The sequence below is a fragment of the Rattus norvegicus genome, chromosome X, assembly GCF_021556685.1.
Source record: "Rattus norvegicus strain SHRSP/BbbUtx chromosome X, alternate assembly SHRSP_T2T, whole genome shotgun sequence".
Taxonomy (NCBI): domain Eukaryota; kingdom Metazoa; phylum Chordata; class Mammalia; order Rodentia; family Muridae; genus Rattus; species Rattus norvegicus.
In genome coordinates this window covers 54,219,752-54,291,840 of record NC_141554.1, presented here as the reverse complement: position 1 = coordinate 54,291,840, position 72,089 = coordinate 54,219,752, and the positions used below count along the sequence as shown (strand labels likewise).

Sequence of the window (72,089 nt, the reverse complement as noted above, 5' to 3'; positions counted from 1 at the left end):
TTAGCTTACCGAATATGCCTCCAGCAGTCTACCAATGACCATTTTACTCCGGAGAGGCCAATAATGCAGTAATTTTTCAGTTTATGAGGTTGAATGTCTCATTAGTCCCAATCTCTTTTGGAAGGTATAGAGAATTCCTGAAGGGCTAGGAGTTTTCAGTGCACTGGAATTGTGAATGACTTAATTCTAACAAAGGGTATACTTAATTCTAACATAGTAACAGTAGAGATGAATCTGACTATGAGAGTGAGATCAGTCAGGTAAAATGTTGATTTTTCTTCTTCCATGTTCTTTCATTTTAATTGAAATCACAAGGTGACATCTAACTGCTTCTAATAATCTATTTTTAAAAATCCCTTATAAGAGTGGCCAGGAGCTTGGGTTTTAGTTGAATCATAATGTAATATTATTGACAACTAACATTAATCATCACACTGCTCTTCAGGAGGACCTTATATTATTTCCCAGCATCTGTGTTCAGTGGCTCACACCTGCCTATGACTTCAGATCCAAGGGACCAGTGTTATTTTTTTTCCTCCACCCAATATACATTAGTGCATATGAATCTACTCACATGTATGTACAAAATTTTTAAAAAAATCTTAAAATGATTTAAAACTGAAATAAATCCTCTCTAAATTACTTACCAGTTTGTTAATACAATTACAGGCAAAAATAAGGCAAAAATCATTAGTAATTGACAAATTGAAACTTAAACTTGAAATTGCAAATGACAGAAGTAAAACAACTTTTATAATAAGCTACAGTAATGTCTTTTCACACATACTTTCTCAAGGCAGAAAACTCCCCCATTAATTGCTGTTTCTCCTCTTTCATATATTGGTTTAAACTTCACTTCAAAATGTTGTGGTTTGCCCTGGAGTTATCTGTATTTTGATGCTAATTCCACTGCCCCAACGACTGCTGCCTAGTCACATACTCAGGACTCAGGTGACTTCACCAGAACCTTCTCCCCATTGAATTTGTAAGATACAGGTGAGGGGAGGAACAGGACAGAAAGTGGCCTGTCATTGGAGGAGAAGGAAGGATGGGTGGGAGAGAAGTTTGAAAGTAGAGGAGGAGACTGGAACAGAGGAGGAGGAAGAGACAGGAGGGAGAGGGAGAGGAGCTGAGGGACAACAATGGAGGCTGACATTAAGATTCTGCGGGTTGGGGATTTAGCTCAGTGGTAGAGCGCTTGCCTAGCAAGCGCAAGGCCCTGGGTTCGGTCCCCAGCTCCGGAAAAAAAAAATAAGCTACAGTAATATAACTATGTCATATAATTTTAGACTTTAAAATACTTTATTTTTATTTGTAGCATATGAGGTCATATATAAAGAGCAAGTTTATTTGGAAATTGCATGGATGTATCTGATGCCTTTTGACGATATTCATCCCCACTATTTAATAAGTTCCATAGCAAATACCAAATAATAACATATGCAGACCATTCCTCTAGGCAGACAGATACCAGATATGAAGTGGCATCTAGAGTCTCATCCTTTCAGTAAGCAGACACCAGGCAGCTATAGTTCAATCTTGAAGAATCCTCCACGCTCACCAACAGGTTTGAGGCAAGGCTATAGAAACAGCAAGCTGCTGCAGGAACCTCACAAGCAGTTCTTCGGCAATGGGGAGATTACCAGACGTTAAGCTCTATAATACTATGTAAGGTGCCTGTCTTTAGTGAAGAATAGTCAGGTAGAGCAAATAAAACCAAAGCACAGTGCTTGACTCCCACTGTCTGTAGGATCATATTCATACCCTTTCATCATAGGTCCTTCTATTTGTTTGCTATATCAAAACATCATTCCACCTGTGTCTGCTTCAAGAAAATAGTCTTTAATGTTTTTGCTTTAGCAAGACATCTTTTCATCTATGCGACCCAGCAAAACATAATTTGATATAACTAACATTCCAAAGAACTAGAAGTTTCCACTTCAAATACTAATATTTAAAGAAAAATTAAAAATTATTCCATTTCATAAAATATCCATTTAGACTAAAAAGCTCAAAGTTCACTAAAAATTACAACAGTTTTAGTTTCCTATTTGCTTGAGCCTTAAAATAAAAATCCATATACAATATGTCTGTCCATTCATCATTTTCCTGTTTCTTAGGCAGTGTTATGCACTTTACCACTTTCCCATTAACTAACAATAAGTCTTCAAATTTGTGTTTAAGGACAGATAGTTGCAAGTCTTCCTCTAAGATCCATAATTTCAGTAGGCTTTAATATTTGAATGAGTTTTCAGAATCAGACATGAGTTCTCTCTTGTTGAGTAGGACTTAAATTCAGTTAGCTTGCAAAGTTATTTATGCTACTACTGCACGCTTAGGGATATTAAACTATATTGTAGTTGTTGTGATTCTTAAGCATCAAATTGTGTAGGACTGTTAGTTGTTTTGTTTCTCCTTTGGAAACTTGAATGTTGACTTCTGATACCATGAAAGCTAGTCCTTAACAATGTAGCATTCAGGTCAATTCCCATTCAGTGGACTACTAGGACTTGTTTCTGAAGTCCATGGTGCCCTGAACAATAAGGGTTTTCCTTCCACCTACAGGAGAAAATGAAGTGCAATGCCAGTAAATCTTTTTTTTTTTATCTTTATTAACTTGAGTATTTGTTACTTACATTCCGATTGTTATTCCCTTTCCCGGTTTCTGGGCCAACATCCCCCAACCCCTCCCCCTCCCTTCTCTATGGGTGTTCCCCTCCCCATCCTCCCCCCGTTACTGCCCACGTTCACTGGGGGTTCAGTCTTCGCAGGACCAAGGACTTCCACTTCCTCTGGTGCTCTTACTAGGCTATTAAATGCTACCGAGGCAGTTGGAGCCCAGGGTCAGTCCACGTATAGTCTTGGGGTACTGGCTTAGTCCCTGGAAAATCTGGTTGGTTGGCATTGCTGTTCATATGGGGTCTCAAGCCCCTTCAAGCTCTTTCAGTCCTTTCTCTGATTCCTTCAAGGGGATTGCATTCTCAGTTCAGTGGTTTAATGATGGCATTTGCCTCTGTGTTTGCTGTATTCTGGCGGTGTCTCTCAGGAGAGATCTACATCTGTTTCCTGTAGTCCTGCACTTCTTTGCTTCATCCATCTTACCTAGTTTGGTGGCTGTATATGTATGGGCCACATGTGAGGCAGGCTCTGAATGGGTGTTCCTTCTGCCTCTGTTCTAAACTTTGCCTCCCTATTCCCTACCAAGAGTATTCTTGTTCCCCTTTTATAGAAGGAGTGAAGCATTCACATGTTGGTCATCCTTCTTGAGTTTCATGTGTTCTGTGCATCTAGGGTAATTCGAGCATTTGGGCTAATATCCACTTATCAATGAGTAATGCCATTAAATGTTGAAGTAGAACCTACAACTATCATTTTACTTTAACAGCATTATCCCTATCTATATTTTAAATATATGTCCTTCTGCCTAAAGTTAAGTATACTTCTTACTGTCATTCAGAAAACTTCTCTTTGCAACAAAAGGTGAGCATTACAACAAAGCATAATCAACCAAAATGCAAAGTTGTGGACCTATGGCTTAAGTACTATTGTGGAAGAATTGACAGAAAAAATGTAAGATTCAAATTATGAGGAGTTTTGCTGTGAAATGCTTTTTAGTACTATCAGAAGCAATGACAACCCAATCCCTGGTTTCTATTATTTTCAGTGGGTCAGTGTTAATTGTAGACTTGTGGGAGACTTAACAATTGTGGAATTTAAACTGAATATCTTCTAAGGTGTACAGTTTATTGTTTTTGTTTGTTTATTTATATATTATCATCATCATTATTGTTATTAAAACACAAAAACATTATTTAGAAAAAGAAAATGATAGTTTCCATCATTAAGACCTAACTCTTACTGACATACACAAAGATTTGTTTTAAATATATTCAGAATAACTCCACATTATCTATTCAAAATAATTCCAAATAATTTCCAAAATATCATCCAATATATTATAATGAGAATACAGTTTTGTCACATATTAGAGAAGCAAATTATAAAACACTTAATGTAACACCTGATATCACCAAATGTTTTTCACTTCCTTCATACAAGTAAGTTACTGAACAAATTTCTTGTAACAGTTATAATTTTAAGTCTGTTGATATAAACACTATTTTTGTCTTTTTTTGATATGATAATTACTTACTGAAGGGAAAAACCTATGATCTTACAGATCATGCAACCTGCTTAACTTTTTCTATTCTCACAAGGAAGTTCTGATTCCTCCTATGGCATTTGGAGTAATTCTTTCCTTTGTATTTATATCAATTTGAAGTCACCCCTAAAACATTAGTTTTATTCACACTTAACAGGTGATACTATACACGAGTCTTACAAAATTGTACAATTTAACCAATATCCTTTGTAATATTGTTGTTGCTCAGATACATCAGTGAGTTAAAAGCCTTTCCAATTTTCTTACCTTACCTTAGAAAAGCTAGAACATAAGCATGAAGTATGAAACTTAATTAAAATAATGTAGTTAATTAAAATAATGGACTGCATAAATATATACCGAATGTTTTATTTAGTGTTTGCAGTTTCAAAGTCTCTATTGTAAGCATAATCACTGACACTACATTCTATAATATTTATTATGTTTATATGATAAAAAATCCTAAAATGAAAAAGAAAATTATAAAATTCAAGTAGAAATTTTATAATTGCCATAATCTTGTGAAGTTAAAGATCACAATGCAAAAAATTCTCTCAGCAGGTTTCAAGTCAGTCACTAACTACAAATTATTCTTTTAGTATGAAACAATTAAAACTCATAACTGTATAACTGCCTTCACAGATTTTGACAAATTAAGCCCCAATAGATTTAAAGCTAATTTGTTGGTACTCTTCAGAATGCCCACTGCTTCTTTTTTATTTTAATTTTATTTTAGTTGGATATGTTATATATTTAGCTTTCAAATATTATCCACTTTCCTGCTCTCATAGTCCCTCCCCCTCCTCCTGCTTCTATGAGAATGCACCCACCCCCACCCACCCCCTTCTACCTAAATGCCTTGGCATTACACTACATTGGGGAAAACAGTCATCACAAGACCAAGGACTTCTCCTATTGATGCTAGAGAATGCAATCCTCTGCTATATATGAGGCTGGAGTCGTGGGTCCCTCCATGTGTACTCTTTGGTTGGTGGTTTAGTCCCCAGAAACTGTGGGGGGTCTGGTTGGTTGATATTGCCTTTCTTCCTATTGGGTTGCAAACCCCTTCAACTCCTTCAGTCCTTTCTCTAACTCCTTAATTGGGGTCCCTTGCTTAGTCCAATGATTAGCTGCACGCATGCTCATCTCAATCAGTAGGGCTCTGTTAGAGCCTCTCATGAGACATCCATATCTGGCTCCTATCCGCAAGCAATTCTTGGCATCAGCAAAATGGTCACTGGGTTTGGTGGCTGCATATGGGATAGATCCCCAGATGGCAGAGTCTCTGGATGACATTTTCTTCAGTCCCTGTTCTACTCTTTGTCCCTGTATTTCATTCCTTGAGTATTTTGTTCTCCATTCTAAAAAGAACTGAAGCATCCACATTTTGTTCTTCTTTCTTCTTGAGCTTCATGTGATCTGTAATTTGTTTGTTTGCTTAATTTTGGTATTCCAAGCTTTTGGGCTAATACTCACTTCTCAGTGAGTAGAGACCATCCTGTTCTTTAGTGACTGAGTTACCTCACTCAGGATGATATTTTCTAGCTCCATCCATTGGACTAAGAATTTTCGAAATAGCCATTGTTTTTCATAACTGAGTTGTAGACCACTGTGTTAATGTACCATATTTTCTGTATCTATTCCTCTGGTGGAGAACATCCTGGTTCTTTCAATCTTCTGGTTATTATAAATAAGGCTGCTATGAACATACTGGAACATATGTCTTGGTTATATGTTGGAGCATCTTTTGGATATATGCCTAGGAGTAGAATGGGTGGGTCCTCAGGTAATACTATGTTCAGTTTTCTGAGGAATTGCCACACAGATTTCCAAAGTGGTTATAGTAGCTTGCAATCACAACAACAATGAAGGAGTGGCTCCTATTTCTACACATCCTCACCAACATGAAATGTCACATAATTGTTGAACTTAGCCATTCTGACTGGTGTGAGGTGATATCTCAGGGGTGTTTTAATTTTCAATTTCCTGATGACAGAGAAAGTACAAAATTTCTTTAGGTGCTTCTCAGCCATTCCATATTCCTTAGTTGAGCGTATTTATTTAGCTCTGTACTCCATTTTAATAGGATTATATAATTCTCTGGAGACTATCTTCTTGAGCTCTTTGTATATATTAGATATTATCCCTCTGTAAAATATATGATTGGTTAAGATATTTTTTCCAATTTGTTTCTTGCAATTGTGTCCTATTGAGAGTGTCTTTTGCCTTATAGAGAAGTTTGCAGTTTCATGAGGTATCATTTGTCAATTGTTGACCTTAGAACATAAACAATTAGTGTTCTGTTCAGAAATTTTTCCCCTGTGCCTATGTCTTCAAGGCTCTTCCCCACTTACTCTTCTATTAATTTGAGTGTATATGGTTTTATGTGGAGTTCTGAAGAATTGAGATAGAATTTTATGGGGATTGCATTGAATCTGTAGATTCTTTTCAGCAAGATGGTCATTTTATTATATTAATCCTGACAATCCATAAGCATAAAAGATCTTTCCATTTTCTGGGATCTTCATTTTCTCTTCAAAGACTTGAAGTTTTGCTATACAGATCTTTCACTTGCTTGGTTAGAGTCACACCAAGATATCATCAAGATACTGTATATTATTTGTGGCTATTGTGAAGGCTGTTTCTTCCCAAATTTCTTTCTCAACCTCTTTATCCTTTGAGTAAGGGAAGGCTAACGATTTTTTGAGTTAATTTTATACCCAGCCATGTTGCTAAAGTTGTTTTTCAACTGTAGGAGGTCTCTGGTGGAAGTTTGGGGATCAATTAATTATGATATTATATCATCTGCAAATAGTGATATTTGACTTCTTCCTTTCCAATTTGTATCCCTCTGAACTCTTTTTATTTTCTAATTGCTCTGGCTAGGACATTACATACTTTATTGAGTAGGTAGGGAGAGGGATAGAATGGGTAGCCTTGTCTAGTCCCTGATTTTAGTGGGATTGTGTCAAATTTCTCTCTATTTGGTTGGATATTGGGTACTAGTTTACTCTATATTGCTTTTACTATGCTTAGGTATGGACTTTTCCCATACTTTCAATATGAAGGGGTGTTCAATTTTGTCAAATTCATTCTCATTATCTAATGAGATGATCATGTGGTTTTTATCTTGAGTTTTTTTTTACATAGTGGGTTATATTGATAGATTTTTGTATGTTGAAAAATCCTTGCTTCTCTGGAATGAAGCCTGCTTGATCGTGGTTAATGATTGCTTTGATGTATTCTTGGATTAGGCTTGTGAGAATTTTATTGAGTAATTTTGCATTATATTCATGAGGAAAATTGGTCTTAAGTTTTCTTTTTTCTTTGTAGGGTCTTTGTGTGGTTTTGGTATAAGTGTAATCGTGCCTTCAAAGAACAAACTGGGTAGATTTTCTTCTGTTTCTATTTTGTGCAATAATTTGAAGAGTATAAGTTATTATTTATCTTTGAATGTCTGCTAGAATTCTGTGCTAAACCTAAATGGTCCTGGGTTTTTTTGTTTGTTTGTTTGTTTGGAGACTTTTAATGACTTTTTCTATTTCTTTAGAGTGTTATGGAGCTGTATAGGTTGTTTATCGGATCCTGATTTAACGTTGGTGCCTAGTATCTGTCAAGAAAATTGTTAATTTCCTCCACATTTTCCAGTTTTGTTCAGCATAGACTTTCCTAGTAGGATATGATAATGTTTTTAATTTCCTCAGTTTCTGTTGTTATATTCACTTTTCATTTCTGATTTTGTTAAGTAGAATTCTGTCTCTCTGCTCTCTCCTTAGTCTAGCTAAGGGTTTATCTAGTTGATTTTATCAAAGAACCACCTCATGGTTTTTTGATTCTTTATATAGTTCTTTTTCTTCTACTTGGTTGATTTTACCTATGAGTTTATTTCCTGATGTCTACTCCTCTTGGGTATATTTGCCTCTTTTTGTTCTAGAGCTTCCAGTTGTGCTGTCAAGCTGTTAGTGTATGCTCTTTCCAGTTTCTTCTTGGAGGCACTCAGAGCTATGAGTTTTCATCTTCGCATTGCTTTCACTGTAGCACATAATTTTGGGTATGCTGTGTTTTATTATCATTAAATTCTAAAAAGTCTTTAATTTCTTTCTTTCTTTTTCCTTAACCAAGTTGTCATAGAGTAGAGCTTTGTCTAATCTATTTACAGTTTTGTGGGCTTCTTGTATATTGATGAGCATCACTTTCTTTAGGTCAGGGAAGTATTCTTCTATAATTTTGTTGAAGATAGTTACTGGCCCTTTAAGTTGGAAATCCTCGCTCTCTTTTATACCTATTATCCCTAGGTTTAGTCCTCTTATTGTGTCCTGGATTTGCTGGATGCTTTGGGGTAGGTGCTTTTAGATGGAGTCAGATAATATTGCCATATTTTGCTAAGTTGGATCATCTAGAACTATAACACAGTAAATTTGAAGAGGAATCATTGGATTTCTTTGTATATCTTTAATTGTTTATAGTTTATAGTATGGACCTTATACACCTTCATATATAGTTATATAGTATGCAGTAAACTTTTAACTACAATTCAATATTTTGTAATGTTCAGAAATTTATTAACCTAATTTCAAAATGGTACAAAATTTGTAATATGCTAAACAAAATTTCACAAACTTTAGTTTTAACCCTGTATTTCCTTTTTTCTTCTTCATTAGCAAAACCCTAGGCAAACATCATTCTACTTCATGTTTTCTGACTTGTATATAAATAAAACCACACAGTATATTCTAATAGCTTATGCCATGCACTATTTCACTTAACAGCAACAAAACACAAGTATCTTCAGATTCTGTAATCTACTTACAAATAATTTATTTTAAGAAATTTATTAGCCAGGAAAATAAACAATAACAAAAAATGGAGTTCAAAGAGATTTCTTAAAGTGATTAGATCTTGGATATAGCAGAAGCCAAAATAGTAGTTATAAAGGTTCACAAATATCAGCATGACTAATGATATGCCTACATTTGTTTCATGTGAATAAATATTGACTAAAGCTGAATGATATAATTACAGCATTATTTTGTTCATCAGTATTTCAGGACAACATTCTATTTTACATTTTATTTTGAAAGAAGACTTTATTTCAGGTGTCATTTTTACAAAATGTCCCGTTTAAATTTAAGTACTGCCAAAAAGACATCTTCTGAAAATGTAATCCATTAGTTGTCATCTATAGATTTCTCTTGACATGACAAAGCACAGCCCTTTGATAACTTTTACCCTCCAGTAAACACCATATAAAAAGAGAAACTTACTTTTCTGAAGGAGAAAACACAGACTGCTTCTAGAAAATGCTTATTAACACAGAGATAAAGCTACGTTCCATGACATATTTAAAAATTATATTACTGTTTATTAGGCAATTTCAGAATACAGATTAAAACAAGTTTTTCTCCAGTTATATACCAATATGTTGATTTATAAATTTAATCTATTCAATTTCTAGAATAATTCAAGTATCATTAAAATTGCTTCTCAACTTTAATAGTTCCACATGTTCAAAAATCGAGGTTTTAAATTTTTACATATAAAATTTTAATTAGAAAACTAAATGAATATTATATCTGAACTTAAATTGGTCAGATTCTATAGATTTTCATATATGGTTTATATGTACAGCTATTAAAACATAACTGACAGATTGGTACTAAACTATTTTACCACTTTCTGGTGCTCTTAGAGGTGTACAATTTGATAAGTGGAAGTCTAAGGAAAGTTAATTCTATCTACTCTTCTACTGTTCAGATAAAACTATATTATTAAAGTGTTTAAGGACTTAAATAATAGAGAAGTTCAATTTTTAGTCCATTGAAATTGTTTTAAATAACACTATAGAGTTAGTAATGACAAACATAGTTTTCTTTTGGGTCACAGGTTGAGAATACACATCTCATGTTAAACACATCACTGGATGATTTGTGGGGTGGTACATGTCATTGTGTTCCAGGAAATATGGAGATAAGTCTTCTGTTCTTGCATAATACTGTGAGTATTAACTTATAGATAGCTCACTGTAAATACAACACTTAGCATTAATTACCTTCTCAAATCCCCATATCCAAATAACATGTTGTTAAATGAATTATCATTCACAATGAAGTTTCATGAATCTTGGGAACATATTTAATTCATATGTAAAACCACTATTCTGACTTCAAAACAAATGTCAAAATATATTGACTACTGTCTTAGGGTTCTTATTGCTCCTGCCAGCATGCACAGTTTTGCTTCATCAATATTGTCTAGGTTTGGTATACATATATGTGCTGATTCCCCAGGTGGGGCAGCCTCTGAATCCCTTCAGTCTCTGCTCCAAACTTTGTCTCCATATCTCCTCCTATGAATATTTTCATTCCCCTTTCTAAGAAGGACTGAAGCATCAGCACTGTGGTCGTCCTTCTTCTTGAGCTTAGTATAGTCGGTGGATTGTATCTTGGGTAATTTGAGCTTTTATGATAATATCTACTTATTACTGAGTGCATACCATATGTGGCTTTTTGTGATTGGGTTACCTCATTCAGGACTATATTTTCTAGATCCATATGCCTATGAAATTCATGAAGTCATTGTTCTTAATTACTGAGTAGGACTCCATTTATAGATGTACCACATTTTCTGTATCCATTGCTCTGGTTTAAGACATCTAGGTTCTTTCCAGCTTCTTGTTATTATAAATAAGGCTGTCTTCTGAGAGCCTCTGCTAGAGCATGACAAATACAGAGGCGAATGCTAGCAGCCAACCATTGAACTGAGAATGTGGTCCCCATTGTAGGAGTTACAGAAAGGATTGAAGGAGCTGAAGGGACTTGTAACCCCATAAGAACAACAATGTCAACCAACCAGAGCTCCCAGGGACTCAACCACCATCTAAAGATTAAACATTTACTGACCCATGGCTCCAGCTGCATATGTAGTAGAGGATGGCCTTGTTGGGTACCAGTGGGAGGAGAAGGCCTTGGTCCTGCCAAGGTTGGGCCCCCCAGTGTAGAGGATTGTCAGGGCAGGGAGGAGGCAAGTCGTGGTTGGTTGTGTGGTGGAACATCCTTATTCAAGATGTGGGTGTGTGGATGATATAGGGGTTTTATGTATAGGAAACCAGGAAAGGGGATAATATTTGAAATAAAATATATCCAATAAAAAAGAATCAATTGCATAATATTTAGAAACCACCTTTATTGATGTATAATATGCATAAGCTAATTTTAGAAATTGTAAGTTTACTATTCAGTTAAAGTTGTTGATTTCTAGTTTATTTTACTTATGCTTGTTATTTTTCCCACCTGATTTAGTGCTGGGGTCTTAATGTATTCTCCCAAATACATAGTGGAGCCTATATAAGCCTACATTATAGAAATTACTGCTTTGTAAGACCTTCAAGTGCTAACAGAAGTGAGTTGCTTTAAACAAATCAGTATTTATAGCATCTAGAAAACTCCAAAGACTACTTATGAGGTAAAGGATCTGAAACTATTCTTTTTACTTTCAGAGCCTAAATACTATCTTTTCATTTCACTAAACATATCAACAGTAGTTAATTTTTCTAAGATAGTAAACAAATATAATTCTTAAGCTCACAATATCCCCCAAATCAATGAAACCATATTCACCAGTGGTCAATTATAGAATGGTTAAGAATGAAAGAAAGGAAAAACAAAGAAAGAGACAGAGAGAGATAAAGAGAGAGATAGAAAGAAAGAGAACAAAAGAAAGAAAAGAAAAGAATGAAGGAAAGGAAAGGAAGAAAAAGAAAGAAAGAAAAGCAGACTATAGGTAGTAAGTGCTATGTGATCTATGTGTGATTCTCTTTTACAATTTTTATTTATCAAGATTTAGATCCCATGATTTATGGTACTGAAGTTATAGAACATATAATGTCCTTGAAAATAAATTATGGATGTTTTTCTAGAGGATTTGAATCACTAACATGGAATACCACATGCTTCTTACTCACTAAGCAGACTGGGCCTAATGGCCAGAACAGTGGAATGCTAAACAAAAGGCATTGGCCATATTAATGAAGTTTGGATAAGTCCAGTGTTACTTGGATGAATTTATTTATTCTTAATTTCAGAGTTTGATTCCATAATTTTAAAAGTAAGCAGAACATATGTGAAGTGCTGGCTACAGCATCTCCTAGGATTAACTGATCTACATAGGACTGAGTCACTTTCTGTTTCTCTTAAAATATTATGATATATTCAAAAGACCATTAAATCCTGTGTCCTGCTCTTTGTATTTTCCTAAATTATGAGCTTGATAAACTACCATAAGACTTACCAAACCTCACTGTTTGCTCTTCTCTTCTCTGTTTTCCTTGTCCCTTCTCTCCTAATGACCTCCCCACTTTCCTCCTCCTATCAATGGCCGGCCTCCTTTCCTGTCTTCTACTCTTCTTCTCTCGTTAAACCTTTCCACGTGGAAAAAAAGACTTACCAAACCTCAGATGTTCTGTTGTAGCAACATAAAGTAACCAAGAAAAATAAGAAAAGGTAGAAATTGGGATGTTAAGGTTAAAAACCAAATAGTCCCAGTAAAAACAGAAGCTTAATGATCTTTATATTTGTAAGAGAATTTAGTAATGTAGAGTGTACTAAAAGGAAATTAAAGCAATTTGATGCTGACAGCAAAATCAAATCAACTTGAACTGCAGACCATTTTGTGCTATGTTAGTTTCTGTAAAGGCTGATAGCAATATGCAGAGTAATAATAATGTAGCTGAGACATAGGAAGGACAAACTATAGAAATAAAAAATGTAACTCATGATGTTGAGTTAAAAACAAAATAATTATAAATTTTAACAGGAAATACTTCAACAGAAAACTCCAAGAACAAACAAACAACAGGAAAAACAAAACCCAACTGTATTCAACCTAAATTAGAAACCACACAGAGTTTAGTATGTATCTACAGTAACTCAGCTGATAAACAAAAGCAAAAACAAAATAAATTCAGGATGGTAGATTGTATACAATAAAATAGTGGTTATTAAACTGTATCTCTTTAAATATTTGTAATTTCTTTGTAGTTGAAACTTTTTTTTCAATATGAAACTTATTTATTTGGTCCACAAATGAAGAGAGTTTCCAAGGTGAACTTTTGTCTTTCTTCCTGTGTCGATCTCACAGTGTGCAGAATCAAATTCAGGAAGCAGGAGGGAAGATTAGATTAGTTGAAACTTTTGAAATCCTAACTTTTAGCCTTTTGAAATAGATGTTTCAGTACTATAGTAGATGAAAATAAAGGTTTATTAATGGTAAAAATCTAGTATTGTAATACTTAGAATCATTCCAAATGTATAGTACTTAGTATTTTAACATGTTTTAATTCATTTCTCCGTTTTACATTCCTATTTGTAATTTTTGCAGAAGAGATTGATTCCTTTCATGGCAGTCTTATTTATTTCATATAGAAGAAGTGAAGTAACAAAGATGCTGCCCCAAAACAATGTGTCTATGGAAACAATTTCTTCTACTTGATTCCCAAGTTGATTCTGAAAGATCTGTGGTATTAATTCTGATATTTATAAATAGCAAGTATGACATTTTTTCATTTTCTTTCACTTCCTCCAAACATTTAGATCGTTTTGCCTGTCAAGTGACTTTACTCAACATTATACCTGGAAGCATTAGAAGAAATAAAATTAACTAAATAAAGGAATCTGATGAAAATTATGACAAAAATAAATCATTGATCTAAGCTTGTTATATTTGATAACAGTATTTACAGGGAGATAGAAATCGAAAATAAATCATTAATCTGTGACTATAGTCTTGGCTTTCTAATTCTGAGTGTGTTAAAACAGACAGAGGACATGGAGTTAGAAAAGAGATGCCATATGAGAATCTGGGAGGAGCTGTAGGTGAGAATTACATGGATATGGTCAAAATTTATGTTACATACATGTGGAAATTTTAAAAAATCAGATAAAATATATATTTTAAATATATAATATTTTGGTTTACAATTAAAAGAAGTTTAAGAATTAATGTTGATTCCTTGGTGGTCACAATGTATTTAACGAATGATTTATAAGAATTACAATGGATTACAGTTCCCCACATCCAAAATTTAAATTTTCAAGTGATAGAGAAGAAACCTAAGTTAATGAGGCAAGTGAACAAAACAAAGCTCAGACACAAACATAATATTCACAAAAGCTCACATAAATATTAAACTATTTATTAGACCCTTTTGTGTCTTAATATAGAACTAAAGGTAAATATGTAAGCAGATAAAATTAGTAAAAATATTTTAATATAAAGATTTTTATGTTTTAGAAAGTTCTTTTTTTCTTTTTCTTCGTACAGTCTATTAGGTTAAAAAAGATTCAAAATTATCAAAATAACCATCACAGATAGAATAGAATTTTCCTCTTACAAGAACATTTGCCAGAATCTCCTTCATGTTTTGTTCCTCAGACTGCAGATGATGGGGCTCAGCATGGGAGTCCCCACTGTGTACATCATGGCCATAGCAGTCTCCTTTGCAGTAGAATTATTAGGCAGGGCTTGGGACTGATGATGCTGGTATAATGAAGGGAGGAGCAGATAGCTGCATACTGGTCATAGGCAATGACCTCAGGGAGACAGCTCTCAACGTCTATCTGAACGGTTACCTTAGGCAGCTGTAAGTAGCTCCTTCATCTTAGTGTCTCTTGCACATTAATGCCCTAAGGATTTTGAAAATTTTTATTTTAATCAATTAAAATATATCTGAATATATTCCAATTATAATGCATACATATCCTATAACAGTGGCATAAAAACTCAGGTGTGAAAACGCATGTAACCTTTAGAACTCTATCTTATCTCCTAGCAGTTATAGTCTCTTGGCTATTATGGGTATGACAAGAGCAGCAGCTCCAAGTGATACCTATAATTACACTCTGCAGTTTTGCATCTTGCTGTTCCTTGGCTCTCAGTTCTGTAAGGTGACATTTAGGAACTAATAAATTAAATGTCTGCAGAACCTATATAAAATCAGAAATTTGTCAATTTTTATTTTTTTATTAATTACTTTATTCATTTGCATTTCAAATGATATCCCCCTTCGTGTTTACACCTTCACAAACTCCCCATCCCATCCCCACTCTCTATCCTCCCATTTGCCTCTTTGAGGGTGCTCCTCTACTCACTCACCCACTCCTGCCTTACCACAGCATTACCCTATACTGGAGCATCATGCCACCATAGGACCAAGGGTCGCTCCTCCCATTGATGCCACACAGGCCCATCATCTGCTACATATGTATCTGGAGCCATGGATCCCTCTGCTCTTTGATTGATGGTTTAATCTCTGGGAGCTCTTGGGTGGTCCAGTTAGATATTGTTCTTCCTATGGGGTTGCAATCCCCTTAAGCTCCTTCAGTCCTTCCCCTAGCTATTCCATTTTGGTTCCTAGGCTCAGTCTGTCTCTTGGCTGTATTTCCATCTATATTTGTAAGGAGCTGGTAGAACCTCTCAGGGAACAGCCATAGCAGGCTCCTATCAGGAAGTGCTTCTTGGCATCAGTACTAGTATCAGGGTTTGGTGTCTGTTGATGGGATGGATCCCTACGTGGAGCTGTCTCTGGATGGCCTTTACTCTCTGTTCCATTTTTTTTCCTTTCTTTCTGTTGGACAGGAACAATTTTGAGATGGGTAGGTTGCCCCTTTGACTAAAGTCACCTGAATCATGTCCTGGTAGCCTCTCTTTTCCCTGGCATCTGGTACTTTCTAATGGCTACCCTTAGTTCCTTATTCCCCACTGCTACATATATTATTTTTTTTTCTTGACCTTCTGTATTTCTTTCCTTTCCCTTCCAATAATTGAGCCTGACTCCCCCCCCATTCCCTCTACCTCCTTTCTTCCTTCCTAGGTCCCTCTGTCTATTTTGTGTGATTATTTGGTTCATTCTTCTATATAGGATCGAAACATCTACATTTTGGTCTTCCTTCTTGTAAGGGTCCATATGGTTTGAGGGTTTTATGATGGGTGTTCTGAGCTTTGGGTCTAATATGGATTAATCAGTGAGTATATACAATGTGTGCTCCTTTGTGTCTGGCTTACCTCACTCAGGATGATATTCTCTAGTCCCATGCATTTGCCTGCAATTTTAATGAAGTCTTTGTTTTTAATAGCTAAGTAATGCTCCACATTTGTAAATGTACCACAATTTCTGTATCCATTCTTCTCTTGAGGGACATCCCTTTTTTTCCCAGCTTTGGGCTATTATAAACAAGGGTGCTTGCTATAAACATAGTGGAACATGTGTCCTCATTATATGTTGGGGCACTTTTTGGGTATATGCCCAGTACTGGTAGAGCTGAGTCTTCAGGTAGAACTATTTCCAAATTTCTCAGAAGTGCCAGATTGATTTCCAAAGTGGTTTTACCAGCTTGAAGTCCCACTAGCATTGGGGAAGCATTCTGCTTTCTGCAAATCCTCACCAGCCTCTGCTGTCACCTGCTTTTTCTATCTTAGACACTCTGATTGATGTGAGGTGGAATCTCAGGGTGGTTTTGATGTGTATTGCTCTGATGACTAAGGAGTTTGAACATTTCTTTAAGTGCTTCTCAGCCATTCAAGAGTCCTCAGTTGAGAATTCTTACATTTAGAACTATACCCCGTTTTTAATAGGGTTATTTGTGTTTTTTTAATGTAACTTCTTGTTTTCATTGTATATTTTGGATACTAGCCTTCTATCAGATGAAGGATTGGTAAAGATCTTTTTCCAATCTGTGAGTTGCCTTTTTATTCTATTGAGAGTGTCCTTTGCCTTAAAGCAACTTTTCAATTTTATGAGGTCCCATTTGTAGAATTTTGATCTTAGAGCATGAGACATGTTGTTCTGTTAAGGAAATTTTCCTCAATCTCCTTGATCTCTTTGTTGTCTAATTGTGCTGCCTAGAACACCAAGCACTCTATTTAATAGATGGCATGAGAGTGGGCAGCCTTGTCTGGGCTGTTATTTTAGTGGGATTGCTTCAAGTTACTCTTCATTTATTTTAATGTTGGCTATTGCTTTGTTTTAACTCTGTTCATGTTTGGATCTTGAATTCCTGCTCTCTCTAATACTTTTAACATGAAGGTCTGTTGTACTTTTCAAAGGCCTTTTCAGTAACTAAAAGATGATCCTGTTTTTTTTTCCTTTGAGTTTGTTTATATAATGGATTATGTTGATGGATTTCCATGTAATGAACCAACCTTGCATCCGTGAAATGAAGCCTATGTGATCACGGTGACTTTTCATTTTAATATGTTATTGGATTCAGTTTGTGAGAATTTTACTCAATATTCATTAGGGAAATTGATCTGAAATTCTCTTTCTTTGCTGGGTCTTTAAATTGTTTAGGTATCAGTTTAACTGTGGCTTCATAGATTGAATTGGGTAGTGTTCCTTTTGTTTCTATTTTGTGGAAGAATTTAAGAAGTATTAGGATTATCTCTTCTTTGAAGGTCACATAGAATTCTGTACTAAAAGTATCTAACCCTGTCCTTTTTAAAAACAATATTCTTAGATATTTTAAATTTATAATTCAAATTGTATGCCAGTTTCCTTTCCATAAACCTGCTCTCCCAACCCCATCCACCGTCTTCTGTGAGGGTGTTCCCCTGCCCATCCAGACACCCCTTCCTGCGTCTCTGCACTGATAATCCACTACACTGGAGGGTCTAGCCTTGGCAGCACCAAGGGATTCTCCTTCCACTGCAGCCTAACAAGGCCATCCTCTGCTACATATGAAGCTGGAGGATTGGTCTGTCCAAGTCTACACTTTGGATGGTGGTTTAGTCCCTGGGAACTCTGGTTAGTTGATATTGTTGTTCTCATGGGGTTGCAAGCCCCTTCGTGTCTTTCAATCCTTTCTCTAATTCTTCCAACGGGGTCCCATTCTCAGTTCAATGGTTGGCTGAGAGCATTTGCCTCTGTATTTGTCATGCTCTAGCAGAGTCTCTAAGGAGACAGCTATATGAAGCTCCTGTCAGCATGCACTTCTTGGCATCAGCAATATTGTATGGATTTGGTGGCTGTATGTATGTGGGCTGGATTCTAAGGTGGGACAGTTTCTGGATTGCCTTTCCTTCAATCTCTGAGCCAAAGTTTGTTTCCATACTGCCTCATGTGAATATTATTCTCTACATTCTAAGAAGGACTGAAGCATATGCATTTTGGTCACCCTTCTTCTTGAGCTTCATGTTGTCTGTGGATTGTATTTTGGGTAATCTGAGTTTTGGGGCTAATATCCACTTATCAGTGAGTTCATACCATGTGTGGGATTTTGTGATTGGGTTACCTCACTCACGATGAAATTTTCTAGTTCCATTCATTTGCCAATGAATTTCATGAAGTTATTGTTTTTAAAAGCTAAATAGTACTTCATTGTGTAAATGTACCACATTTTCTGTATCCATTCTTCTGTTGAAGAACTTCTGGATTCTTTCCAGCTTCTGGCTATTGTAAATAAGGTTGCTGTGAACATAGTGGGGTTTGTGTTCTTGTTATATGTTGGAGCATATTTGAGGTATATGCCCAGAAATGATATAGCTGGGACCTCAGGTAGTATTATGCCCAATTTACTGAGAAACCTCCAGAATGATGTTCAGAGTAGTTGTACCATCTGGAAGTCCCACGAACAATGGAGGAGTGTTCCTCTAACTGCACATCCTTGCCAACATGTATTGTCACCTGAATTTTTTATTTTAACCATTCTGACTGGGATGAGGTAGAATTTCAGGGTTGCTTGGTTTTGCATTTCCCTGATTAGTAAGAAATTTGAACATTTCTTTAGGTAGTTCTCAGTTATTCAATATTCCTCAGCTGAGAACTGATAGCTCTGTAGCCCATTTTTAAATAGTTTTATTTGATTCTCTAGAATCTAACGTATTGGGTACTTGCTATATATTGAATATTAACCATCTAACAGATGTAGGGTTGGTAAAGATCTTTTCCCAATCTGTTGGTTGCTGTTTTGTTCTAATAAGGGTGTCCTTTGCATTACAGAAGCTTTGCAGTGTTATGAGGTCCCATTTGTCGATCCTTGATCTTAGAGCATAAGCCATTGGTGTTGGGTTGAGGAAAATTTGTCCAGTGCCCAGGTGTTTGAGACTCTTCCCCACTTTATCTCCTATTGGTTTGAGTGTATCTGGTCTGGTGTAGGAGTCCTTGATCCACTTGGACTTGAGCTTTGTACAGGGCAATTAGAATGGATCAATTTGCATTCTTCTACATACTGACCTCCAGTTGAACCAGCACCATTTTTTGAAACTGCTATTTTGTTTCCACTGAGTGTTTTTACCTCCTTTTTCAAAGAACAAGTGACCATAGGTGTGTGGGTTCATTTCTCTGTCTTCAATTCTATTCCATTGATCTAACTGCCTGTCTCAGTTCCAATATAATACAGATTTTATCACTAATGTTCTGTAATACTGTTTGAGGTCAGGGACAGTGATTTTTCCCCAGAAGTTCTTTTACTATTGAGAATAGTTTTTACTATCTTGGCTTTTTCATTATTCCAAATGTATTTCCAAATTGCTCTTTCTTACTCTATCAAGAATTGAGTTGGTATTTTGGTGGGGATTACACTGATTCTATATATTGCCTTTGGCAAGAAGGCCATTTTTACAATATTAATCCTGCCAATCCATACGTATGGGAGATCATTACATCTTCTGAGATATTCTTCAAATTCTTTCTTCAGAGACTTGAAGTTCTTATCATACAAATCTTTTACTTATTTATTAGAGTCACACAGAGGCATTTTATATTATTTGAGACTATGGTGAAGGGTGTTGTTTCCCTAATTTCTTTCTCAGCCTGTTTTTCCTTTGAGCAGAGGAAGTCTAGTACTTTGAGTTAATTTTATATCCAGCCATTTTGCTTAAATTGTTTATCAGGTTTAGGAGTTCGCTATAGAGTTTTTGGGGTCACTTACTTATACTACCGTATCATCTGCAAACAGTGATATGTTGACTTCTCCCTTTACAATTTATTTCCCTTTGACTTCATTTGTTGTCTGATTGCTCAGTCTAGGACTTTGAGTAGTATATTGAATAGGTAGGGAGAGAGTGGGAAGCCTTGTTTAGTTCCTGAATTTAGTGGGACTGCTTCAGGATTCTCTCTATTTAGTTTGATGCTGAATATTGTTTTTACTATGTTTAGTTATGTGCCTGGATTTTTCTTTCTGAACTTTTTAACATAAAGTGGTGTTTAGTTTTGTCAAATGCTTTCTCAGTATCTAATGGCATAATCCCATTTTTCCTTTGAATTTGTTTATATTGTGGATTAAGTTGATAGATTTTTATATATTGAACCAATCCTGCATCCCTGGAATGAAGCCCAATTGATCATAATGAATGATGATTTTGTGTGTTCTTAGATTAGGTTTGTGAGAATTTTATTGTGTATTTTTGCATTGATATTCATAAGGGACATAGGTCTGAAGTTCTCTTTCATTGTTGGTTCATTGTGTGCTTTACGTGTAAGTGTAATTGTGGCTTCATGGAAGGAATTGGGTAGTGGTCCTTGTGTTTCAATTTTGTGGAATAGTTTGGATAGTATTGGTATGAGGTCTTCTATGAAGGACTGATAGAATTCTGCACTAAACCGATCTGATCCTGGGAGTTTTCTGGTTGGGAGACTTTTAATAACTGTTTCTACTTCTTTAGGAGTTAAGGGACAGTTTAGAATGTTTATCTGATCCTGATTTATCTTTGGAACAATTTATCTCTCTAGAAAATGTCCATTTCATCCAGATTTTCCAGTTTTGTTGAATATATTCTTTTGTAGTAGGACCTGATGATTTTGTAAATTTCCTCAGATTCTGTTGTTATGTCTCCCTTTTCATTTCTGATTTTATTTATTTGACCACCCTCTCTGTGACCTCTGAATTCTCTGGCTAAGGCTTTATCTACATTGTTGATTTCGTCAAAGAACTTGATCCTGGTTTTGTTTATTCTGTCTATAGTTTCTACTTGGTTAATTTAAGCCCTGAATTTGATTACTTAATGCCTTCTACTCTTCAGGGCTGTATTTGCTACTTTTTGTTCTAGAGCTTTTAGGTTTGCTGTCAAGCTGCTAGTGTATGCTCTTTCCAGTTTCTTTTTGGAGGCACTCAGTTATATGAGTATTTTCCTTAGTACTGCTTTCATTGTGTCCCATAAGCTAGGGTATGCTGTGCCTTCTTTTTCATTAAATTCTAGAAAGTCTTTAATTTCTTTTTTACTTCTTCCTTGACCAAGTTATCATTGAGTAGATCGTTGTTCAGCCTCCCTGTTTAAGTCGGTTTGCTGTCATTTTTGTTGTTTTCAAAGACAAGCCTTAGTTTTGATCTGATAGCATGTATGGGATTATATCATTCTTCTTGTATTTGTTGAGGTGTGTTTTGTGGTCAGTTTTGGAGAAGGCACCATGAAGTGCTGAGAAAATATATTATTTTGTTTAAGGATGAAATGTTCTACAGATATCTGTTAAATCCATTTGTTTCATTCGGTTAGTTTCTCTGTGTCTCTGATTAATTTTGTGTTTCCATAATCTGTCTATTGCTTGTGTTGGTTGATGAAGTTTCTCACTATTTTTGTGGGAGGTTCAATGTGTGCTTTAAGCTTTAGTAAGGTTTCTTTTATGAATGTAGGTTCCCTTGCATTTTGAGCCTATATATTCAGGATTGAGAGTTCATCCTGGTGGATTTTTCCATTGAAGAATATGAAGTGTCCTTCCTTACATTTTTGATAAATTATGATTGAGTGTCAATTTTATTCCATATTAGAATGGCTACTCCAGCTTTTTCTTCTCACCATTTGCTTGGAAAATTGTTTTCCAGCCTTTTACCATAAGGTAGTGTCGTTCTCTGTCATTAGGTGTGTTTCCTGTATGCATCAAAAGGCTAGGTCCTTGTTTTTTATCCACTCTATTAGTCTATGTCTTTTTGTTTAGGAATTGAGTCCATTGATGTTAAGAGATATTAAGGTATAGTGTTTATTGTTTCCTGTTTTTTGTAGTTAGAGGTACAATTATCTTTGTGTGCTAGTCTTCTTTTGGTTTGTTATAAGATTATTTTCTTGGTTTTTGTTTATTTGTTTTGGGGGGTTATAGTTTTCTTCTTTGTGTTAGAATTTTTCTTCTATTATCTTTCCTCTTTTAGGGATGAATAATGGGAAAGATATTGTTTAAATTTCATTTTGTCATGGAATATATTGTTTCTACATCTATTGTAATTGAAAATTTTGCTGGGTACAGCAGGCTGGGCTGGCATCTTCCTCTCTTAGTTTCTGTATGACATCTGCCCAAGATCTTCTGGTGTTTAGGGTCTCTGTTAAGAAATCTAGTGTAATTCTGATAGGTTTGCCTTTATATGTTCCTTGACTTTTTTTCCTTACTGGTTTTAATATTCTTTGTTTTGTGTATTTGGTGTTTTGACAATTATATGACAGGAGGAGTTCCTTTTTGAATCCCAACTATTTGTAGTAATATAGTTTTTTGGATGTTCATGGTCATCTCCTTCTTTAAGTAAGGGGCAATTTTCTTTTATAACTTTGTTGAAGATATGTACTGGGCCTTCCATTTGGGAATCTTCACTCTCTTCTATACCTGTTACCTGTAGGTTTGATCTTCTCTTGTATCCTGGATTTCCTGAATGTTTTGGGTTTGAACATTTTTGTGTTTTACATTTTCTTTCATATCGGTGTCGATGTTTTCTATAGTATCTTCTGTCCCGGAGATTCTCTCTTCTATCTCTTGCATTTTCTTGGTGATTCTTTCATCTATGACTCCTGATCTCTTTCCTAGGTTTCTATCTCCAAGGTTGTCTGCCTTTGTGATTTCTTCATTGTTTCTATTTCCATTATTAGATCCTGGATGGTTTTGTTGAATTCCTTCACCTGTTTGGTTCTGTTTTTCCTGCAATTCTTTTAGGGATTTTTGTGTTTTCTCTTTAAGGTCTTCCAGTTGTTTACCTATTTTGTCCTGTATTTCTGAAAGTGGGGGTTATTTATGTCATTGTTAAAAGTCCTCTATCATCATCATATGATTTTAAATCCAAATCTTGCTTTTCCTGTGTGTTAGGATATCCATTATTTGCTTGGGTGGGAGAACTGGGCTCTGGTGATACCAAGCAGTCTTACTTTCTGTTGTTTACGTTATTGCTTAGGTTCCTGTGCTTGACTCATGACATCTGGTTTTCTCTGGTGTTAGCTGGTTATGCTGTCTCTGACAGTGTCTTGACCTTCCTGTAAACCTGTGTATCAGCATTCCTGGGCACTTTTTTTTCACAGCAGGATATGGGTACAGAGATCTGTGTTTCAGGGTCAACTCTGGGCACAGGGGGAAACCGGAAGGATCCTGTCCCAGACTGCTCCTTGGATCCTGTGTCCAGAAGGCTGAAGGCAGGTTCCTCTTGGGCCAGGAATGTGAGCAGAAGTATTGGTCTCCCCTGTGGTCTCTGTATTGTCCACACTTCTCAGAGTTCCACTCTTTCCCCAGGGATCTGGGTACAGAGTTTTATAGGACCATGTCAGTTCAGGGCTAAGGCAGAAACCAGAAGGATCCTGTCTCAGACTGATCCTAGGTTCCTGGGTTCTGAGAGCTCCAGGCAGGTCCCTCAGAGCAGAAAGGGTGGTCTTACCTCCCCTCACAGGTGTGTCAGATGCTCCTGGAGACTGTCTTTCAGCTCAGAGAGCAGATGGAGAATAGAAATATCCTGTCCCTGTCTGCTCCTAGGTTCCTGTGTCCAGAGTGTTCTAGTTGTGTTACTCTTGGGCCAGGAATGTGAGCAGAAGTGGTCATTTCCCCTGATCTCTCAGGATTTTCCTTACTTCTGAAAGTCCAGATCTCTCCCCCATGGTATTTGGGTACAGAGATAACATGTGTGACCAGGTCAGCTCTGGAAGCAGCGATTGAGAGACTTTAATGACTGCTTCTATTTCATTGGGATTGTGGGATAGTTTAGATAGTTTATCTGAACCTAATTTAACTTTGGTATGTGGTATTTTTCTAGAAAGTCATCCATTTCATCTAGTTTTTCCAGTTTTGTTGAGTATAGGCTTTTGTAATAGGTTCTGATCAGTTTTTTTTAGTTTCCTCACTTTCTTTTGTTATGTCTTTCTTTTCATTTTTGATTTTGTTAATTTGAATCCTATCTCTTTGCCCTCTTATTAGTTTGACTAAGGATTTATCTATCTTTTTGATTTTCTCAAACAGGGAGCTTGTTTTGCTGATTATTTAGTTCTTTCCATTTCCACTTGGTTGATTTCAGTCCTGTGTTTGATTATTTCTTGCCATTTACTTCTCTTTTGTGCTTATTTTTGTTGTAGAGCTTTCAGTTGTGCTGTTAAGCTGCTAGTGTATAATATCTCTAATTTCTTTATGGAAACATTCAGAACCATGAGTTTTCCTTTTAGGACTGCTTTCATTGTGCCCATTAAATCTGGGTATGTTGCATATTCATTTTCATTAAATTCTAAAAGTTTTTAATTTTTTATATCTTTTCTGACCAAGTTATCATTGAGTATAGAGTTGCTCAGTTTCCATCTGTATGTGGGCTTTCTGTTGTTTTTGTTGTTATTGAAGACCAGCTTTAGTCTATTGTGGTACAATTGCATATGTGGGATTCTTTTCCCTTTTCAGGTATCAGCTGAGGTTCATTTTGTGTGCCTGATTATAGGGTCAGTTTTAGAGAATTGTACCATGAGGTACTGAGAAGAAGGTTTATTTTATTTTATTTTATTTTTCGGTTGAAACGCTCTTTTGATATTTGTTAAATTCCTTTTTCATAATTTCTGTTACTTTCACTGTGTTTCTAATTTCTGTTTCTGTTCTATCGATTGGTGAGAAGGGGGTGCTGAAGTCTCCCACTGTTATGATGTGAGGTTTCACTGTGTGCTTTGAGATTTAGTAACATTTCTTTTACAAATGTGGGCACCCTCCCATTTGGGGATAAGATGTTCAGAATTGAGAGCTCATCTAGGTAGATTTTTACATTGATGAGTATGAAGTGTCCTTCCCTGTCTCTTTTGATAATTTTTGGTTGAAAGTTGTTTTTATTCCATATTAGAATCACTATTCTAGCTTGAAACCTGGGACCATTTTCTTGGAATTTTTCCCCAGTGTTTTACTTTTTGGTCATGTCTGTCTTTGTCACTGAGTTGTATTTATTGTATGCAGCAAAATTCTAGATCCTGTTTACATATCCAGTAAGTTAGTAAAAATCTTTTGATTAGGGAATTGAGTCAATTGATTTTGAGTGATATTAGGGACCAATAATTTTTAATCCCTGTTATTTTTGTTGTTAGAGTTTGGAATTATCTTTGTGTGGTTCTTGTCTTTTGGTTTGTTGTGAGAAGACTAACTTTTTGGGGGTTTTTTGTTGTTGTTTTGTCTTGTCTTGTTTTTGTTTTTTTAATATAATTTCCCTCTTTGTGCTAGAGTTTTCCTTCTATTGTCTATCCTCTTTAGGGATGGAGTAGTGGAAAGATATTGTTTAAATTTTGTTTTGTTAAAGAATATTTTTTTTCTATATCTAAGTTAATAGAGTTTTGCTGGGTATAGTAGACTGGGCTGGCATCTTTGTTTTCTTAGTTTCTGTATGACATCTGCCTAAGATCTTTTGGCTTTTAGAGACTCTGTTGAGAAATCTGGTATAATTCTGATAGGTCTGTCTTTATATGTTACTTGACCTCTTTTCCCTCATTGCTTTTGACATTCTTTCTTTGTTCTGTGCATTTGGCATACTGATTATTTGAGTTGGGAGGAATTTCTTTTCCAGTCCAATCTGTTTTGTCTTCTGAAGGCTTCTTGTATGTTTATGGGCATCTTTTTCTTTAGATTAGGAAAGTTTTCTTCTATAATTTTGTTGAAGATATTTAATAAACTTTGAATTTGGGCATCTTTGCTCTCTTCTATACATATTATCCTTAGTTTTTTGCTTTGCTTTTTTTTTCTTTTCATTGTGTACCAGATTTCTTTTTTTTTTCCCTTGTCAAGGTCTGTTTATTGAGAGGACTGTACAACATTTAAAGCTCTAAAGCAGGAATTGAAGCAGGAACTGACGCTTAGGCCAGCAGTGGGGGGGAGTACTGGGTGGTGCCCAAGGACATAAGGTGAATCATTAAACCGCAAGATATTCTCCTTAGACAATGAGGCAACAGTCTTCCGGGGACAAGTTTTTTGAAAAGGAATCTGCTCAGGGCAGGGCTCTAGCTTTGCTTAGTTCGGACTTTCGGTCCCTGACATCTCCACCTTTCCTTAACTGTCAGTGGGAGGAAGTTCTGTCTATATGGTGTGCATCCACAACCAGCACCTGGTCAGTGAAGCCCTGTGTCTTAGTCTACACAGGTTGCCCCCATGTCTGGCACTCTCTAGGTTTCATTATTTCCGCCAGGGTGGAAGATTTCTTAAATGTTTCAGTTAAGAGCTTTTTACCATTTGTATTTTCTTTGACTGTTGTTTTAATGTTTTCTATGGTATCTTCTATGCCTGTGAGTCTTTCTTCTATCTCTTGTATTCTGTTGGTGATACTTGCATCTATGACTTCTGCTCTTTTTTTTTATGATTTCCATCTTTGGAGTTGTCTCCTTTTGTGTTTTCGTCAATGTTTCTATTTGACATTTTAGATTCTGAATGGTTTTGCTCAATTCCTTCTATAATTCTTTGATAGAATTTATGTTTTTTTTTCCTCTTTGAGGGCTTCTACTTTTTAAAATGTGTTCTCCTGTACTTTCTTTTTTATTATTTCTTTTTTTGTTGGATTTTTTTAATTTATACTTCAAATATTATCCCCTTTCCAGGTTTCCCATCCATAAACACCCTATACCAATACCCCTCCCCCTTCTTCTCTGAGGGTGTCCCTCCACCCAACCCGCCTCCATGTCTTGACATTCCCCTACACTGGGGGGTTCAGTCATGGCAGGACCAAGGACTTATCCTCCCATTGGCACCCATATGGAGCTGGAGCCATGGGTCTGTTCATATGAACTCTTTGGGTGGTTGTTCAATCCCTATGAGGCCTGATTGGTTGGTATTGTTGTTCTTATGGGGTTGCAACCCGCTTCAGCTCCTTCCATGCATTCTGTAACTCCTCCAATTGGGACTCTGCTTTTGGTTCAATGGTTGGCCGTTAGCATTCTCATTTTTATAGGGCGGGAGTATCTATCCCCTGTATTTCTTTAAGGGGGTTATTTATGTCCTTAAACTGCTCTATCATCTTCATGAGATGGTATTTTTAGGCCTGAATCTTGCTTTTCAGTTGTATTTGGGTATCCAGGGCTTGTTGTGTTGGAAGACCTGCATTCTTATATTGCATTGGTTTCTGTTTTTTTTTTTTTTTTCTTGTGCTTATCCCCTGCCATCTAGTTATCTGTGGTGTTAACTTTCCTTGCTGTCTCTAACTGTAGCCTGTCCCTCCTGTGAGCCTGTGATCCTGAGTGTGTCTGAACTCCTGAGAATCAACCTATTTGTGGATGTAGGTGAGTTGCAAGACTGGAGCACAGCCTTCACCCCTAGGCACAGGTGCAAAGAAGAAAGTACAGGGTTCCTGTGTTATCTGGGTCCCAGGGGTTCCAAGTTAGGCCAGGTATTGGGTTAGGTGATGGGGCCTCACCTGTGATCCTGGATGTGTCAGTACTTCCATGGATCAAGCTGCCTTAGTGTGGGCTGAGTGGGTGGGGATGTAGAGCAAAGGCTCTGCTCCTGGGTGCAGGTGTCAACTGGGAAACCGTCAATGTTTGAAAGTTACTTTATTTGTTTATAATCCAAATATTGTTCATCCTCCCTGTCTCCCTCCCAAAGTCTTCACTCCACCCTTCTCCTTTCTGTGTATAAGAGGGTGTTCCATCACCTATACACCCACCCCCTTCCCACCCATTTTTACTTCATCCATGCCCTGGGCATCCCCTTTTCCTGGGGTATCAATCTTTTACAGGATTATGTTCATCCTCTTCCAGTGAGGCCAGAAAAAGCACTCATCTTTTACATATGGTCCTAGGTCCGTGATCCAGACCCTGTATGCTCTTTTAGTTGTGGGTTTGTTTCTGGGAACTCCCAGGTGTCCAAGTTATTTGACACTCTTGGTCTTCCTATGGAGTGGTCATCCCCTTCAACTGTTTCAATCCTCCCTCCAAATCATCCATAGGGGTTCACAATGTCAGCCCAATGACTGGCTGTTAGTATCTGCATCTGTCTCAGTTACATGCTGGTAGAGCCTCTCAGAAGACAGCCATGCTAGACTCCTGTCTGTAAGGGCAACATCACTTTAATAATAGTCTCAAGGTTTGATGCCCACCCATGGTATGGATCTCAAGTTGGGCCAGTCACTGGATGGGCTTTTCTTCAGTCTCTGCTCCATTTTGATTACTGAATTTCTTTTAGAAAGGAAAAAATTCTGGGTCAAAAATTTTGAAGGTAGTTTAGAAAGACTATTGCTCCATTGGGGGGTCATGTTTATTATTGGAGGTGATCTCTTCAGGTTCTACCTTTCCACTGCTGGAGATTTTGTCCTATATAGTAATCTCTATTGAGTCCTGGGAGCCAATCAGGTCCCACGTCTCTGGGACTTTCAAGAGGTTACCCCCAGGTGTCCAGCCCCAGCAGTCGCATGTTTCATTTCATTCTTCTGGTTTCAGGGCTTCTATCCTGTCATACCCAATACTGGATCATGCCCCCCCATTCCCTTCCTCTTCTCCTCTCCCACCCAGGTCCCTCACTCCTTCTAATTTCCCCTTTCTAAGTGGGACTGAAGCATCCTTTCTTTGACCTTCCTGCCAACTTCTTAATGTCTGTGGATTATATCATGGGAATACTGTACATTTTGGTTAAATCTACTTATCAGTGTATATACACCATGTTCTTTTGTATCTGGGTTACCATACTCAGGATGACATTTTTTAGATCCATTACAATATTTGCCTGCAAATTCATGATGACCTCATTTTTAATAACTGAATAGTATGCCATTGTGTAAATGAACTGCACTTTTGGTATCTATTCTTCAGTTGAGGGATATCTGGGTTTCTTCCTATTACACATAAGGCTCCTACAAACCCAGTCGCATACATATTCTTCTGGTATAGTGGGTCTTCAGGTAGAACTATTTTCAAATTTGTGAGGAACTTCCAGACTGATTAACAGAGTGTTTGTATCAGTTTGCAATCCCACCAACAATTAAGAAGTGCTCCTCTTTCTCCACATCCTTTTCAGCATGTGCTGTCACTTGCATTTTAGATTGTAGTCATTCTGCCTTGTGTAAGATGGAATCTCAGTTCATTTGGATTTCCATTTTCTTGCTCACTAAAGATGTCTTTAAGCACTTTAAGTACTTCAAGGCCATTCTATTGAAAATTCTGTTTAGTTGTGTACTCCATTTTTAATTGTGTTTGTGTTTGTGTGTGTGTGTGTGTGTGTGTGTGTGTGTGTGTGTGTGTGTTTGTGGCGAACATCTTGAGTTCATTATATATTTTAGATGTTGGCCCTCTATGTGATGTAAGGCTTGTGAAGATCTTTTCCCAATCTGTACATTACTGTTTTGCCCTATTGACAGTGTCCTTTACCTTACAAATGCTTTGCAGTTTCATGAAGCTCCATTTGTTGTTCCTGTAGCCTGAGCAAAGGACACTGTCAGTAGGACAAAACCGCAACCAAGGCAACTTTTACGAGGACATACTTAAATGGGGATGGCTTATAGGTTCGAAAGTTTAGTCCATTATGGTCAAGGTGGGAACATGGCAGCATCCAGGCAGACACAATGTCAGAAGAAATGAGCTTTCTATATCTTGTACTGAAGGCAAGAGGAAAAAACTGGTTTCTATACCACTAGGATGGGGGTATTAAATCCCAGGCCCACAGTGATGCACCTACTCCAATAAGGCTACACTTTCTAACAGTGCCAATCTCTTGGCCCAGTATATACAAATGATCACAATCCAGTCCCTGGGTCTTTCTTTGTATAACATTTCTTAAGGTCTATCTGTGTGTTATATCCTAGGAATACTATATTTGTTGACTAATATCCACTAATCAGTGAGTACATACCATGCATGCCATTTTGGGTATAAGTTACTTCACTCAGGATGGTATTTTCTAGTTCCATCGACTTGCCAGCAAAATTCATGATTTCATCGTTTTTAATAGCTTAATAGTATTTTATTGTGTAAATGAACTATATTTTTTGTACCCATTCTTCAGTTGAGGGACATCTGGGTTGTTTCCAGCTTCTGTCTATTAGAAATAAGGCTTCTATGAACAAGGTGGAGTACATGTCCTTGTGATATGGTAGGGCATCTTTTGGGTATATGCCCGAGAGTGGTATAGGAAGGTCTTCAGGTAGAACTATTTCTACTTTTCTGAGGAACTGCCAGATTGATTTCCATAGTGGTTGTACCAGCTTGCAATCCTAACAGCAATGGGGGAGTGCTCTTTTTTCCCACATGCTAGCCAGCATGTTCTATCACTGGAGTTTTTGATGTTAGTCATTCTGAATGTTGTGATGTGCAATCACAGGGTCATTGTTTTGATTTGCATTTCTCTGATGACTAAGGAGTTTGAACATCCTTTTTTATTAGATTTTTTATTAATATTACAAATGATCCCATTTTCTGGTTGCCTGTCCATAACTCCCCTATCCCATCCCCTCTTCTTCTATGAGAGTGTTCCCCCCAACCACCCACCTCTTCCCTCCCTCCAGCCCTGACATTCCCTGGGGGGTCCAGCCATGGCAGGACCAAGGGCTTCTCCTCTCACTGGGGCCCAACAATGCAATCCTCTGCCACATATGCAGATGGAAGTTGGGGCTGTTCATGTGTACTCTTTGGATCATGGTTTTGTCCCTGGGAGCTCTGGTTGGTTGATATTGTTGTTTTTATGAGGTTGCAAACCCCTTAAGCTCATTCAATCCTTTCTCATTCAAAACTCCTCCAATGGCTACCCTGTTCTCAGTTCAATAGTTGGCTGCTAGCATTTGACTTTGTATTTCTTTAAGTGATTTTCAGCCATTCGAGATTCTTCTGTTGTGAGTTATCTGCTTACTTCTGTACCCCATTTTTATTTGGGTTCTTTGGTTTTTTCATGGGTTAACATCTTGATTTCTTTATATATTTTGAACATTAGTCCTACCCTCTTTCAGGTTAGTGGAGATTTTTGCTGATTTGTCCTATTGACTGTGTCCTTAGTCTTTCAGAAGATTTTCAGCTTCATGAGATCCTTCCTATTTGTAGATTGGTGATCTTAGAGCCTGAGCAATTGGTGTTCTGTTCAGGATATTTCCCCCAGTGCGGATGAGTTTCAGATGCTTGCCCACATTCTAATTCTATTATAGTCCGTGTATCTGGTTTTATGTTTAGGTCCTTGATACACTTGGACTTGAGCTTTGTGCAGGGTGATAAATATGGTTCTACTTTCATTCTATAACATACAGACTGCCAGTTAGACCAGAACCATTTATTAAATATGTTTCCTCTTTTCCTCTGTATTTTACTGAAACCTTTGTCAAAGATCAAGTATCAGTAGATGTGTGGGTTTACTTCTGGTTCTTTGATTCTATATTCCTGATTTACCTGTCTGTTTCTATACCAATAGCATGTGCATTTTTTTATCACTATTGTTTTGTACTACAGCTTGAAGTCAGTGATGATGATTCCCCTGAAAGTTCTTTTATTGTACAGGATTTTGGCTACCCTGAATTTTTGTTTTTCCATATAAAGTTGTGAATTGCTCTTTCCATCTGCCTGACAGAATTATGTTTGAATTTTGATGGTGAATGCATTGAATCTATAGATTGCTTTGGTAAAATGCCCATTTTCTCTATGGTAATCCTACCAATCTATAAGCATGAGAGCACTTTCCATCTTCTGAGGACTTTGTTTATTTCACTTTTCAGGGATTTGAACCTCATGTCATACACATTTTTCACTTGCTTGGTCAGACTTACACCAACATATTTTATACTCTTTGTGTCTATTGTGAAGGGTGCTGTTTTTCTAATTTCTTTCTTAGTTATTTGTATATCTTGCTACTGTGATGAAGTTGTTTATCAACTGTAGAGGTTCTATGGTAGAAGTTTGTGGATACCTTATGTATATTATCATATCATATTCAAATAGTGACTTCTTGCTTTACAAATTGTATCCCTTTGATCTCCTTTTGTTTTCTAATTGCTCTGACTAGAACTTTGAGTACTATATTGAATACATAGTGTGAGAGTGGTCAACCTTATCTTGTTCTTGATTTTAGTGGGATTGCTTCAAATTTCTCTTCATTTAGTTTGATGTTGGCCATTGATTTGCTGTATATAGTTTTTATTATGTTTAGGTATATACCTTCAATTTCTGATCTGTCCAAGACGTTTAACATGGAGGTGAGTTGTATTTTATCAAACACTATTAAAATAACTAATGAGATGATCTGGCAGCTTTTTTCCTTGAGTTTGTTTATATAGCCCATTATGTTGATGGATATTCATATATTGAACCATATCTACATCCCTGGGATAAAACCTACTTGATTATGGTGAACAATGATTTTGGTGTGTTCTTGAATTCAGTTTGCAAGAATTTTACTGAATATTTTTATATCAATACTCATAATCAAAATTGGTCTGAACTTTTAGTTCTTTGTTGGGTCATTATGTTGTTTAGGTATCAGTGTAACTGTGACTTCATAAAATGAATTAGTGTTTCTTCTATTTCTATTTTGTGGAATATTTTGAAGAATACTGGTATTAGTGAGAGGCCAAACCTTTTCCATCTTTGGACTGGCCACCATCTTACAGAAAAGATAAATGCTGAAAACTTTACCTACAGCAGAATCCAAGCTGCACTCACATATAAGAAAGGACCCCACAGCTTGTCCTTTACTATAGTGACTCCCTAGGTTCCTCTTTTTTTCTTATATACATCAGATTAACTTTTAGTAGACAGGAAGAGAAAAACCATGTTTCAATATACAGATTGGATCTTGATTTCACAATAGATTAAACAAACAAAAAAACAATGACAATCAAAGAATGTTCCACACCAAAACTGCTTAATTCAAGAAAGTGTATTAAATAAACAATGATTAAAACAAAAAGCACAAAGCCTCTCCCCAAATTGTAAAGCTGTGAGACATGGGTGAAGTTGGCAAGCAGGACCAATGAGAATGTTTTAGAAACAGAACAACTGGACAATAAAACCCCTTCTCAGTTATGTGGTTCCCTTGAGTTATTCATGAGCCTATATGTAAATCACTGCTTTACTCTCACAATGAACCCCCCTACCCCCATTAAAATACATAGCTTTCATTCTCCTTTTTTTCTTTTTTCTTTTTTATTGTATATTTTCTTTATTTACAATTTAAATGTTATCTCCTTTCTAGGTTTCCCCTCTGAAAATCCCCTATCCCATCCTCCCTTCCCTTGCTTCTTTGATGGTACTCACCTACCCACCTACCCATTCTGTCCTGTCTCCCTGCCCTGGAATTCTCCTACACTGGGGCATTGAGTCTTCATAGGACTAAGGGCCTCTCCTCTTACTGATGCCAGACAATGCCATCCTCTGCTACATATGCAGCTGGAGCCATTGGTCGCTCCATATATAGTCTTTGGTTGGTGGTTTAGTCCCTGGGAGCTCTGGAATGTCTGGTTGGTTGACATTGTTGTTCTTCTATGGGATTGCCAACCCCTTAAGCACCTTCAATTCTTTCTCTAACTCCTCTATTGGGATCCCTGTGCTCAATCCAATGATCAAAGATCTACATCTGTATTTGTCAGTATCTGACAGAACTTCTCAGGTGACAGCTATATGGAGACCTGGAGCAAGACGGCCACTTCACCCAATAAAACAGTGGTCCTCCCCCTCCGAGCCTATGGGCCCTTAGATAAGAATGGGAATTAGGCCATGGAATATTGGCCCTTTTCTTTGGCTGACTTGTACAACTGGAAGGCCCAACACCCCCTTTCCAGATAACCCAAGGAGCTGATAAATCTCTTTGAGACTGTTTTATTTACTCATAAGCCCACGTGAGATGATATCCAACAACTCATGAAAATGCTCTTCATGATCAAAGAGCTAGAAAGAATGATTCAGGAGGCCAGAAATAATGTCCCCCCTTACACGGGGGCACCATTGATTGACCATGCTGTGATTGACAGCTGATTTTCCCTGATTAGATGGGACTGGGATTACTAATACTGTTGTAGGTAAGAAGCACCTGAAGGTCTACCACCAGACTCCATTGTCAGGCCTCAAGGGGGTTGCAGGATGACCCACAAATTTGTGTGTTTAAGCAGGGACCAGACACCCTCAGCTTTTCTAGAGTGGCTCATGGAGGCATTTCACCAATCTATACACTATGACCCCAGCAGCAAGGAGCACAAACTACTCTAACTTTGGCTTTTATAGACAAGGCTAATAGAGATATCAAGAAAAAACTTCAGAGGTTAGAGGGACTACAGGATAAGTTGTTGAGGCATTTAGTGCAGGCTGCTGAGCAAGTCTACCATAACAGGGAGACAGAGACAGAGGGGGAGAAAAACAGAGAAAGAGAAGGGAAGAAGATGAAAGGGTGATACAAAAAGAAAGGGGACAAAAAGGAATTTGCTGTAGAATCTTTGCTATAGTGGTTGAGGAAGACAGAGGAGAGACAGAAACCATTAAAAAGGACTGTTGTGCCTATTGCAAGGAGAGGGGCCACCAGGCTCAAGAGTGCCCTAACAAACAGAAGCTGGGGACAGGAAATCCCAGGTCTTGGGAAAAGTGCTTTCCTGGGCGAAAACAGTGACTAGGGAAGACAGAGTTTGGGCCCCCTCCTCACAGCCAGGATAATTCTGAAAGTGGAAAGAAAACCCACCAAATTCTTGGTGAACACTGGAGCTCAACACTCAGTCCTCTGAGCTGACTGACCAGTCTCCAGAGGAAAGAAGAAAAAAAAATTGGGATCCAAGAGGCCACTGAGACTAAACAATATTGACCTGAAGAATTATAGACCTGAGTATGGGCTGGGCATCCCACTCATTCGTGGTCATTCCTGTCTGCCCCTATTCCTTGATCAGGGGAGATTCGCGCTCCAAAATGGCTTGCTTGGGCTAAAATGGCTGGGCGAGGCCATGTATATACATATCTGCAGGTTGTATATGTGGAGCTTAAGATCCAGGCTGACTCTGTCTCACCACCAGTATCTGATGTCGGGGGAGGCATGAGAAGGAATTGAGCCATACATCTCCCAGCTCCTCCAGCTGAGAGTGTTCTTAGTCCTATTCTGCCTAGAACACACAGCTCCTGTCAGCCAGACACTAATGATTATCACTCAGTTCAAGACTTCAGAAAGATAAACCATGGGCTGACTACTACCTACTGTGCCTAACCCCAACACTCTGAGTTCTTTGCCACCTTCCAGAATTTGGTACACCATTTTAGACTTGAAATGTGCTTTCTTCTGCCTAAGCTAGGCATCCAAAAGTCAAAAATATTTTACTTTTGAATGGAAAGACCCAGAGGATGGGACCACTGATCAGCTGACATGGACTAGATTCTCCACCAGTTGGGCTCAATCTGTTCAACTTGCTGCCCAATCCTGACCTGAAGCCACCACAGGAAGAGTGTCAAACACTGGCAAAATCCATGGATGTAGGGAAGGCCTCTTCGACTGACCGATTGACCCCTGCTGTAATCTGAGGATACCTTGTATACAGACAGGAACAGTTTTCTTCATGAAGGTCAGAGATGAGTGGGTCCTGCCGTGGTAGACAGCATGAATGTCATCTGGGATGGCTGAAACTCTACTCCCCTAAGCCCCTAGCACATCAGCGCAGATGCCTTTGCTATCTCTTGGATGCCCTGATGAAGCCAGCAACTGTGAGTATTATTCATTGCCCAGGAAATCAGAAGGGGAGAGACTCTGTGGCCCAGGGCAAAAATCAGGCAGATCAAGTGGCTCGAGAAATGGCTATGCAGAAGCCTATCCTGGCTGTGGGCCTGCAAGAGACAGCCACTGGGAACTGGGATTGGACTAAGGGATGGCCTCACTTAGAATGTACAACAAAAGAAGAGGTACAGATTGCTTAGAAGAGGTACACTCGAGGGGAAAGCTTTACTCCCTAGAGAACAAACAAAAGACTCACTTTGCCAAATGCACACATGGACTCATTTAGGGGATAAGAAGCTTATCCAAGTAGTTAAGATATATGTAATAGACCTCAGTATTTTAGCCAGAGGACAATAGAACAGTGTAAGTGTCAGCAAGTAAATGCTTATGCAGCCAAGAGCAAACAGGGCAAAGAGACCTAGGAAGTTTATTGGGATATAGTTATAAATACATTCTAGTGTTTGTAGATATTTCTCTGGATGGGTTGAGGCTTTCCCCACCAAGCAGGAAACAGCTACCATGGCAGCCAAGAAGATATTAGGAGAAATCTTCCCGAGGTCTGGGGTTCCCAAGGTAATTAGATTGGACAACGGTTCTGTTTTGTTTCTAAGGTAATTCAGGGATTGGCAAAGATATTGTAGACTAATTGGAAACAACATTGTGGGTACTGTCCCTAGAGCTCAGTGCAGATTGAGAGAATGAACAGAAACCTAAAATAGACCTTAATTAAATTGACCTTGGAGACTGGTGCTGACTGGGTGGTGCTCCTTCCCCTGGCTCTGTTCCGAGCCTGGAACACCCCTACCATTTTATCTTGACACCTTTTGAGATCCTGTTTTGTACCCCAACTCCCTTGGTGTCCACTGTTCCCCCCTTGAGGTATCCCAACTCACTGATAGGAACCTCTTCTTGAGGCTCCAAGTCTTTCAGTTAATACAACATGAGATTTGGCCCAAACTGTCTGCCGTATATGCTCCAGGAATGTCACAGACCCCTCACCATCTCTAGACTGATGACTGGGTTTTATGTCCAGAGGCACTGAGTGAGGTCAGTGTAATCCCAGTGGAGGGAATTCTTCCTGGTGCTATTAACAGTATTACAGCTTTGGTGTATACATCCCATTTGAAACCTACAGAAGTTTCACTCCCCAGGGACTCCTGCTGCCTCCATGTGCTGGTCTGTCAAACCTGGAATGTGGTTTCTACTAGAACTGGAAATGAGGCTCCCTCCCTGACTGCCTCCAAGCCCCTCAACACCTGGTGGCCTGACCTTACTTTTGACCTGTGTCAGCTGGCAGCAGGACTTGACTTGTGGATCATCCCCACCTAGGGCAGGAGTGCTGGCAGAAACAAACTGCCCATGTGGGAGAAAGAGGACTCTGGGCTGGGAGCGGGGGTCAATAAGATGTGCATTCCATGCACAGAGGTGTCACTTGCAGGAGAAACCCACTTAGGTTTACCCTCAATGGAAGAAATCAGGCAGAAGTTCACCGATGTGGGAGTCCACACCAACTTTATTGCACTGCCTGGGGATGCGAGACTACAGGAGACACCTACTAGAACCCTTCCTCCTCTTGGGACTTGGTCACAGTGAGAATGAATGAAAGAAAGAAAGAAAGAAAGAAAGAAAGAAAGAAAGAAAGAAAGAAAGAAAGAGAGAGAGAGAGAGAAAGAAAGAAAGAGAAAGAAATTACACTACTGAGGGGCCCTACCAGGGGAACCGAAGATATTGAGATACTTTCTGAGCAAATGCTACCTACAACCCAATAATCAGATTCACTCAGAAAGGCAAAGGATCAATGAGATGGCTAAAAAAGTTGGGGACTTAGGTTGTACAAATTGTGATATGATGACCAAGATGAGAGAAGGGCAAGCCAAAAGAAAGAGTGAACAGTCAGGGTTGGTTAGAAGCTTGGTTTAACTCATCTCCTTGACTAACCACCCTCATATCCACCTTGCTAAGACCCCTATTTGTTCTTCTATTGTTGATCTTTAGACTCTGCATATTGAATAAGCTTATAGATTTCCCAGAAGAAAGAATAGGTGCATTCCAGCTGATGGTCCTGTGCCAAAAATATGAGACCCTGAGGACAGCTCTTAAAGAATATGAATTAGTTACCCAAAACCCCTGAACATAGCTCCAGGATTGAAGGTTGTACAAAGAGAAAGGAAGGGGGCAGGGATATAAGATTCAAACTTAAGAACAAAGGCTGCCTTAGGCAAAGATCAGGTGGCTGGGACTTTAACACACTGTCCAAAGAATTTAGGATAACACCCTATTCCAGGAAATGAGCCAACTGCCCTTAACAGTCCCCCATCCATGTGAATGAGCTAATTGCAGTAAGGGCAGAATCCTTCACCACCCCCTCGGCATGCCAAAGGTATTTTCCTACCAAGGGCCTCCAATGAATTCAAAGGACAATAGGCAGCCCCCAAGGAATTCAAAAGGCAATAAGCCCCACCAATGAAAAATAACCAACTCATGCTGTAACCTAAAGCCTATACCCTGAAACAGTATAAAGAGTGTGTGCTTTTGTTCTTCGTGACCACTTATGTCTCAATTACAGGGCCACCGTAGTGTACTGGATCATTAATCCACTTTCGTATTGCATCGATCTCCATCTCTGTGTCTCTGTGAGTGGGACATCCCAGATGTAGGACTCGGGACGGGGTGTTTCTCAAGTCTTACAGTTTCACTGTGTCTCTGTTTAGTTTCTGTTTCATTGACCTGTCTTTTGGTAAGAGTGGGCTCTTGAAGCCTCCCACTATTATTGTTTGATTTTCAATGTGTGCTTTGAGCTTTGATAAGGTTTCATTTCGAATATTGGTACCCTTTCATTTGAGGCATAGATATTCAGAATTGAGACTTACTCCTGGTGGATTTTTTCTTTGATGGATATGAAGTGTCTCTCCCTATCTCATTTGACAACTTTTGGTTGAAAAGTCTATTTTATTGGATGTTATAATAGCAGCTCCAGCTTTTTTCCTGAGACTATTTGCTTGGAAAATCTTTTTCCAATCTTTTACTTTGAAGTAGTGTCTGTCTTTGTCGCTGAGGTACATTTCTTGCATGCAGGAAAATTCTGGATGTTAGTCTGTTACTGTGGATATTTTTATTGGGGAATTGAACCCATTGATGTTGAGGGATATGAAGACAGTTGATTGTTACTTGCTATTATTTTTGTTGCTGGATATAATATGATGTGTGTATGATTCTCTTCTTTTGGGTTTGTTGTAAAATGTTTGATTTCTTCTCTTTTGTTGGGTGTAGTTACTATTTTTGTATTGGATATTTCTTTCCAGTATTCTCCATAGGGATGGATTAGTAGAAATATAGTTTAAATTTGGTTTTGTAATGGAATTTTGTGGTTTCTCCATCTATGGTGATTGAGAGATTTGCTGGGTATAGTAACCTAGGCTTGTATTTCTGATCTCTTAAGGTTTAGAGGACATCTGTCCAAGATCTTCTGGCTTTTAGAGTCTTTTTTGAGAAGTCTGGTGTAATTTTGATAGGTCTAACTTTATATGTTAATTGTTCTATTTTCCTTTCAGTTTTTAATATGTGTTCTTTGTTCTTTTATTTGGTGTTTTAATTATTAGGTGGTGGGAGGATTTTCTTTTCTGGTCTAATCTATTTGGGATTCTATAGGCTTCTTTTATACTCATAACCATCTCTTTAGGTAGAGAAAGTTTTTTTTTTTTTTTATGAATTTGTTGAAGATGTTTTCTGGTCCTTAGATCTGGGAATCTTTCATGGGTGCCATTCAGGCTATAGGTTAGGGGATTATCTGACTGCTGATTTGGCCTAGGTAGGAAGCAGGGTAGAGGAAAGTTGGAATTCAGGGGTGAGGATAGGAGTGGGGGTGGGGGTGGAAGAGGTGGGTCCTGAGTCAGCTGGTTATCCCAGCATGGTTGTCTCAGTTTGTGTGGGTATATGGGTGAGATTCCCACTTGTGTCTTTAATTACTGTGGACTTCCTGAGACTCGGGCTCTAGCTGTGGTTACATATCTCATTTTTTTAAATTTATGAAATATTTCTTATTACATTAGAACTACTTGGTTTTATTATTTTACCTGATGGTAATAAACTATTGTGAAATGAACTGCTATAGGTTTATGATTGGAATAAACAATTAAAATTCATTGACCTAAAAGGATAATTTATTATTGTATTTTTCTTACTCTTCCCTAGTTTTGGTCAGATTTCCCTAAGCAGCTCATTTGCTGTTCTTTGTGTATCTATGGATTAAATGGCAGAAATTGATTCAGTTTGGAGACCAAAAATTGTTTTTCCAAAGACCTTTTCTGTATGCCTTAAAGCCATGAACCCTAAACAGTCCCAATCAATTTTATCCTAAAACTGAAAATTGATAGGTTGTCAGTTTGGGAAGTAGTCAACACAAGATGGGACACACATAAAAATTACCAATGGTAACAGGTTAAATGACAAAATAATTAAGGTAAGAATAAGAAAGAGACGCTTCAGGACTCATTTCAGGTATGACACTTGTGAAGTGAGAAAGCATGATATCTATGGTACAAAGATAAGACATAGCCTTATACCACACATGCTTATTATTTTAGGGGACTTGTAATTTTTTGATTCACATTTACCCACTGTGCCCAGACTTTGGCTGCTACTATTCTATGGACACATCTACTGACCCATGAGTGATGAGACAGATTCAATGTGTATATTTGTTGGAGACTCTTAGGTAATTACAACTATCTTTTTGCATTCTCTCTTCAACAGAAATTTCAGTAAAAAGCAATGACTGCTACTAAGGTTTTGGAAAAAAAGAGTGAATTTAGAATGTCATAATTAACCAAGTAGAGACAAAAGAGTAATTTTGCATGAACAAGATTGCAAATTTTTACTTCACAATTAATATAAAATAAAATTTATAAAACTTTTCTTTAGAAAAAATGATCACTGAATGAATTATTTATTGTCAATGATCTTGTTGCATAATTTAAAAATAAGATTGCCATAAAGTCCAGGTTAATATAATCAAAATGAACAAAAATATATGGCAGATGTTACCTACTACTGAATGGAATGTAAATAAATAAAATAATTTAAATTAAAAAGAATTTTCTGTACATTTTACAATTTTGCATTTGATATTTAAGATTATGATCTATGTTCTGTGAAATTAATATTTTTCATTTTCTACTTTTAAACAAATGTATAGCTGTTACAGTATAGGTTGTAGGTTTTTGAAAAGATAATCCTTGAGTTGCTCTTTTTATGTGATCAAAATGACAGGCTAGGTTTATGTAGGTATACTGTTGGGATATATAATCTATCCTATTAATATATCTCTATTTCTATTAATACTAAATTATGTTATATATTCTTTAGCTGCTATCCCCCAATCCACTGCCAGAAACAATATCACTGATGTTTCATCTACAAGTTTTGTATTTACAGATAGAGGTTTATATTACCTATTTTAAGCTTACCTTTGTATATGTTCTTAAGTAAAAGATTCACATTCCGTCATTGTAAACATAGACATGTAGTCCTCTGGATATAGTTTATTAAAAAATAAAAATAAAGCTGGACAATTGTGACACATGTCTCTAATTCCTGCACTTGGAAGGCAAAAGCATGGGGAAGTATGAGATTTCAAGGCCAACCTGGTCTACAGAGGTAGCTCTAGGACAACTAAGACTACAGAAAGAAACCCTGTCTTGAAACAAAGAAATATTTTTGAACTATAGCATACAAAAGCACAATCAGAAGCTGCAATATAGTAATTAGAGTATTTGAAACTGAAATTCATTTGTTTCGTGAATATCAATTATAAGGAAATGATAGCCTAATAGCTCATTGAAATTTTCTTAAAATATATACACAGGACACATATCTAAAATACATTAAAAACAACTATCATTTGTTTTTAGTCTTGGTATCCTAGAAGGGCTTCAAACTATATTTAATCGTAAAGCTTCTTGAACTTCTGATCTTCTTATTGAGTACTTCAAGCTATGGGGATTACAGGCATATGCATAATTTGAGAATCAGTAGGGATCAAACCAAATTCTTTGTGCATGTTAGTCAAGGAGTCTTCCAACTAAATTACATCCCCTGTGCTATATAAAACAATCTGAAACTCAGCAATATGAAAATAAATGTACAGTAAACTTTGTCTACTATAAAATAGCTCAGATTGTATAATTTCTAAGCAAGAGTTTTGTAGTTCTATATTCAATATCAAGGTTGTAGAATAATTAAAAAATGTTTAGGTCCATGATTTTTCATAAAGGACACATTTTTTTCTGCCTTCTAACAAGCTACATTTGTAAATTTTAACTTAATGTTTCCAGATATCAAGGACTAAACCAGATTATTATAAATCAATTACACTCCCAACCTAAGTGTTCATGAGGGTTTTATTCTGAAACCCATATTAGGCCTGAACTTGCAGTTATTCTTAAGTCTGTCTGTGTCTTTGGATAATAGTTATATGCCACTGAAGAGGCTGATTCCACTAATAAAGATTCTGTCTCATAATCTTGGAAGTTCCTGAACAAATTTCCTTTGTAATAGTGTTGTATTGTGGATTAAAGTTTTACACGTGAATTTCTTGTGGACAATATCAACAAATGATAGCAAAAAAAAAAAAAAATCAGACACACAGAACCTTAGAGAACTATAATAAAAGTAAATTTTTGGGAGAGAGAGCTCATCGCTCAGACAGGTGGGCATGGCTGAGACTGCAGGGCAGGAGAGACTACCAGTACTGCCCATCCTTGCACTCATCCCTGGCCCAAGAGTAAACTGTATAGGGTCTCTGGGAACAGGAAGACAGGGGCACTCAACGCTCCAGTCCAGATACCGCCCGGATCTGAAGGGACCCGGTCAAACAACTCCCTGCAACCAAATTCCTTGGGAGGGAAAACTAGACCTTCAGAGGGGCAGACATGCCTGGAAAGCGAGAGGAGATTACTCTCTGCCCACATTTCTGACTCTAGAGGAAAATGCCTAGTGCCATCTGGGCCCCCTGTGCACAGTGTCCCAAGTGAAGGCAGGGCAGGCCCTTCTGGTTGCTGCCCTCATGGAGAGCTGAAACTGACTCTGAAAAGCAACTCCAGGCCTGAGACCAGAGGTAAGACCAACTTTTCTGCTCCCAGTGACCTGCCTGGTGGACTCGGGACACAGGCCTACAGGAACACTGAAGACCAATAGACAGAAACAACTACATGCTTGAAAGCAGAACACTCTGTTCCCATAAATGGCTGAAAGAGAACAGAAAAACAGGCCTACAGCACTCCTAACACACAGGCCTATAGACAGTCTAACCACTGTCAGAAATAGCAGAACAAGGTAACACCAGAGACAATGTGATGGCAAGAGGCAAGCACAGAAACCCAAGCAACAGAAACCAAGACTACATGGCATCATCAGAACCCAATTCTCCCACCAAAGCAAACACTGAATATCCAAACACACCAGAAAATCAAAGTCTAGATTTTAAATCACATTTGATCATGATTATGGAGGACTTCAAGAAAGACATAAAGAACTCCCTTAGAGAAATGCAGGAAAACACAAATGAACAATCAGAAGCCTATAGAGAGGAAGTGCAAAAATCTCTGAATTAGGGGGAAGACACAATCAAACAGGTGAAGGAGTTAAAAATGGAAATGGAAGCAATGAAGAAAGCACAAAGGGAGACAACCCTGGATATAGAAAACCAAAGGAAGAGACAAGGCGTCATAGATACAAGTATCACCAACAGAATGCAAGAGATAGAACAGAGAATCTCAGGAGCAGAATATTCCATAGAAATCATCAACAGAAATGTCAAAGATGATGTAAAACAGAAAAAGCGAGTAGCCCAAACCATACAGCAAGTCCAGGACACAAAGAACAAATCTAAGGACAATAGGTATAGAAGAGAGTGAAGACTCCCAAGTCAAAGAACCAGTAAACATCTTCAACAAAATCATAGAAGAAAACTTCCCTAACCTAAAGAAAGAGATGCCCATAAACATACAAGAAGCTTGGAGAACTCCAAATAGATTGGACCAGAAAAGAAACTCCTCCCATCACATAATAGTCAAAACACCAAATCCACAAAACAAAGAAAGAATATTAAAATCAGTAAGGCACAAAGGTCAAGTAACATATAAAGGCAGACCTATCAGAATTACAACAGACTTCTCACCAGAGACTATGAAAGCCAGAAGATCTTGGACAGATGTCAAACAGACCCTAAGAGAATACAAATGCCAGCCCAGGTGACTGTATCCAGTAAAACCCTCAATTAATATAGATGGAGAAACCAAGGTATTCAATGACAAAATCAAATTTACACAATGTCTTTCTACAAGTCCAGCACTACAAAGGTTAATAAATGGTAAAGCCCAACACATGGAGGCAAGCTACACCCTAGAAAAAGCAAGAAACTAACCGTTTTGCAACAAAACAAAGAGAAAACAAGCACACAAATATAATATCACATCCAAACATGAATATAGCAGGAAGCAAGAATCACCATTCCTTAATATCTCTCAACATCAATGGACTCAATTCCCAATAAAAAGATACAGAGTAACAAATGGGATACTGAATGAGGAAACACACCTCAGAGACAAAGACAGATACTACCTCAGAGTAAAAGGCTGGAAAACAACTTTCCAAGCAAATGGTCTTAAAAAGCAAGCTGGAGTAGCCATTCTAATATCAAATAATATCAATTTTCAACCAAAGGCCATCAAAAAAGATCAGGAAGGACACTTCATATTCATCAAAAGAAAACTCCACCAAGATGAACTCTCAATCCTAAATATCTATGCTCCAAATACAAGGGTACCTACATACATAAAAGAAACCTTAGTAAAGCTCAAAACACATTGCACCTCATACAATAATAGTAGGAGATTTTAATATCCCACTCTCATCAGTGGACAGATCATGGTAAGAGAAATTAAACAGAGACATAGACTAAGAGAAGTCATGAAGCAAATGGATTTAACAGATAGTTATAGAACATTCTATCCTAAAACAAAAGGATATACTTCTCACAACCTCATGGTACTTTCTCCAAAATTGACCGTATAATCAGTCATAAAACAGGCCTAAACAGATACAGAAAGATAGAAATAATCTCATGTGTCCTATCAGATCATCATGGCCTAGACTGCTCTTCAATAACAATAAGGAAAGTATGGCAACATATACATGGAATTTGAACAATGTTCCTTCCACACAGTGATACCTGGTCAAGGAAGAAATAAATAAAGAAATTAAAGAATTCTTAGAATTTAATGAAAATGAAGGTACAACATACCCAAAATGATGGGACACAATGAAAGCTGTGCTAAGAGGAAAACTCATAGTTCTGAGTGCCTGCAGAAAGAAAGAAGAAAGAGCTTGACAGCATACCTAAAACCTCCAGAACAAAAAGAAACAAACACACCCAGGAGGAGTAGAAGACAGGAAATAATCAAACTCAGAGCTGAAATCAACCAAGTAGAAAGAAAAAGGACTATAGAAAGAATCAATACAACCAAAAGCTGGTTCTTTGAGAAAGTCAGCAAGATAGATAAACCCATAGCCAGACTAACCAGAGGACACAGAGAGTGTGTCCAAATTTACAAAATCAGAAATGAAAAGGGAGACAAAACAACAGAAACAGAGGAAATTCAAAAAATCATCAGATCCTACTACAAAAGCCTATATTCAACAAAACTTGAAAATCTGCAGGAAATGGAAAATTTCATACCAGGATACCAGTTACCAAAATTAAATCAGGAAAAATAAACCATTTAAACAACCCCATAACTCCTAAAGAAATTGAAGCATTCCTTAAAGCCTCCCAACCCATAAGAGCCGAGGTCCAGAAGGGTTCAGTGCAGAATTCTATCAGACCTTCATAGAAGACCTCATACCAATACTATTCAAACGATTCCACAAAATTCACACAGATGGAGCACTACCGAATTCCTTCTATGAAGCCACAATTACTCTTATACCTAAACCACACAAAGACCTAACAAAGAAAGAGATCTTGAGACCAATTTCTCTTATGAATATCGACACAAAGATACTCAATAAAATTCTTGCAAACTGAATCCAAGAGCACATCAAAACAATCATCCACCATGATCAAGTAGGCTTCATTCCAAGCATGCAGGGTTGGTTTCATATACGGAAAAGCATCAACATAATCCACTATATAAATAAACTGAAAGATAAAAGCCACATGATTTAAGGGAAATGCAAATCAAAACAACCCTGAGATTTCACCTCATACCAGTGAGAATAACTAAGATCAAAAACTCAGATGATAGCAGATGCTGGCGAGATTGCGGAGAGAGAGGAACACTCCTCCATTTTGGGTGGGATTGCAGACTGGTACAACCATTCTGGAAATCAGTCTGGAGGTTCCTCAGAAAATTGGACATTGAACTGCCTGAGGATCCAGCTATACCCCTCTTGGGCATATACCCAAAAGATGCCCCAACATATAAAAAAGACACGTGCTCCACTATGTTCATCGCAGCCTTATTTGTAATAGCCAGAAGCTGGAAAGTACCCAGATGCCCTTCAACAGAGGGATGGATACAGAAAATGTGGTACATCTACACAATGGTATATTACTTTTTTTTTTTCTAATTTTTTTTTTTTATTAACTTGAGTATTTCTTATATACATTTCGAGTGTTATTCCCTTTCCCGGTTTCCGGGCAAACATCCCCCTCCCCCCTCCCCTTCCTTATGGGTGTTCCCCTCCCAACCCTCCCCCCATTGCCGCCCTCCCCCCATAGACTAGTTCACTGGGGGTTCAGTCTTAGCAGGACCCAGGGCTTCCCCTTCCACTGGTGCTCTTACTAGGATATTCACAATGGTATATTACTAAGCTATCAAAAACAACGACTTTATGAAATTCGTAGGCAAATGGTCAGAACTGGAAAATATCATCCTGAGTGAGCTAACCCAATCACAGAAAAACACACATGGTATGTACTCATTGATAAGTGGCTATTAGCCCAAATGCTTGAATTACCCTAGATGCCTAGAACAAATGAAACTCAAGACGGATCATCAAAATGTGAATGCTTCACTCCTTCTTTAAAAGGGGAACAAGAATACCCTTGGCAGGGAATAGAGAGGCAAAGATTAAAACAGACACAGAAGGAACACTCAATCAGAGCCTGCCCCACATGTGGCCCATGCATATACAGCCATCCAATTAGACAAGATGGATGAAGCAAAGAAGTGCAGGCCGACAGGAGCCGGATGCAGATCTCTCCCGAGAGACACAGCCAGAATACAGCAAACACAGAGGCATATGCCAGCAGCAAACCACTGAATTGAGAATAGGATCCCCGTTGAAGGAATAAGAGAAAGAACTGGAAGAGCTTGAAGGGGTTCGAGACCCCATATGTACAACAATGCCAAGCAACCAGAGCTTCCAGGGACTAAGCCACTACCTAAAGACTATACATGGACTGACCCTGGACTCTCACCTCATAGGTAGCAATGAATATCCTAGTATGAGCACCAGTGGAAATGGAAGCCCTGGTTCCTGATAAGACTGAACCCACAGTGAACTAGTTTGTTGGGAGGAGGGCGGCAAGGGGGGAGGATGGGGAGGGGAACACCCATAACGAGGGGGAGGGGGAGGGATTTGGGGGGTGTTTGCCCGAAAACCGGGGAAGGGAATAACACTCGAAATGTATATAAGAAATACTCAAGTTAATTAAAAGAAAAAGCCACATGATCATTTCATTAGATGCTGAGAAAGCTTTCATGATAAAAATCCTGGAAAGAACAGGAATTCAAAGCCCACAACTAAACATAGTAAAAGCCATATACAGCAAAACCATTAGTTAATATTAAACGAAACGGAGAGAAAATTGAAGCAATCCCACTAAAATCAGGGACTAGATAAGGCTGCCCACTCTCTCCCTAGTTATTCAATATATTTCTCAAAGTCCTACCCAGAGCAATCAGAAAACAAAAGGAGATCAGAGGAATACAGATTGGAAAGGAAGAAGCCAAAATATCACTATTTGCAGATGGGATGATTTTATATTTAAGGGTTTCCAAAAGTTCCACCAGAGAACTACTAAACTTGATAAACAACTTCAGCAAAGTGGCTGGGTATAAAATTAACTCAAATAAATCAATAGCCTTCCTCTATACAAAAGAGAAACAGGCCGAGACAGAAATTAGGGAAACAATACTCTTCACAATAATCCCAAATAATATAAAGTACTTCTGTGTGACTTTAACCAAGCAAGTGAAAGATCTGTATGATAAGAACTTCAAGCCTCTGAAGAAAGAAATTGAAGAAGATCTCAGAAGACTGAGAGATCTCCCATGCTCATGTATTGGCAGGATTAATATAGTAAACACGGCCATTTTACCAAAGGCGATCTACAGATTCAATGCAATCCCCGTCAAAATCCCAACCCAATTCTTTATGGAGTTAGACAGAACAATTTGGAAATTCATCTGAGATAACAAAAAGCCCAGGATAGCTTAAACTATCCTCAACAATAAAAGGACTTCTATGGGAAGTACCATCACTGACCTCAAGCGGTATTACAGAGCAACAGTAATAAAAACTGTATGGTATTGTTACAGAGACAGACAGATAGAACAGTGGAATAGAATTGGAGACCTAGAGTTGAATCCACACACCTTTGGTCACTTGAATTTTGACAAAGGAGCCAAAACCATCCAATGGAAAAAAGATAGCATTTTCAGCAAACGGTGCTAGTTGAATTGGAGGTCAGCATGTAGAATAATGCGGATCAATCCATGCTTATCACCCTGTATAAAGCTTATGTCCAAGTGGATCAAGGACCTCCACAGCAAATCAGACCACTCAAACTAATAGAAGAAAAAGTGGGGAAGATTCTCAAACACATGAGCACTGAACAAAACACCAGTGGCTTATGGTCTAAGATGAAGAATCCAGAAATGGGATCTCATAAAACTGCAAAGCTTCTGTAAGGCAAAGGATACTGTTGTTAGGACAAAACAGCAACCAACAGATTGGGAAAAGACATTTACCAATCCTATAACTGATAGAGGGCTTATATCCAAAATACACAAAGAACTCATGGAGTTATACTGCAGGGAGACAAATAACCCTATTAAAATTGGGGTTCAGAGCTAAACAACGAATTCACAGCTGAGGAATGCTGAATGGCTGAGAAGCCCCTAAAGAAATGTTCAATACCTTTAGTCATAAGGGAAATGCAAATCAAAACAACCCTGAGATTTCACCTCACACCAGTCAGAATGGCTAAGATAAAAAACTCTGGTGACAGCAGAAGCTTGCGAAGGATGTGGAGAAAGAGGAACACTCCTCCATTGTTGGGATTGCGGACTCGTACAAGCATTCTGGAAATCAGTCTGGAGGTTCCTCAGAAAATTGGACATTGAACTACCTGAGGATCCAGCTATACCTCTCTTGGGCATATACCCTAATGATGCTCCAGCATATAAAAGACATGCTCCACTATGTTCATAGTTGCCTTATTTATAATAGGCAGAAATTTGAAAGAACCCAGATGCCCTTCAACAGAGGAATGGATGCAGAAAATGTGGTACATTTTCTACACAGTGGAACACACATGGTTTGTACTCACTGACCCCAAAAGCTCATATTACCCAAAATGCAATCCATGAACCACAAAAAACACAAGAAGCAGGATGACCAAAGTGCAATGCTTCAGTCCTTCTTAGAAGGGGGAACAAAATTACTCACAGGAACAAATATGGATTCAAAGTGTGGAGAAGAGACTGAAAGGTTATCCAGAGACTGCTCTACTTGGGGATGCATCCCATATACAGCCACCAAACCCAGACAATATTGTGCATGCCAAGAGGTGCGTGCTGACAGGCACTTAATATAGCTTTTTCCTGAGAGGCTATGCTAGAGCCTGACAAATACAGAAGTGGATGTTGTAAGAGAGCCATTGAATTGAGAGTAGGATCCCTAATGGAGGAGTTAGAGAAAGGACTTAAGGAGTTGAAGTATTTTCAACACCATAAGAACAACAACAATGTCAACCAACCAGAATCCCCAGTGCTTCCACAGACTAAACCACCATACCAATAGTATGCAAGAATGAACCTATGGCTCTAACTGCATATGTATCAGAGGATGGCCTTGTCAGTTATCAATGGGAGAAGAGGCCCTTGGTCCCGTCAAGGTTCAAAGTCCCAGTGTACAGGAATGTCAGGGTGGAGAGGCTTAAGGGAATGGGTAGATTGGAAGGATAGCAGCCTCATAGAAACCCGGGGAGGGGGAATGGGATAGCAGGTTTCTGGAGAGGAAAGAGGATAACAGTTGAAATGTAAATTTAAAAAATCCAATAAGAGAAAAAATTAAATAAAAAAGAAAAAGAAATTGCTCAATTACTTTCCTTCAGGATTATTTAAGTCAATGTCATCTCCCTTTAATGCCTATTTTTTCTCATTACTAATTGTTATTACAAGCAAAATTATGATTTAACTTAAAACAAAACAATGACAAAAACTTTGTGATTAAGGTAAGTATCCTGGAAAGTTACTTAATTAGAAGCAGCTAACATATATGGAATACTTAACATTCAAAGACACTGAAATTCAAATAAGTAAAACTGATAAAAAAAATCATCTGGAATTTCCAATGGAGATATTCATATTGTATTTAAGCATTTTCATCAGAGTTGCTTGCTCTTGTCTTCATCAGATATTTATTGTTCACATTTGTAAAGTCGTTTTTGAGTTCAAGTAAACAATTCAAATTTTATTTCTCAATTGAGAGTATTATTTCCAAAGTGTATCCCACATGATCTTGCCAGTAAATGTTTGATTTAATGTAGAAATTTTAATCTCTGAAGTGTAACACAGACTTATACCAATTCCTATATCAGTATAAGAAAAAATATTTTCTAGATTCTGTTCTAATTTTAATAATATCATTCACTGTACTATTGTTTATAAAAGCGTATATACTGAAATAAGTAATTTTCATAACAAAAGATAAAACCACAATTTAGAGTATTAAGGATTTAAGTAAAAGAAACAATAAAAATGGAATGGCTGTAAAATGATGATAAATGCTTTGTTGCAAAAAAGCATGCAGTTGGTAATATGCTCTTGTTGATTTAATTCTGTAATATCTTTCAGATATTTTAATGCTAAGAATCACAAAATGATGTCTGTAAATTGTTCTAGATCAGATTTTTTAAATTTTATTTTTCTTGAATATTTTATGTATTTACATTTCAAATGTTATCCCCTTTCTTCTTCTCTCTCATACTCTTCCCCTGCTTCTATAAGCATGTTCCCACTCCAACGCACCCACTCCAACCTAAAAGCCCTGGCATTACCCTACATTGGGGAAACAAGCCTTCACAGGACCAAGGGCTTTTATTCCTATTGATGCTGGACAATAACATCATCTGCTATGTATGTGGCTAAGAGTCATGGGTCCCTCCATTTGTACTCATTGGTTGGTGGTTTAGACCCTGGAATCTCGGGTGGGGTCTGGTTGGTTGATATTGTTGCTTTTTCTATGGGGTTGCAAACACCTTCATCTCCTTCAGTCCTTCCCCTAACTCCTCCATTGGGGTTCTCTTGTTAAGTCCAATGGTTAGCTGCAACCATCCTCATCTGTATCAGTAGGGCTCTGACAGAGCCTCTTAAGGGTCACCCACATCTGGCTCAAGTCAACATGCACTTCTTGGCATCAGCAATAGTGACTGTGTTTGGTGGCTGCATATTGGATGCATCCCCAGGTCAGGCAATCTCTGGATGACTTTTTGTTCACTCCCTGTTCCACTCTTTGTCCCTGTATTTCCACCTGTGAGTATTTTGTTCGCCCTTCTAAGTAGGAATGTAGCATCTTAAATCTCAGGATTTTTCACCCTCAATGGATCTTATTAGTCAGAAATAATGTAAAACAACATGAAGAAAGTTTGGTATACTGAAAACATGTATACAAAAGTGTTGAAAATAATAAGAAGGTAAGATCAAATTGTAGTTCTCTTATATCATTTAAACAATATATATATACATATATATATATCCTATTATTATTAAGTTTTCTGAACAATGTTTTAGAAAGTCTGTGATATACAAACTTGGATTTAAAGCTAGGCTCAATACCACAATGGAGGGGATTGCCAGGGCAGTGAGGTGGGAGTGCGTCAGTAGGAGAAAACCCTCATAGAAGCAGGGGGAGGGGGGTGATAAGGGATTTGCAGAAGAGAAACCAGGAAAGGTGATAACAGTTGAAATGTCAATAAATAAAATACCCTATAAAAATGTCAAAAGGGCTATTATAACAAAAAATGTATTGTTTTTGAATGACTTAAATAAAGGAATTATAAATATAAAGATTTCAATCAAACATTGAAAATGCATATGCATATCTAAGTTGTCACATTAACTTTAATTTTAAGTTATCTAATTGTTAATACTGTGGACTCACATTTATGGTCAAAAAGAATTAAAATATTGTTGAAAGCACTGCTCATTAATAAAATTAGTGAAAAGAAAGCTAAAAATATAGTGATATTTAAACTTAAAATTGAGATATCCATAAAATTAGGTTTCATTTTAGGTAGGGAAATTACAATTCTTAAATTACTATATTTTAAATATTTATGGAACCTCAAAAATATGAATAAATATCATGAGTTGGTTTTAACACTAACAATAACAATAAAGTGCCAATAAAATAGCAACATGAATTTCAAAGTAACCCTGAGAACAATTTGGAAAACTAATCCAAACTTAGAACTTTTTAGAGTAGACAAAAAAACATTAAAATCAAAATCATCTTTCAAGCTCAAATAGTATAAAAAATTACTTTCTCCTGATTTACACTGACCCAAGAAAGTTTAGCATTGCAATTTACAGTACAAAGTAGAAAATAGGATTTTAAGATATAGTGCTTTCTTTTAGTCAATGTAACTGACCGAAGAGATAGAAGATAGAAGAGTCAGTATTTAGTGCTGGTAAATGTCAATTTACCTAATCTCCTTCCTCCTTTAAAGGAATTCCTTCCTCCAACCCAATTCCCAGGATTCTCATGCTCAGGCCACCTGTTACTTTTCAATAAGACTGTGAAAAGTATCTAAAATGAATTTACACTGAGGTGTTGATGACTATGTCGGTATAGTTTCCTCTTGTGTATCTCCTATTTCTAACTGTGAGTTACTTAAAGGCAAGAATCATGTTTTATTCATGATCATTTTTAGGACCACTCATGGTGCTATGGTTGGGCAGTCTCTATATCAACAATTCAACAAAAAATTTCTTGTTAGAATTCTGAGCAACTCATCTCTCCATACTACAAAACTTCAAGATATTTTGTACACTGAAAAATGAGATCTGAAGTAACACACAAAGAAGAATAAAATGGAGACATTTGAGTGATGAATTGGAAGGGAGACTGGGTGTTTGGAATAAACTAGGTGCAAAGAGAAATTATGTAAGGCTGACTCATGGTACTGTATAACCCTTCAATAAGTCACAAAAAGCTTTTTGGAAAAGGAGGTCAATGACATATGCATATGCTCTTCTAGCTATTTTCCTTACTGTATTATTATTTGGTATTACAAAGCCTGAGCCACAAACGGAAAATCTGAGGTTCAGAGAATTCCTAAAGATCATGTAATAGGTAAAGCCAGATTCTACAAGGGAATGTGTGGCATTCATATTTTTTGAAAATATTATAAAAGAACCAAAGTGAAAATGTGAAGAATCACATTTGCAATTTGAAAACTAAAGTGGTTGAGACAGGAAGATGCACAGAAATTCAAATCCTATCTTGGTTCCATAGTATTTTCCAGATAAGGCAATATTAGAGTGAGGCAAGGACCAAATCAACAAACAAACAAACAAAAAGTTGTTCATAAAAAGATAAAAGTCACTGAAATATATGGAAAATGAATTTTGGTATTTTATTGTTATATAGTAATAATAAAATTAAATTTTCTATCATCTTTAGGTACATAAAAAATATGGATTCAAAAGAGTCCTGTGTCCCACGCGCGACTTTCCGCCAGCAAGAAGCACGCGAGACATAGAAATTCTTGCTATGAGTGATACTTTATTCCTATCTCATGGAGAAGCCCCGCGTGCCGGCTAGGCGCGCCTATTTAACCCTCGCGCACGCATCCACACCTGATTGGTTGCTTACTCATGATCTCATCAGGCACGCCCCGGAATGGGCAAAGACCTGGCAGGAAGGCACTCTTGCACATGCGCACAGTTAACTTCCTGAGAGGGGGGCCAGCTGGCGCAGCGAAGGCTGGCGCCATCTTGACTGACTTGGCCTTCCACGTGGGGCGCAGTGGAAGACAGCGCCATCTAGTGGTGGCGAACGTATTGCGGCCCTCTACAATCCTGTATTATTATTTCCAACTCGATTTCACATTATTAACATCATAAATACATCAATATATATTTTAAACTTGAAACACCAATTTACATAAAATAAAACCCATTGCATTAGAAATTACCCTTTAGAATGGCCATTCGGAGCCTGACACAAATGTGGCATATATATATATATATATATATATATATATATATATATATATATATATATACACACACACATATCCACCAAAACTAGATAAGATTGATGAAGTTAAAAAATGCATGCAGAAAGGAACTGGATATAGATCTTTCCTGAGAGACACATCCAGAGATGTCCAATACAGAGATCAATGCTAGCAGCAAACCACAAAACTGAGAATAGGACCCCCTTGGGGGGAATTAGATGAAGTAGAGGAAGTATTGAAAGAGTTAAAGGATCTTGCAACCACATAAAAACAACAATGCCAACCAACCAGAACTTCCAAGGACTAAACTACTACCATAGGACTATACATGAACTGACCCAGGGCTCCAATTGCATATGTAGCAGAGAATAGCCTTGCTGGGGCACCAGTGGAAGGGAAAACCCTTGGTCTTGCCAAGGTTGGACCCCCAGTGCAGGGGAATATGGGAGAGGGCAGTAAGGGGGATATATAGTGGGAATACCCATATGGGGGAGGTGGAGGGGAGGGAATGGGGGCTTATGGACAGGAAACTGGGGAGAGAATAACCTTTGAAATGTAAGTAGAGAAATATATAATAAAAAATTAAAACGAAGAAGATTAAGTGTTATGGGCTTTAACAGATGCATATTATTTTATACCTAGTATTATATTTTCAGAATTGGCTCATCTATGTCAAAATATATTACACTTTACATTTCAATTCTATCAAATGTCATCTGCAATCTTGAAACTACTGAATTAGTTTGTATGTCGCAGTCAGTTGAAATCATATTCTACAAAGTTTTTCAGACTGGTGATTTTAAAGTTATGATGTTAATTTCTTTATATATCTTTTATGGTTTATTGTATTATTGGTTCTCTGCACTGAAGTGTACTTTATTGTACGATTGTAGCAGTTGGTTTATATATTAGCCTAACAATAAATGTATGTGTTGCTTGTTGCTTTTGGAGACTATGATAAATATTTCACTATATTCATGAGGATGTGAAAGTCTTTGATTGGGTCTCTCTCTCTCTCTCTGTGTATGTGTGTGTGTGTGTGTGTGTGTGTGTGTGTGTGTGTGTGTATGTGTGTGTGTGTGTTATGTTGTATGTATAACTTTGTCCTTTTCTATGAATATGCATGCAGAGGCAAAGGGTAAACATCAGGAATCTTCCTTCATTATTGTCTAACAGTGGATCTTAACCTGTGGGTTGCAAACCATTTATTGGTCATACACAAGATGTTTACTTTACAATTTGTAGCAGTAACAAAACATAGTTATTAAGTAGGAATGAAAAGAACTTCAGGGTTGGGGTCACTACATGAGGAATTGTCTTAAACAACAAAAAAGAAATCATGATCATCTCAATAATTGCTGATAAAGCATTTGACAAAATTTGACACCCCTTCATGTTAAAAGTCTTGGAGCGATCAGGAAGTCAAGGCCCATACCTAAACATAGTACAAGCAATATACAGCAAACCAGTAGCCAATAACAAACAAAATGGAGAGAAACTTGAAGCAATCCCAACAAAATTAGGGATTAGACAAGGCTACATACTGTCTCAGGACTTATTAAATATAATACTTAAAGTCCTAGCAAGAGTAATCAGACAACAAAAGGAGTGAAATGGATACAAATTGGAAAGGAAGAAGTCAAAATATCACTATTTGCAGACGATATGATAATATACTTAAATGACCGCAAACGATTCACCAGAAAACTACTAAGCCTGATAAACAACTTCAGCAAAGTGGGTAGGTATAACATTATCTCAAACAAATCAGTAGCCTTCCTCTACTCAAAGGATAAGCAGGCAGAGAAAGAAATTAGGGAAATGACACCTTTCACAATAGACACAAATAACATAAAATAACAAGCAAGTGAAATATTTGTATGACAAAAACTTCAAGTCTCTGAAGAAAGAATTTAAAGAAGATTTGAGAAGATGGAAAGATTTCCCATGTTTATGGATTGGCAGGATTAATATTATAAAAATGGCCATCTTGCTGAAAGCAATTTACAGATTCAATGAAATCTCCATCAAAATTCCAACTCAAATTTTCATAGACTTAGAAAGATAAATTTGCCAATTCATTTGGCATAACAACAACCACAAAACAATACAGGACAGCAAAACCTATCCTCAATAATAAAATAATTTCTGGGGAAGTCACCATCCCTGACCTCAAACTGTATTAAAAGGCAATAAGTATAAAAACTGCATGGTATTGGTACAGAGACAGAGCAGTAGGTCAGTGGAATAGAATTGAAGACCTGGAAATGAACCCAAACACCTAGGGTCACTTGATCTTTGACAAATGACCTAAAATCATCCAGTGGAAAATAAGAAGATAGCATTTTCAACAAATGGTGCTGGTTCAACTGCCATTCAGCATGTAGAAGAGTACAAATAGACTCATGTTATAGCCCTGAATAAAGGTAAAATCCAAGTGTATCAAGGACCTCCACATGAAACCAGATACACTCTAACTAATAGAAGACAAAGTGGGGAAGAACCTGGAACACATGGGCACTGGGGAAATTTTTCTATACAGAACACCCATGTACTAAAATCAAGAATCAACAAATGTGACTTCATAAAACTGCAAAGCTTCTGTAAGGCAAAGGACACTGTCATTAGGACAATATGGCAATTAACAGATCTTTACCAATCCTACAGCCATTAGAGGGTTAATATCCAATATATACAAACAACTTAAGTTCTACCACATTGGCAACCTTCAGGCCTTTGTAGGCCGGGAAGCAGGAAGCATAGATGATGTGAAGAACCATCTGGATTATTTGAGAACCCTGAAGGTGAAGGGCCTAGTTTTGGGCCCAATTCACAAGAACCAGAAGGATGAAGTCAATGAAACCAACTTGAAACAGATTGATCCCGCTTTAGGCTCCCAGGAAGATTTTTAAGACCTTCTACAAAGTGCCAAGAAAAAAGAGCATTCACATCATATTGGACCTCACTCCCAACTACAAGGACCAGAATGTAGTTCTTCCCTCCTCAGGCTGGCTTGTAGCCACCAAAATGAAGGAAGCTCTGAGTACTTGGTTGCAGGACAATGTGGATGGGTTCCAAGTTTGGGATGTGGGAAAGCTGGCAAATGCATCCTTGTACTTGACTGAGTAGAATATCACCAAGAACTTCAGTGAGGACAGGCTTTTGATTGCAGGGACTGAGTCCTCTGGCCTGCAACAAATTGGCAACATACTTGAATCCACCAGCGACCTACTGCTAACTAGCTCATACCTGTCACAGTCCATTTTCACTGGGAAGCACACAGGATTCTTAGTGACTAAGTATTTGAATGCCACTGGCAGTTGCTGGTTCAGCTGGAGTGAGTTGCAGGCAAGACTCCTGACAGCTTCTATACCGGCTCAGTTTCTCTGACTCTATCAGCTGCTGCTCTTCACTCTGACAGGGACTCCTGTTTTCAGCTATGGTGATGAGCTTGGCCTTCAGGCAGCTAACCTTTCTGGACAGCCTATGGAGGCCCCATTCATGCCGTGGAATGAGTCTGGCATCTCCCACACCTCAAGACCTGTAAGCCTCAACATGACAGTGAAGGGTCGGAATGAAGACCCTCAGCCAGCAAAGAAGACGCAACATGGTCAGATTCTTCTCAACAGCCTTTATTGCAGGACCACCTCATTGCTGATACGGGGACCTCGAGTGGCAAAAACGCTCGCCTTATATACACAACAGGCTGTGGCTATGCTAATTGTCCTTCAGGGATTGGCAGAGCACGAATCACCCCACTATCACCCCTATTGTCCTCCAGGGATTGGCGGAGAACGAATCACCTCACTAGGATGGTACCATCCCGGTCAACTGACACCAGGTGCAAAACCCGAGCATGCGCAGTACCGTTGTTCACCACAGGAGGGCGCCCTGCACTTAGGAAAGAATCTACCACTAGAAATTTGCTAGGCCAGCATAACTCCTTTGTATATCTAAGTCTTATCCTTACACCCACATATAAATGTACCTAGCCCTCCTCATCACAAAAAATTTTCTTTATATAAAATGAAGATCAACACAGAAAACCACAACTGGACACAATGTACAGTTACTTTCACTCTCCTATACTGATGACATAATTTTATCTTTCCTACGGTTGAATTTCATTGTTTATGTAGAATATATTTTAATTCATTTGCTGATCGAAATCAAAGCTTATTTATAGAGGAATTTTAATCCAGCCACATGACTGCTGAGGTAAGGGATCACATTTAAAACCATCTATGCTTATGTGAACTGCCTCTAATGCAGACCTGTCACAAACCTTTAATCCCTTCTTTGGATTATAGATATACTTTTAATCCCAAATAATTAAGGTAAAGCTAGTTTATAGAAGGAAACAACCATGTTTCAAGTGATATTTAATTAATGGGCAAGCAATGTGATAATTCTGAGAAATATTTGAAAGATTTAAAGATAGGATACACCCAACTCTGATAAGAACAGCACAGGAAAGAGGTAAACCAACAGGAAGAAGTAGTGACTTAAAAGAGCAGCAGCAGCAGCAGCAGCAGCAACAACAACAACAACAACGAGAGAGAGAGAGAGAGGGGGGGGGAGAATAGTACTGGGACAGATTTTACATAGAGAGGTTCAGGTCAATACATAATGTGTCAGAAAATGAGAAGGAGCCAAAAGATCAGAACAGATTGCCAGAGTTATTTTGAGGATAGGCAGAGCAATTCAGTCAGTAGCTGAGATAAACCAGTTTGAATTAGTCAGCATGGAGAGAAATTTGTGCCACAATATCTGGGTTGAACAAGTGAGCCAGAGTTCTAAAAGAACAAGAAAGTGTGAGTTCATTCAACAGTAAGATTCTGAAATGACAATTCCATTAGGCAAATGAAAAGAACTTTTATAGTTATTCCAGAACTCTATGCTATAAAAAACACAGTGCTATAATAACTCAGTGCTATAATAAAAATTAATTTTAACTAAGCTCTTAAGTAAGATAATACAGAAACATTTGAATGTGTATCCAGATGTTATATAATTAAGTCACACAATAATTCTAATTTCAGTTTTTTAAAAAGTTTCAAAATGATGTTTATAGTGGCTATGATATTTTTCCCTAACTAGCATTAAAAAGGAATCTACTTTCACTTACACCCTATCCATAATTTGTTGCCAATTGTTAGATTGGTGTCAGCCATTGGGACACTTGTGACATGAAATGTCAATGTGCTTTTGGGCTATATATCCCTCATGATTAAGAATATTGAGCATAACTTATTTTGTGCAGACTCCTAAGGGGTCAGTTGTGTCAAGAAGACACATTTATCTCATTTATAGGAACTGGCTGTCAGAAACTCACTAAAGTGAAATTCATTGTAATTTGTAAATTCATTGTTATTGTACTTTGCGTTAGAGGCTCAAAACCTTAGAAATACCTTTTATGCTCTGAGGGAGGAGTGGAAGAGTTATATGTTCCATATTAGTGGGAGTTAGAAGCATGATTTTCCAATGAAGAAAAGTGTTTTGACATACAGGACACTATCTCTACTTTTGAGACAGCAGCATTTTTCTTGTTGTAGACAGAGAACTGGAAAATAGGAATTATAATTTTATTCATGTATTTCTACATTGACAAATACTACTATGCTTTGCCAGTTTGTGTACAAAAATACTAGCTGAATTCAGAAGTTTTTCAATATCTATAAAGAAGATTATTGTGGTTTTTTGAAATAAATGGCTCCCATATGTACAGAGGGAGTGGCAGTATTAGGTGTGGTCATATTGGATGAGCTGTGACATTTTTGGAAAAGGATATCTTACTAGATTTGATCTTTGAGGCCTTAGAAGCACACACCAGCCACTGTGTCACTATCACTTCTTACTGCCTGCAGATCGAGATGTAGAACTCCTCCAGCATTATGTCTGCCTGAATGCAGGCATGCTTCACACCCTAAGCTAAATCTCTGAACTGCAACCAAGCCCTAATTAAATATTTTCCCTTATAAGTGACTCTGAGAGGATTGTGTATCATTACAGCAATAAAACCCTAACTAAGACAATTATATTTTCCAAAGTGTTGTCAGAAAGCACACAGAAAAAGAAGGTAAGAATACTAAGACAAATGGCCCTAAGATTCAGGATGGTGTCCTGCAGCACAAAAGGTAACATAGTGTTCTGAAGAAGCATGAGCTAAGAAAAACAAGGTGGCTCCCACACTTTTTGGCAAAGATAGTGGAGAGATACAAAGAAAAACACTAGGAACAGATTGTCAAGAGATGTAGGCTGTTCTCACTGAAAAATTCTAATTCTAAGTCTGAGTCCATACAAATCTAGGTCCTTAATAGTAACAAAGAACCTTATGCATCACATGCTAACATATTTAGTTCGCAATCTGTGCCTTTGAAAGGAATCAACCATTCCACTTTTATTCATACCCCGATATTCCATCTATATATTTTACTTTATGTAAATGATGAAGAATATTCCATTACTCTTTTCTCTTTCTCTGATTCATATCTATCTGTAGGTAAAAATTGAATTATTACTGAAGATTAAATAGTGAAATGTATGTTATTCTATCATTCTATTCTCCCACCTTCTACTCAGAGAATTACCTGTTTACTGTTTAACTGATATTTATGTGTCTGTTTAACTATTATAGATGAATGAATAAGTCTCTGTAATATTTTTCTTATATACATATTTATAAATGTATTTGCTTTTCTAAATATATAATAGATTATTTTAATCATTATTAAGTGATGTATAGTCTAAAATGTGTTTTATAATGCCCTTGATGGCTTTGGATTTTGTTTTTTTGTTGTTGAGGTTATAGAGCAAATGTAAAAATGAAGGTCTTAAACAGTAATATGTGAGCAAAGGTAAAATTCAAATAAAATATTATCTCACAAACTGAATTGCAGTGCCAAATCATAGGCTTTAAAAGCTTTAATAAATTATAAATGAAATAACATCAGTAGTATATGATATGATGCTATTGATGAAGATAATATAAACATTGGTTTCAGGATATAGAGAATTCAGTTTCAAGGTAACTAGAAAATTTTCTCACTGCTAGCAGTCTTTTGTAGTGATGACAGTGCTGTGGAAGTTGCTGCTGGGGAGAAGACAACAGTAATCCTACACTGCAAAGGAACCTTACATGTTACAATGTTGAGAAGCTAGCAAAAAGTAGACACTTACATGGTGGTGGCTTCCTTGCTACAGATACCCTTTTGATGTCTGTTTCACAGGAAAAATGCATGCTAAAATTGGCCATGAGTCCATGTCTGTGGAAATGATAGTTTATTTTTATTTTTGTTTGATTATTTTTATTTACATTTTAAATGTTATTCTCTTTCACTGTTTCCTGTCCACAAGACCCTACTCATTCACCCTCCCCTTTTCTCTATAAGGATGTTCTCCCACCCCAACCACTCCCCCTTCCTACCTCCTCACCTTGATATTCCCCTACACTGGGGGATCTAGTCTTGGCAGGACCAAGGGCATTTCCTCCCATTGATGCCCAACATGGCCATTCTCTGCTATATATGCAGCTGGAGCCATGGTTCTGTCCATGTATAGACTTTGGATAGTGGTTTAGTCCCTGGGAGCTCTGGTTGATTGGTATTGTTCTTATGGGGTTGCATGGCATTTCAGCTCTTTCAATCCTTTCTCTAAAGTTATCAAAACTGATAAGGAAGGAACTTCATATTCATCAAAGGAAAAATCCATCAAGTAGAACTTTCAATCCTAAATATCTATGTCACAAATGCAAGGACACCTATATTGGTAAAAAAAAAAAAATCTTACTAAAGCTCAAATCAAACATTTTAACTCACACCATAATAGTGGGAAATTTCAGCAACCCACTCTCATCAATAAACAGATCATTGAAACAGAAACTAAAAAGAGATATAGAGAAATGAACAGAAGTTATGAACCAAATGGATTTAACAGATATTTATATTAGTCCTGCCAATCCATGAGCATGGGAGATCTTTCCATCTTCTGATATCTTCTTCAATTTCTTTCTTCTGAGGCTTGAAGTTCTTTTCATATAGATCTTTCATTTGCTTAGTTAAAGTTACACAGAGGTATTTTATAATATTTGGGACTATTAAGGAGGGTGTCGTTTCCCTAATTTCTTTCTCGGCTTGTTTCTCTTTTCTTTAGAGGAAGGCTACTGATTTATTTGAGTTAATTTTATACACAGCCACTTTGCTGAAGGTGTTTATCAGCTTTAGTAGTTCTCTGGTAGAACTTTTGGGATAACTTAAATATACTATCATATAATCTGCAAATAGTGATATTTTGACTTCTTCCTTTCCAATCTGTATCCTTTGATCTCTCTTGTTGTCTGATTGCTCTGGCTAGAACTTCGAGAAATATATTGAATAAGTAGGCAGAGAGTGGGTAGCCTTGTCTAGTTCTTGATTTTAGTGAGATTACTTCAAGTTTCTCTCCATTTAGTTTAATATTATTTAATATTATGGTTTGCAGTATATGTCTTTTATTATATTTAGGTATGGAACTTGAATTCCTGTTCTACCCATGACTTTTATCATGAAGGGGTGTTGAATTTTGTCAAATGATTTCAAGAATCTAATTAAATGATCACGTGATTTTCATCTTTCAGTTTATTTATATAGTGGATTACGTTGATGGTTTTCCATACATTAAACCATCCCTGAATCCCTGGGATGAAGCCTACTTGATCATGAGGGATGATTGTTTTGATGAGCTCTTGGATTCAGTTTGCAAGAATTTTATCGAGTATTTTTGCATCGATATTCATAAGAGAAATTGGTCCGAAGTTCTTTTTCTTTGTTGGGTCTTTGTGTGGTTTAGGTATAAGAGTAATTGTGGCTTCATAGAAGGAATTTGATTGGCAGGATTAATATAGGAAAAATGGCCAATTTATCAAAAGCAATCTATAGATTCAATGCAATCCCCATCAAAACACCAATCCAATTCTTCAGAGAGTTAGACAGAATAATTTGCAAATTCATCTGAAATGACAAATACCCAGGGTAGCTAAAACTATCCTGAACAATGAAAGGACTTCCATAGGAATCACTATCCCTGACTCAAGCAGTATTACAGAGCAAAAGTGATTAAAAAAAAACAACAACCACCACAACAAAACAACAAAAACTGTGTGGTATTGGTTCAGGAACAGGCCAGATAGACAAGTGGAATAGAATTGAAGACCCAGAAATGAACCCACACACCGACAGTCACTTGATTTTTGACAAAGGAGCCAAAACCATCCAATGGAACAAAGATAGCATTTTCAGCAAATGGTGCTGGTTCAATTGGAGGTCAGCAGTAGAAGAATACAGATTGATCCATTCTTATCACCCTGTACAAAGATTAAGTCCAAGTGGATCAAGCTCCTCCACATCAAACCAGATACACTCAAACTAATAGAAGAAAATGTGGAGAAAAGCCTTGAACACATGGGCACTGGAGAAAATTTCTTGAACAAAACACCAATGGCTTATGCTCTAAGATCAAAAATCGACAAGCGGGATCTCATGAAAACAGAGACAGAAGGAACACCCATTCAGAGCCTGCCCCACATGTGGCCCACACATATACAGCCATCCAATTAGACAAGATAGATGAAGCAAAGAAGTGCAGGCTGACAGGAACCGGATGTAGATCGCTCCTGAGAGACACAGCCAGAATACAGCAAATACAGAGGTGAATGCCAGCAGCAAACCACTGAACTGAGAATAGGACCCCTGTTGAAGGAATCAGAGAAAGAACTGGAAGAGCTTGAAGGGGCTCGAGACCCCATATGTACAACAATGCCAAGCAACCAGAGCTTCCAGGGACTAAGCCACTACCTAAAGACTATACATGGACTGACCGTGGACTCTGACCTCATAGGTAGCAATGAATATCCTAGTAAGAGCACCAGTGGAAGGGGAAGCCCTGGGTCCTGCTAAGACTGAACCCCCAGTGAACTAGATTTTTGTGGGGATGGCGGCAATGGGGGGAGAATGGGGAGGGGAACACCCATAAAGAAGGAGAAGGGGAGGGATTAGGGGGATGTTTGCCCGGAAACCGGGAAAGGGAATAACACTCGAAATGTATATAAGAAATACTCTAAGAGCATGTCTATATTCCACATCGTACTGTAATCTAGGACATTTCCTGTGTTATTTTCATTTCAGTTGGACATATCCTATCTCTGACTCATTCTGTAAAATCTTTCTCTGATTCCTAACTTTGACCACCACCACCCTCTCCCAAATTTGATGTCAGTTTCAAACATGGCTACTTCCTTCTACAAACTAAATTTCCTTGCCATTGCACTGGATTGAAATTCCTCTAAACCTGGTATAAAATTATTTATTAACTCTATTTTCTTCTGTTTAGTAAACCTACTGTGTGGTAGTTTTTCTTCTAGTATCTGGTATAGGGTTGAATTTGGGGATAAATATTTTTAAATTTCATTTTGTTGTGGAACATTTTGTTTTCTCTATTATGACTGAAAGTCTTTCTAGTCATAGTAGTTTATCTGGCATCTGTGGTCTCTGAGAGACTACAAGACATCTGCCTAGGCCCGTTTTTTGACCAATTATATGGTCAATTTTGGAGAAAGTACCATGAGGAGCTGAGAAGAAGGTATATCCTTTTGATTTAGGATAGAATGTTCTATAAATATCCGTTAAGTCCATTTGGCTCATGACTTCTCTTAGTCTTTCTACGTCTCTGTTTAATTTCTGTTTCCATAATCTGTCCATTGATGAGAGTGGGGTGTTGAAATCTCCTACTATTATTGTGTGAGGTGCAATGTGTGTTTTGAGCTTTAGTAAGGTTTCTTTTACGAATGTAGGTGCCCATGTATTTGGGGCATAGATATTTAGGATTGAGAGTTCATCTTGGTGGATTTTTCCTTTGATGAATATGAAGTGTCCTTCCTTATCTTTTTTTTTTTTTATTATTAACTCGAGTATTTCTTATATACATTTCGAGTGTTATTCCCTTTCCCGGTTTCCGGGCAAACATCCCCCTAATCCCTCCCCTTCTCCTTCTTTATGGGTGTTCCCCTCCCCATTCTCCCCCCATTGCCGCCATCCCCACAAAAATCTAGTTCACTGGGGGTTCAGTCTTAGCAGGACCCAGGGCTTCCCCTTCCACTGGTGCTCTTACTAGGATATTCATTGCTACCTATGAGGTCAGAGTCCAGGGTCAGTCCATATATAGTCTTTAGGTAGTGGCTTAGTCCCTGGAAGCTCTGGTTGCTTGGCATTGTTGTACTTTTGGGGTCTCGAGCCCCTTCAAGCTCTTCCAGTTCTTTCTCTGATTCCTTCAACGGGGGACCTATTCTCAGTTCAGTGGTTTGCTGCTGGCATTCGCCTCTGTATTTGCTGTATTCTGGCTGTGTCTCTCAGGAGCAATCTACATCCGGCTCCTGTCGGTCTGCAATTCTTTGCTTCATCCATCTTGTCTAATTGGGTGGCTGTATATGTATGGGCCACATGTGGGGCAGGCTCTGAATGGGTGTTCCTTCAGTCTCTGTTTTAATCTTTGCCTCTCCCTTCCCTGCCAAGGGAATTCTTTTTCCTCATTTAAAGAAGGAGTGAAGCATTCACATTTTGATCATCCGTCTTGAGTTTCGTTTGTTCTAGGGATCTAGGGTAATTCAAGCATTTGGGCTAATAGCCACTTATCAATGAGTGCATACCATGTATGTCTTTCTGTGATTGGGTTAGCTCACTCAGGATGATATTTTCCAGTTCCAACCATTTGCCTACGAATTTCATAAACTCGTTGTTTTTGATAGCTGAGTAATATTCCATTGTGTAGATGTACCACATTTTCTGTATCCATTCCTCTGTTGAAGGGCATCTGGGTTCTTTCCAGTTTCTGGCTATTATAAATAAGGCTGCGATGAACATAGTGGAGCACGTGTCTCTTTTATATGTTGAGGCATCTTTTGGGTATATGCCCAAGAGAGGTATAGCTGGATCCTCAGGCAGTTCAATGTCCAATTTTCTGAGGAACCTCCAGACTGATTTCCAGAATGGTTTTACCAGCCTGCAATCCCACCAACAATGGAGGAGTGTTCCTCTTTCTCCACATCCTCGCCAGCATCTGCTGTCACCTGAGTTTTTGATCTTAGCCATTCTCAGTGGTGTGAGGTGAAATCTCAGGGTTGTTTTGATTTGCATTTCCCTTATGACTAAAGATGTTGAAAATTTCTTTAGGTGTTTCTCAGCCATTCGGCATTCCTCAGCTGTGAATTCTTTGTTTAGCTCTGAACCCCATTTTTTAATAGGGTTATTTGTTTCCCTGCGGTCTAACTTCTTGAGTTCTTTGTATATTTTGGATATAAGGCCTCTATCTGTTGTAGGATTGGTAAAGATCTTTTCCCAATCTGTTGGTTGCCATTTTGTCCTAACCACAGTGTCCTTTGGCTTACAGAAGCTTTGCAGTTTTATGAGATCCCATTTGTAGATTCTTGATCTTAGAGCATAAGCCATTGGTGTTTTGTTCAGGAAATTTTTTCCAGTGCCTATGTGTTCCAGATGCTTCCCTAGTTTTTCTTCTATTAGTTTGAGTGTGTCTGGTTTGATGTGGAGGTCCTTGATCCACTTGGACTTAAGCTTTGTACAGGGTGATAAGCATGGATCGATCTGCATTCTTCTACATGTTGCCCTCCAGTTGAACCAGCACCATTTGCTGAAAATGCTACCTTTTTTCCATTGGATGGTTTTGGCTCCTTTGTCAAAAATCAAGTGACCATAGGTGTGTGGGTTCATTTCTGGGTCTTCAATTCTATTCCATTGGTCTATCTGTCTGTCTCTGTACCAATACCATGCAGTTTTTATCACTATTGCTCTGTAATACTGCTTGAGTTCAGGGATAGTGATTCCCCCTGAAGTCCTTTTATTGTTGAGGATAGCTTTAGCTATCCTGGGTTTGTTGTTATTCCAGATGAATTTGCAAATTGTTCTGTCTAACTCTTTGAAGAATTGGATTGGTATTTTGATGGGGATTGCATTGAATCTGTAGATTGCTTTTGGTAAAATGTCCATTTTTACTATATTAATCCTGCCAATCCATGAGCATGGGAGATCTTTCCATCTTCTGAGGTCTTCTTCAATTTCTTTCCTCGGTGTCTTGAAGTTCTTATTGTACAGATCTTTTACTTGCTTGGTTAAAGTCACACCGAGGTACTTTACATTATTTGGGTCTATTATGAAGGGTGTCGTTTCCATAATTTCTTTCTCGGCTTGTTTCTCTTTTGCATAGAGGAAGGCAACTGATTTATTTGAGTTAATTTTATACCCAGCCACTTTGCTGAAGTTGTTTATCAGCTTTAGTAGTTCTCTGGTGGAACTTTTGGGATCACTTAAATATACTATCATGTCATCTGCAAATAGTGATATTTTGACCTCTTCTTTTCCGATCTGTATCCCCTTGATCTCCTTTTGTTGTCTGATTGCTCTGGCTAGAACTTCAAGAACTATATTGAATAAGTAGGGAGAGAGTGGGCAGCCTTGTCTAGTCCCTGATTTTAGTGGGATTGCTTCAAGTTTCTCTCAATTTAGTTTAATGTTAGCAACTGGTTTGCTGTATATGGCTTTTACTATGTTTAGGTATGGGCCTTGAATTCCTATTCTTTTCAGCACTTTTATCATGAAGGGGTGATGAATTTTGTCAAATGCTTTCTCAGCATCTAATGAAATGATCATGTGGTTTTGTTCTTTCAGTTTGTTTATATAATGGATCACGTTGATGGTTTTCCGTATATTAAACCATGCCTGCATTCCTGGGATGAAGCCTACTTGATCATGGTGGATGGTTGTTTTGATGTGCTCTTGAATTCGGTTTGCCAGAATTTTATTGAGTATTTTTGCATCGATATTCATAAGGGAAATTGGTCTGAAGTTCTCTTTCTTTGTTGTGTCTTTGTGTGGTTTAGGTATAAGAGTAATTGTGGCTTCGTAGAAGGAATTCGGTAGGGCTCCATCTGTTTCAATTTTGTGGAATAGTTTGGATAATATTGGTATGAGGTCTTATATGAAGGTTTGATAGAATTCTGCACTAAACCCGTCTGGACCTGGGCTCTTTTTGGTTGGGAGACCTTTAATGACTGCTTCTATTTCCTTAGGAGTTATGGGGTTGTTTAACTGGTTTATCTGTTCCTGATTTAACTTCGATACCTGGTATCTTTCTAGGAAATTGTCCATTTCCTGAAGATTTTCAAATTTTGTTGAATATAGGTTTTTATAGTAAGATCTGACGATTTTTTAATTTCCTCTGAATCTGTAGTTATGTCTCCCTTTTCATTTCTGATTTTGTTAATTTGGGCGCACTCTCTGTGTCCTCTCGTTAGTCTGGCTAAGGGTTTATCTATCTTGTTGATTTTCTCAAAGAACCAACTTTTGGTTCTGTTGATTCTTTCTATGGTCCTTTTTGTTTCTACTTGGTTGATTTCAGCTCTGAGTTTGATTATTTCCTGCCTTCTGCTCCTCCTGGGTGTATTTGCTTCTTTTTGTTCTAGAGCTTTTAGGTGTGCTGTCAAGCTGCTGACATATGCTCTTTCCTGTTTCTTTCTGCAGGCACTCAGCGCTATGAGTTTTCCTCTTAGCACAGCTTTCATTGTGTCCCATAAGTTTGGGTATGTTGTATCTTCATTTTCATTAAATTCTAAAAAGTTTTTAATTTCTTTCTTTATTTCTTCCTTGACCAGGTTATCAGTGAGTAGAGCATTGTTCAATTTCCACGTATATGTGGGCATTCTTCCCTTATTGTTATTGAAGACCAGTTTTAGGCCGTGGTGGTCCGATAGCACGCATGGGATTATTTCTATCTTTCTGTACCTGTTGAGGCCCGTTTTTTGACCAATTATATGGTCAATTTTGGAGAAAGTACCATGAGGAGCTGAGAAGAAGGTATATCCTTTTGCTTTAGGATAGAATGTTCTATAAATATCCGTTAAGTCCATTTGGCTCATGACTTCTCTTAGTCTGTTACATCACTGTTTAATTTCTGTTTCCATGATCTGTCCATTGATGAGAGTGGTGTGTTGAAATCTCCCACTATAATTGTGTGAGGTGCAATGTGTGTTTTGAGCTTTAGTAAGGTTTCTTTTACGTATGTAGGTTCCCTTGTATTTGGGGCATAGATATTTAGGATTGAGAGTTCATCTTGGTGGATTTTTCCTTTGATGAATATGAAGTGTCCTTCCTTATATTTTGATGACTTTTAGTTGGAAATTGATTTTATTTGATATTAGAATGGCTACTCCAGCTTGCTTCTTCTGACCATTTGCTTGGAAAGTTGTTTTCCAGCCTTTCACTCTGAGGTAGTGTCTGTCTTTGTCTCTGAGGTGTGTTTCCTGTAGGCAGCAGAATGCAGGGTCCTCGTTGCCTATCCAGTTTGTTAATCTATGTCTTTTTATTGGGGAGTTGAGGCCATTGATATTGAGAGATATTAAGGAATAGTGATTATTGCTTCCCGTTATATTCATATTTGGATGTGAGGTTATGTTTGTGTGCTTTCATTCTCTTTGTTTTGTTGCCAAGACGATTAGTTTCTTGCTTCTTCTAGGGTATAGCTTGCCTCCTTATGTTGGGCTTTACCATTTATTATCCTTTGTAGTGCTGAATTTGTAGAAAGATATTGTGTAAATTTGGTTTTTTCATGGAATATCTTGGTTTCTCCCTCAATGTTAATTGAGAGTTTTGCTGGATACAGTAACCTGGGCTGGCATTTGTGTTCTCTTAGGGTCTGTATGACATCAGTCCAGGATCTTCTGGCCTTCATAGTTTCTGGCGAGAAGTCTGGTGTGATTCTGATAGGTCTCCCTTTATATGTTACTTGACCTTTTTCCCTTACTGCTTTTAATATTCTTTCTTTATTTTGTGCGCTTGGTGTTTTGACTATTATGTGACGGGAGGTGTTTCTTTTCTGGTCTAATCTATTTGGAGTTCTGTAGGCTTCTTGTATGTCTATGGGTATCTCTTTTTTTAGGTTAGGGAAGTTTTCTTCTATGATTTTGTTGAAGATATTTACTGGTCCTTTGAGCGGGGAGTCTTCACTCTCTTCTATACCTATTAATCTTAGGTTTGATCTTCTCATTGAGTCCTGGATTTCCTGTATGTTTTGGACCAGTAGCTTTTTCCGCTTTTCATTATCTTTGACAGTTGAGTCAATGATTTCTATGGAATCTTCTGCTCCTGAGATTCTCTCTTCCATCTCTTGTATTCTGTTGGTGAAGCTTGTATCTACAGCTCCTTGTCTCTTCTTTTGGTTTTCTATATCCAGGGTTGTTTCCATGTGTTCTTTCTTGATTGCTTCTATTTCCATTTTTAAGTCCTTCAACTGTTTGATTGTGTTTTCCTGGAATTCTTTCAGGGATTTTGGTGTCTCCTCTCTATGGGCTTCTGCTTGTTTATTTATGTTTTCCTGGAATTCTTTCAGGCATTTTTGTGATTCCTCTCTGTAGGCTTCTACTTGTTCTCTAAGGGAGTTCTTCACGTCTTTCTTGAAGTCCTCCAGCATCATGATCAAAAATTATTTTGAAACTAGATCTTGCTTTTCTGGTGTGTTTGGATATTTCATGTTTGTTTTGATGGGAGAATTGGGCTCCGATGGTGCCATGTAGTCTTGGTTTCTGTTGCTTGGGTTCCTGCGCTTGCCTCTCGCCATCAGATTATCTCTAGTGTTACTTTGTTCTGCTATTTCTGACAGTGGCTAGACTGTCCTATAAGCCTGTGTGTCAGGAGTGCTGTAGACCTGTTTTCCTCTCTTTCAGTCAGTTATGGGGACAGAGTGTTCTGCTTTCGGGCGTGTAGTTTTTCCTCTCTACAGGTCTTCAGCTGTTCCTGTGGGCCTGTGTCTTGAGTTCACCAGGCAGCTTTCTTGCAGCACAAAATTTGGTCTTACCTGTGGTCCTGAGGCTCAAGTTCGCTCGTGAGGTGCTGCCCACGGGCTCTCTGCAGCGGCAGCAACCAGGAAGACCTGTGCCGCCCCTTCCGGGAGCTTCAGTGCACCAGGGTTCCAGATGGTCTTTGGCTTTTTCCTCTGGCGTCCGAGATGTGTGTGCAGGGAGCAGTCTCTTCTGGTTTCCCAGGCTTGTCTGCCTCTCTGAAGGTTTAGTTAGCTCTCCCTCCCACGGGATTTGGGTGCAGAGAACTGTTTATCCGGTCTGTTTCTTTCAGGTTCCGGGGGTGTCTCAGGCAGGGGTCCTGCCGCTCCTGGGCCCTCCCCCACGGGAGCCCAGAGGCCTTATACAGTTTCCTCTTGGGCCAGGGATGTGGGCAGGGGTGAGCAGAGTTGGTGGTCTCTTCCGCTCTGCAGCCTCAGGAGTGCCCACCTGACCAGGCGGTTGGGTCTCTCTCTCACCGGGTCTGGGAGCAGAGAGCTGCCCTTCCTCATCTTTTTTGATGACTTTTAATTGAAAATTGATTTTATTTGATATTAGAATGGCTACTCCAGCTTGCTTCTTCTGACCATTTGCTTGGAAAGTTGTTTTCCAGCCTTTCACTCTGAGGTAGTGTCTGTCTTTGTCTCTGAGGTGTGTTTCCTGTAGGCAGCAGAATGCAGGGTCCTCGTTGCCTATCCAGTTTGTTAATCTA

General features: G+C 37.8%; 1 pseudogene; it reads left to right on the top strand.

Annotated features, from left to right (window-relative positions):
- Positions 1–26,278: 26,278 nt before the first annotated feature.
- On the top strand, positions 26,279–61,148 carry LOC147998226 (amino acid transporter heavy chain SLC3A2-like; annotated as a pseudogene).
- Positions 61,149–72,089: the final 10,941 nt, after the last annotated feature.